Here is a 57,061-nt window from a genome sequence, read left to right as displayed (position 1 = left end):
GGCCGGTAATACGACTGTGTGATGTCACTCCAACATTGTGATGTCTAATCTAAGCGGGGAATTCCTGAATGCTGTGAGGTCACCGCAGGACGCCGCTTCGGCGATGCGCCTCACAGCAGCAAAAAGGCCCGTCGGCCGTCTGTTAATGCCCAACGCCGAGGAGGAAAGACGTCGCCGAATCGGGCCGAAGGACCCTGCGGAGGGCCCGCTCCCGAAGAGCGCGTATTGTGAGTAGAGGCGGCGATACGCCAGGATGCAAAAGAACGCGTCCATGAATATGACTAAAATCAAATCTACTAGACGACGGCATTCCCTCCGACTCAGACAGCGACCGCTTCTGCTCGTTTACTCCAGAGCACTTTTCAAAGCAGTGTTGAGATGTGATGTTATCAATAAATGACGAAGGGCATCGGCGTGATCGCGCGCGACCCGCCTTTCAAAGTTCATCCGTTTTCTTTTGCGTCGCAAGATTTTTGTGGACACGTACGATTGTCGAACCACGCGCCACACATTTCTCTTTGTAATGAGGCCCAATGGTGTGAGATGATCCTTCGCTGCCGCGGGTCAACGGCGGAGGCGGCGGGTGACGTTGGGTAATTGAGTGATTATATTGTCACGGCACAAAAATAACAAAAAGTCCACTGTTTTGAACAATTCACACAGGCCCGACGATTATATAAACCTCCGTTTTATTCGACGCACGGTCGGGATTGAGTATAATATTAGCAAAAGGCTTTCATTACGACGCCCGAGCAACGGACGGCATGGGAACGATTAACACGTGAATTAAAATCCGATGGAAAATAGCATTTGCAGAGTAACCGTGTAGACATCGGACATATCGTGAAGCATCCCGGCTTTGAGAGCTCCACAGTTCCACGGCTCCACAGTTCCACAGCTCCACGGCCAAACGCTTCTCGTGTGTAGCCACAGCGTGACGCTACAGATGAACGCAGGCCCACTGGTCCAAACAAACACCCTGCCGTGTGGGCGCACAGCTCCCTGCTCGCCGCCTGTCAGGCGGAACACGCTCGGCGGCGCTCTCTTCGCTGTGATTGGACGAGCCGCTGACGTTACGCACGGGTTTTTTTTTCCCCCGGTGGACGCTCACTGGCTACCCGTAAGACTACGTTCGGGGGGAAACAAATTGTGGCTCGTCGGTTTCCGGAAGATCACTGTTGCCTTCCCTAAAAGAAAGAAAATGGAATCCTGAGTCGTAGTTAGCCATATGGTCAAGCGTTTTTCACAGATTATTACGGGAACGGGGGGGGGGTCACACGATCGTATTGTTGATAACAAAACGGAAGAGGTAAAGTATCTGTGACAGCCCGTAGAGCCCTCGCCGTTTCATTTTCTTTGTTTAGCTAGCTAATTTGATCTTATTTGCGGTGCTTAGGTGTAGGTTGAGAGCGTCACTGCCTGACGTTGTTGCCATTAGCTTGCAGCTGCCTGAATGCTAACGTTAACCCACATATTTTGACGAGTCCCGTGATATCGGCCGGGCTACAGATCGAGTGGTTGTATTCGCCGAGGTTGTCGACGTTGGCGTTAGGTCATCTATGTGTTTACGGAACTTCGAGTATCATCGAGTGCACTTATCACGAAGTTATTGGGTAAGCTCGTGTTAGCTAGCCACGGAGAGCCCATTGGAAGTGAATGCGGCTCATCGAGTTAGCATCGAAGCCACCTAGCTTTAATTGATTAGTCGGTCGCTTGTGTGACTGTATCCACATTTTACTCGAGGCGACATTAGAAGTTGTTCTTTACTTTGTCTTCGAGCGGAGCGTTTCGAAATGACGAACACATCTGGCGAGCCATGTCCTCATTAGAATGTCCGCCGCTTCCGTATTAGCTCTTGTGTACTATGCGTAGAACTAGCCGTGTAACCCGAGCTAAGCTAGATGATGCCATTTTGTTTTTATCTCTACTTTGGCCAACATAGTAGCTCCCCATTGAACCTAAACACACAAAAGTTTGGATACGTTTGGATAGCGCCACAGAACTAAACTGGTATATAATCTAGACATAACTATCACCGAGTACGCGCACACATTAGCACACTCACGCAACGAAATGCGGTGCTGGTGAACGTTTTTGGGGGAAAAAAAATGCTCGGCAGAACCGCGTCTACCGCGATAGTTTGCTTGACAAAAAGCAGACGAGCTGCTTCCACGGCTCATGTCATCGGTTCGGAGTCGTAGCGTTACTATCCGACACTTTGCTCCCCCCGAATCGATCTCCCCTACATTATAGTTCCCCTAACTTATTGAAATGTATCAATTTAGCCTTTTTGTCAACACAGGAAACCAACATGTCAGGAAAGGGTGATTTTGATCTTCGTCCGTTGAGTTACTCATCATTTTCATATTCTCTGAGTATTCAAATAGCATGTAGGCAAAGAGACAAATAGAATATTTGTCGCTGTTACGCATTTACCGTAAGCTCATAAACCTATACTTTTTATCAACAGCACCTGGATCTTGGCGTTTGGACAATATCCCCCTTCTTAATCGATGGAAGGGTCTGACGGTTCAGAGCAGCGCTGCGGCGAGCAGCCGGAGTCGCAGCGGAGGCGACAGCTGGACCGCCTGGACCGAGAAGAGGCCTACTACCAGTTTGTCAACAATCTCAGTGATGAGGACTATCGTCTCATGAGAGACAACAATCTTCTGGGCACTCCAGGTAATTACACACCGTCGCTCGTACGCGTATTTTCGTAGTTTTCGGCGTTTGAGGTCAATCACCAGTTTTAATCGGCGGAACGTGATCAATTGAAATATCATTTGTTAGGATTTGGGTCTTGCCGGGTCTCAGCAGGTTTTACAGAAAACAGGTTATCAAATTATTCATCAGGGTTCATCAAGTTTATAATATGCACTGTTTACCCTCAAAAGTTCTTTCACTTTTTCACTGTTTTTCTTTCTTTATTTTTTTTTTATAACCAAACTCATAAAACATCCTTGTCATTTTACCTTTATCTGTTATTAGTCTGTGCTGTATTATATTTCATTCATCCTTTTCAAAATTGTTAACACCTATGGAGATAAAAGCAAGAGAATTTGCTCGAAACCTTTCTGGACTCTATCCGAGGCGTGTCATGAAAAGCCAGGCGGCTGGCTTACTAATCGTGCTTCGGTGCCATTTTATGTCTGCGGACACATAGATTTTCCTACTTTCCCCCCTTTTTTCCTCTCCATTGAGAAACAAAACCCGATGCCGTGTGACGCGAGTGTGCCACAATGCCATACGTACGCTGATCGATGAAACTTGTTTTTGGTAGTTCCTCGGTATTTGTACTTCTTCAGGTGCATCGTGTTATAGGACTGGTACGCAGCCCTACAAAGTGCCCCGAGTCAGTTTCAAAACCTTTCTTTCAGAGTAGCTGCTCCCTGCAGTTTTAACTACATTCACCATCCTCTGATCTTAAAGCGAAATCTCGGATCCCCCTCATCTCCACTCGTCTTCATTTTGCCTCAAAGACAAGATGTCCAATTATACTGTAGGTAGCTATCCTCTAGTTTTGGACTTTTCACTATGTTCAGAATGCCGCAGCTTGCGCAGTACTGAAGACCCCCAATCCGTTTCTGTCCCAGGACAGTGGGAAGGGGAATGTAAGTTTGGAGCATCCATTAGTGGAGCAACCTACAAGGAGAGGGCATTGAGTGGACGGTGGCATGCCCTGGTAAGTCGGAGGTTTTCAGCATTGTCCTGTCGCTGTGTTCGAAGAAAACTGCTAAGCTCTGGGCCAGCACAGTTTGAAGAGCAACATCCGTCCTCCATTTCAATAACGTGCGAGATTTCCTCTTCAGTTTGTTGTTGTCAGCCCGCCAGAGATCGTTGCAGTTTGTCCGACATCGTCTTGTTCTGTTTCCATGCGTTCCACACAGTCCTAAGGGTTCAGTCAAACAGATACACACAATGGTAGGCAGGATAGTCCTATTTGTACCCAGGTCAAAGTACAGGCATTTCCATTAAAAAAAAAAAAAAAGCCAAAAAAACAAAGCCTAGTTATTCACATCAAACATTTCATTGAGCTATTGTATTATTCTCAGGCCAGAACTAAAACCAAAGAAAGTAATTACTTTAAACATGTGGTGTGCTGGCACCATTAAATGAGTGTGTGTTTCTTTTTTTTTTGTCAGCTTATTTTAGGGGTTCATTTTTCTTAGAAAATTTGTATTGGGTAGATCTCCCTGGAACACATGACCCCCGATCATAATGGCTCACATTGCAGCTCAATTTGAGCCAGTCAAAGAACAAATCATTGACAACGATGAATGTTGTGTGAAAGAATGTGCATGTATTGTGTCTGTGAAACCCCGATGGATATTTGGGGATGACATTCGGATGCAGTCGAGAGAAGGAATTAAATGGCTTTTTAACCCTGTTTGTTATTCATTTCAGGCGAGGTAACAGAAGATGAACTATTTAATAGACTACAACAAATCAAAGATAGTCCCGAACATCAGGGAAATAGCCCTAGGGCTGAAAATGGGGAAGATTCAAGTGGTAAGTTGATATTTCCTTTGCATTTTGAACGGCATCATCGAATGACAAATACTAACGGATGCCTTGTCGTGGTTTGGCCTCCCTTTTGTTTTCAGAACAACCAGAAAGCTCTGAGGATCCCGCTAATGGGGACAGTCTCCTGGATTGGCTTAATACAGTGAGACGCACAGGAAACACCACCAGAACTGGTCATCGTGGGAACCAGTCGTGGCGAGCAATAAGCCAGACCAACCCGAACAGCGGGGATTTTCGCTTTAGCCTGGAAATCAGTGTGAACCGCAATTTGGCCGAACAGCAGGGGGCTGTCGAAGGGGAGCACGAGTCTCCGGAAGCTCAAGCGGTGGCGGCGGCGGCGGCGGCGGCAACAGCGGAAAACACGGAGCCACAGGTTCCAATGGAATCAGAAGTAGTCGAGGAACCAGTTGTGGAGGAATTGGCAGTGATCGTAGAGCCAGAGCCTGAACTGGAAGAAGTCGTCTCGCAAGATACTGTCGGAGAACGCCTCAGCACTCCGGTGGTCCTGCCAGTGCCGCCGACGCTCTCTCCTTCCCCACGTAGAGGGCAACGGAATCCCCGTAGCCGCAGTCCAGAGCCACGCAGGGTCAGGGCCCGTACGGCCAGGAGTCGCTCTCCCCTCAACCTAGATCAGCTGGAGCGACTCCCTACCACGCATCACACTCGCCACTCGCAAGAGCCCGGCCCCGATGCCGAGGCTCCGCCGCCGCCGCCGCCGCCGCCACCGCAAATCGAGGGGAGTTCTTGGACTCGGCGACACGCTCTTTTCAGGCACGGCACCGCCGACGGCGATAGCCAGCAAACCAGGGCAGGGGCCGAACCTGTTCCGGACGTCCCAAATGTCAGACCTCAGGAAGGAGAAACCGTCGGAGGCGAGGGCGGTGCCGCCGGACGCCGGCCCCCCACCATCATGCTCGATCTACAGGTGCGTCGTGTACGTCCGGGCGAATATCGTCAAAGAGACAGCATCGCAAGTCGCACCCGGTCACGCTCGCAGAACTCCAACAACTCGTTTCTTTACGAAAGCGAGCACGGGGGTTTCCGTCGGACTTTCTCCCGCTCTGAGCGCGCAGGCGTGAGGACCTACGTCAGCACCATTCGCATCCCCATCCGAAGAATCTCCGACGCGGGTCTGGGAGAGGCGACCTCCATGGCTCTACAGTCGATGATTCGTCAAATTATGACCGGCTTCGGTGAACTTGGCTACCTCATGGATTCAGACTCCGACTCTTCGGATTCCAACCGCGGCGCTAACCCTTCGGCAGATATGTCCGAAGCGCTCAACAACCCGGATGCGTCCGCCACAACCGTTCCGGACGCCGATGCCGTCCCGCCGTCCGTGGCCGCCGGAGTCAGAACAAGGACCGTCGAAAATGATGCGGACGAGGGTCTCGCCGCCGGTCTCCCCGCCTCCGTCGGCAGGGCTCGTCTCAGGCCTCCCATCAGCCTGGAGGAGCCGAGTTCGCTGCCCTTTCTCCGGCTCGCCCACTTCTTCCTCCTGAACGACGACGACGAGGACCAGCCCCAGGGGCTGACCAAAGAGCAGATCGACAACCTCTCCATGCGTAACTTCGGTGAGAGTGACGCCTTGAAGACTTGCAGTGTCTGTATAACGGAGTACGCGGAAGGGAACAAGCTGCGCAAGCTGCCCTGCTCTCACGAGTACCACGTGCACTGCATTGACCGCTGGTTGTCTGAAAACTCCACTTGCCCCATCTGTCGCAGGGCCGTCTTAGTATCCGCCAACCGAGAGAGCGTGGTGTAGTTTATAACCAATTGCGGGCCGTTTGTCTCAACATAACCTACTGATGATGCAATCAGTAAAGTGCTTTGAGGGAATCTGTCTCCACTGTTAAAATGCTTTTTCTTCACACTATTTGTGACTTTTCTCATTGTAGGCCGTTTTGATCTCGAGCGCTCCGAGCAGTGGCGTTGACACCGCGACTAAAGAAGATGATTACCACAGTCCAAAGTTTGACACCAGTAATGCATGCTGTTCAAAACAACCTAGAATGACCGCACTGCGCAGTGCCATCGGTGGAACCATGTGTACATACAACCAGATTCTTTTGATATAAAAGCTTGTATACCCGCAAGACATTCAGACACTTGAAATCTGCTCTTTTGTTATAACAATGAAACAGCACCTCAGATGCCATAATGTTGGTATAGATACAGTTCCTAGGAAGGCCATCTCCGAGTATTAGCTGTAAATAAGCTTGTATGACTATTTTGAACCATAATTTGTATCGGTGACCCGATCCCGTGAAGTCGACGGTTTTCTCGGCCACGATAGTTTTTACATCAGAGCATCCCTAAATTTGGTGTGTGGCCAGGAGGCGGTATCGGTGCGCACAGCAGCTTTCTTTACACGTCGAGATGACCAGATGATGAAGGCTTTCGTCGTTTTGCCATTTTGCGTAATGTTGAATCTTCTCTCGTTGTGAACCCAGAACAAAGGAACTGGCGCGGAAGCTCGGCTCGCGGTCGGCCGCGATGAAGTATTACTCGTACATCGTGCGTGTACCGTTGTACATACGTGACGTATGTCGCGTAATAGAACGACACCTACATAACGATTACTTTTGTAAAGTGGACCTTGGGAAACTATATACTTAATTGTCTTCAATTGAAATGCTAGAATATGCGTATTGAAATGAGGGATATCTCAATATCGGAAGTCCACCATGGGTATCTCGAGATATAACGTTGTGGATTTCACACCTCTCAAAACATAACGGGCAGAAAAATGTCACTTTCTTTATTTTATTTTATTTTTTATGGCAGTTCATTTTTCAATGTGTAACATCGGTTAATCGATAACTATCCTGTCACCCATCTACAGGTGTGTTTAATTCTTACACTAACAAGATAGGACAATTTTAAAAATGGATTGATTAGTTCTCTAAGCAGATGTTTTGGTATTTTTAGGGCAAAGGATCAGAGTTGACCGAGGGTTGATTGGAGATGTAGCCCCACCCGCCCCCCTGAACAGGAGTCAGTGTGTGACTGTATGATTTGCCACTGTCGGTCCTATCCGAGTCTTTGTCAGACATATAATACATCTGGAAAGAATAGCGAATTGCCTCTGTTCAAACCCGCCATTAACGTGCGACCCGAGAGCGGTCGCGGACAGCTGGATTCCAAACACCTGATTCGAGAAGGTGTCCCGAGGAACCGCTCGTGATGCGACGTGGCTTCTCCCGTCTACAAGCGAACACAAAACCAATTGTTCAATTTCAAAGACAATACGTGTTTTTAACCATCATGTTAAAAGTGCAACAGCCCATTGTTGTCATCGAAATATATGAATCATAGCATGTTGTTCATGTATTTAGATCAGTGGTAGTTAAGGACACACCAGTGAGTTTTGACAATCTGGTTGGATTATTTCACTTGATTTGCAGGGAGAGGGATATTGATTGATTGACTGACTGACTGACTGACTGACTGAGGGAGTAAATCAACTTTAAATGAGAGTGACACAATAGTGTCGACTTCTGAGCCGGTTTCAAATGCAAGACAAAGCGTTACGGCCACGCGTCGAAGTTCACGTCTCCTGTCCGAAGAAAATATGAGCATTCGGAAGCTTGAAAAAAAGCGACACATTTGTCATTCTCGTTTTACTTACGGGCCTTTCGATGTTTTTCACACGCCGTGCAATACGACCCGCCGACTTACCGCATATTGTCTCTTAACGCATACGACGGCGGGTGACGAGGCGCTCCGATCTCGGTATTTTCACTTGTACTGAGGCCATCTGGGATGAGATCACCAAGGTCACTAGCGCCAACCCTAAAATCAGATCTGAACTAGTCCTCTTGTCAGGTTGCAAGTCAGAATAAGCCACCACAGCCTGCCTCATGCAAAAGTTAATGAAAACAATCCATGTTATAAATGTATGCTATTATTAACACTTGTCAGTGGGTATCGTTTTAAATGAAGATGTATTACCTCGACAGAAATGGTTGAAGTTCATTTTATCGAGAGACTCTGTTGGTCTTAACAGCACTGCCGATGAGCAGGGACACTGGCGTGAGTAATTGCCGTTACTTAATGCCGTCTTGTCACGTTCATGCGTTTTCCCCGTTCGATGTCTGTCCCGTCGATAACGGAAATCGGACGGGAAGACGTCGTCGTCGTCGAATACCATACCTGTAAATGGAATGTATGTCCCCTCTTGGGCCATTGTTTTCCTAGTTTTGCCCTTGTTCTGTGACTCCCCGGGGCGATATATTAACTGGGTGTTCAATTAAATTAACTGCTGAATTAAAAAGTTGTGATGCTAGTAAAAGCATTGAAGGTATGTATTCTGTACCTTGCTATTTTCACCTTGCTCTTGATTCATGTGCTTGCGTCGTTTGTTTTTTTTTTTTTTTTTTTTTTTTTTTTTTTTTACAAGATCATGTTCTGCTTCAACTCTTTATTTATTGATTATGTGACAAGAAAGCCTGTGGCAGTTGGCTCTCCCACAGATATTGACATTGTCAAAATATACATAGCACCCCCAGTGGTCGGATTTATGCAAATCTCCACTCACTCTAAAATGGAAGACAAAATAAATTATTTAATGTTCATGACATTTTGCTATCACTGAAGTTGCCACGTCATTCTCGAGGAAATCCCATTAAGAAGAAATAAACTCTTAAAATAAAGCCCAAATCAACTCACTTGAAAGTGACTCACCACTGGCATTTATTTATTCTTTTGTTACAGTTTCTTGACACACACTCCCATCTGATGCCTTTACCGCACAACTTTTACATGTTTGCATGCATTTTTCTCAAAGGTTTCTAATCCCGGGCTATTTGCTCGGCAATGATAAACATTACCTGCTCATTTGAAACGCTAATTTTTATTATTTCCACGGAAAAAGTCAACGCACCACTTCCGGTCTCCGGGCTAACCACTTGACGGGTTTAATCTTCCTTTTTAGACAGTACGTGAAGTGTGTCTAAACTTTTATGCGAGTTAAAAGCGTTTTAGATCCATGTGTTTAAAGCACAGCGAAAACATCCAAAATAATAACAATAATAATATTGATAATTAACAATAATAATACAGATGAAGTGGACACCCCACTGCTAGCTTACTATTCTTTAGTAGCCTATAAGCTCGATGCTACTTTAACGGGGCGGATAAAGTTTCCAATCGCCCGGTTTTGTTTCTAATTCAATAAATGGAGATTTATCCGGAATTCGCTGTGACGGAGAAACGCCGGAGCACCGGGGGAGGGACTGGGATCTTTCGTCGGTCCCCACCTGCGGAAGAGGCGGCCGGAGTCCCGGCGGCGAACAACCATGGCGGGGAGGAGAACAGCTGCGCGTCTCTGGCTCCTCACACATCACCATTTCAAGGTAATACACTTAAAAAAGTAACGCTTTACATTCGGTAAAGCGTACTTTAATCGACGAGTTACTTGGTAAACTATATATTTTATGAACCGACTTTATTGAAAAAGCAACAACCGGATAGCAAAGGGCAGCACCGCGTTGCAGAAGCTTTCCTCCTCCTGCAGGTTTCCTCCCTCCGCACGGTGGAAGCTGTCCGGCTGAAACGGACCGGTCCGGTCGAGGTGACACACCTGGACCATCTGGTTCTGACCGTGAGGAGCGTGCAGGACACCGTCAGGTTCTACACCTCCGCTCTCGGCATGGAGGCCATCACCTTCAAGGTAAGGTCGTGGATGCAAGTTAGGCTATGCAGCAGCAAGTAAGGCTATGCATTGTGTGTGTGTGTGTGTGTGTGTGTGTGTGTGTGTGTGTGTGTGTGTGTGTGTGTGTGTGTGTGTGTGTGTGTCCAAAAAAAACAAAACCCTCACTAACCCAAGCTTACTGTTCTGTATATTTCCTGTGCATCGTGTTTTTGCAAGTGTATTTGCAGTCCTTATGTCCTCTATTGTAAGTCGCTTTGGATAAAAGCGTCCGCCAAATGCAATGTAATGTAATGGATGTATTGAGAAGCCCCGAGTGTTTTTGTGATTGAATGAAGTGCAAACACACACACACAGATTTGGTTAGAGAGAATATCCACTAGGTGGCAGGCCTCGACTGAATGTGAGGGGCTTGATGCTTTCCTCCACACCTCATCACCCTGTGACTCGCAGGGAAATCGAAAAGCTCTCAAATTCGGGAACCAGAAGTTTAACCTTCACCAGCTGGGCCAGGAGTTCGAACCCAAAGCCAAGCGTCCCACTTCGGGCTCGGCGGACCTCTGTCTTATCACCAAAACCCCTCTCCACGCGGTCACTGCACATTTGAAGGTACTTTGCGCTGTTTCTTTGGTTTTAAACCAGGAGGTCGCGTACGGTACTTTCTTTCATCGTAGTTGTACATTCTCTGCAGGACTGTGGAGTCCAGATAGAGGAGGGCCCGGTGCAGAGGAGCGGGGCCACGGGGACCATCACCTCCCTGTACATCCGAGATCCAGATGACAATCTCATCGAGGTCTCCAACTACACTGAACACTGAAAGGGCTTCCGACTTTACACAGATGAAGAACGATCGCCGTTCGATCGCGAGCGATTAATCGCCTCTGATAATGATGTTCGAAAGCCCGTTCAGAACCGGAGGCGCCTTTGTGCACAGTGGCCCAGATAGGAAAAAGTGCATTAAAATAAAATGCAGAGCGGAGGAATACAAAGGTGAATCTGGAATCTCCAGCCGGCCAAAGCTTTTATGACGCGGGAAGGTTTTTACGTTTCTCATCCTGACAACGGAGCGGTAGGAAAACAGCATATAGTATTACATTACATCATTGTGTGGGCTTGGTTTTGCATATATGGTTTCAGTTAATTATTCAGGTACATTAGCTGGGCGGGGGTGTCCGAAGATAATAAATATCGTGACTATATCTCGTAAATACCTATTTATATTACGGATGTGACGCGGACCGCTGGAACAATAAAATACATAAAAAAATATACAATTTGTCTTTTCTTTACAGTTGTGTCTTTTTTTTGACCTGAAACACTTTTTAGGTTGGGTTGATGTTGGCTCTTCGTTGATTTATGCTTTTGCCAAAATTTAATGTAAACCATTTTCTTCCAAGAGACTGATTTGATGTGGAAGGAGTGCATTTTTAATTCTGTATCCTGTCCACACACACACCATATGTACATACATAAACGCTCTACAGACACCTTGTCCAACATGATTTATCCGTCTTATGTTCCTGACCCTTGTGCGACAACAAGGTAGCAGCGTGAGGATAACGCAGCAATCAGGGCAAAGGGAATATGACCGCGCAGTCGGCCGAAACGCCTCTCAACGGTGTCAGTTTCTTGCTTTTAAGAGATAAGATTGTTTAGTCCCAGAGGACATTTGCATTTTACAACAGCAGCGGTGTGCAACATTCACTGTGACGGAACAGCGGAAATGAAATGGCCGATCGATACATCGACCTATCCTTGACCAGTTGCGTCACAGGATGACATATTGAGACATAACAACCGTTCACTCCAACATAGAAATCAATAGTCAATTTAGAGTCTTCTGTCAGGCGGCTGCAAGCTTTAGGTCAGCGGTGAAGACGGAGACTGTCTGGAGTGAAACCACGCAGACGTGGCGAGAGCGTGCAAACCTTGCGCGGCCAAATGTCGTGGTTGAAACTTTCTACCGATGGAAAAATGAAGAAAACAATATGACGTCTATTTGCTCGCTGAGACAGCAAACTCCATTAACTCATAGATGCAAACATACTCGGAGGAATCTTTGTAATTTAACCAAATATGTCCTTCAAAGCGTCCACCGCCTTTCGGCATCTGCAAGGGTGACATGTGCCTTCACGTCTGGCAGGTTTGAACACTTTGAAACACGGCGAATCGCAGTTTATATATTTAAGTGTGATGGCTTCAGGTAGGCGTCAGAGGTAAAAATGATACGGCGTGGATAATACCGTTTTCCACTTCACATTTAATCACAGTGATTAGTCACAGATGGATTCGATCCTGGGACGGGGTGAAGCGGCCCATCGTCCCAGGGACTTAATTAGATGGTCCGGAAAGAAGCCGCTTCCCATTTTCGAAAAATGAAGCGAGCCCGGCGCGTACGACGGGACTCTCCGTGACCCCGGCGACCGAGAATCTTCCCAGACATCCGGCCCTGTTTTCAACCTGCCGGAAGGGACTTTTCATCCGCGCCAAAATAGCCGGGTCTTAAATAATTCAATTACGGCGTTCAAGACGTTTCAGACTCGCTCATTTGTGTAAGCTGTAATCACTTTGGCCTCCGGGCACGACACCCATCATCGCACACTTCCCGCTGCCGTGTTGATTTCCTCGTGCCGCGATGAGCCGCGTGGCCTTCGAAGACTCCTCCGGCTCGGAAAGCTTCTGCTGCGGGCAAACGTTACCCGTCGTCATGACAACGTGAAATGCCGTCTTTACACGGCGACCAAAGTTAAGAGTGACAGAAAAGAGTAAAAAAGTCAATCCTGCCATGCGTTCACACATACAGAGCGTTGAAGACCCGCCGTGCAAAAATCCCCAAATGGATAAATGCGTGTGTGTGTGTGTGTACACACTATGCAGTGTGTGTGTGTGTGTGTCTCTGTCAAAGACAAAACAAAACGAAACAAAAAACCCTCACTAACCCAAGCTTACCGTTCTGTATATTTCCTGTGCATCGTGTATTTGCAAGTGTATTTGCAGCCCCCATGTCCTTTATTGTAAGTCGCTTTGGATAAAAGCCTCTGCCAAATGCAATGCAATGCAATGTAACGTCGTGTAAAATCATTTATCGCCGAAAACGACAACAAACCACGTCGAGTTATGCTGAGGTAGATACGGCAGGGTGGGATTTTTAAAGACACAGGAGCGCTACGCTGCCGTCGCAGAGAAAGTGATAGCCGCTTGAATCGATAATGATTATTTTCGATAACATTATAGCTAATTTTTTAGCGTCTCTCATGTACCGAAGAGGCTTTTCTTCCCGGACGACGCCATCGCCAAACCCCTCAACTGGCATTTAAGCTGACGAGGTGAAGCAAAGAAGAGCGGACGAGGTGAAGCATTGCTGCGGTAACCGGCTTCGGTATCAGCCGGACGTGCTGTTCTTCCGCGGTTTATCATCTGGATGAAGACGCGTTTTAAAAGTCATCTCTTTCTGAGCGCACTCGCGGTTGAGTGCAGTCGCGTCTCCCCGCAGCGAACCGTCTTCCTGACGGTCCGAGCTCCCGCGATACGCCGAATAATTGGAACGCGGCGTCCACTTATGCCACTTCTCCCCAACGAAGGTGACCGTCTCCTCTCCCCGGCAATTTATTACTGACTGGCCGGCACAGTGTATCATCTCTCTCTCAGTTAGGAGGTGAGGTCAGAGACGGACCCTCTCGGTTTTAATGAAGTTCGTTTCTGTCACTTTTGCAGTAAATAATTGGATGAACGAAACCGAGCTTTTTACTGTCACGTCCCGCGTGTTTCTCCTCGTGAGCAACACGTTCAACTTGAACCCGTGCAGCTCCAACGGCCGTGTATCGACGCAGGTTTTTTCTTTGTTTCTCTTTTCACCGTATGCTACGTTTGAATTTTTATCTTTTATCTTTTTTACATTTTGACCTCCTCCTAAGGGTGTAGAATCAGCGACACTCGTCTTTAGTAAAGGGCCAACTTTTAGAAGTCCAGCGCTCCTTCATCGTCTTCAGACATCTTTTCCATGACGCGATATCTGCCTTCGCTTGCGCGCGACTTTTGGAGTCATTGTCACTGATATCAGGGCATTTTATTGATCCACAATTGCTGATATCATGTGGAAAAGCAGTTCATAGTTTACTCTTCAATTTCCACAGTGAAAGACTTCGGAGGTAAGGGTTAATTTTCTTTTTTCGCGAAAGGTGAAAGACTTCCGTTTGGCCCAGATGACCTGTTTTCCATTGAATTTCCCAAACTGTGGTCATGCAGCAACTTTATTAATCCGGGAGCAGAAATTGTCGACGGTTTGGCCCTCCGGCACTTTATTATACAGTTTATACATTTTTCATCGAAATGCATCCCGCCTTATGTGTTACGATACATGTCGTCGGAATGAATCAAACAACGCGGATAATTTCGATAGAAAAAGGGCGAACTCGGTCACTGCACGTGCGACAGGAGGGCGGTGCAGTCCTGGACTCGCTCCAGCCCCTCGATCATTTCGATCAGCCTCTCCACCTTCTCCCGAGGAAGCGCTTCCCCTGCGTTTTTCCTGAACTTCATTCTCAAGCTCTCGTCGGTCAGGGGATTGCGCCAGTGACCGTAAAAGGTGTCACAGCGTCCCGTCAAAATGTCTCCGCTGACGAGCGTGACCCGGACCTCGCTGTACATGCGGTCGAAGTTGGCCAAGTTGTCGCGGGGATGCTCGACGTGCGTCCGACTCAGAAGAAGACGCAGATCGGGCCTGCTCATGGCGCTGGGGTGGAAGGACCGCGCGGTCATCTCTCCATCCAGGAGTGTGCTGCAAGCGTTGAACTGGAACGAGTGGCGTGCCTGGTGGTCGGACTCGGGGAAAGGCCTGTCGATGTACTTCGAGCGGGGGACTCTGAGCAGAATGTCACGGATTTGGGTCGGCGAAACGGCGCCCGGACCGACGCCCGCGAGAAGCTTACGAACCGAGGCCGCGGCGTCTGCCACCCAGTGCATCCCCAGGTGAGCGGGGAAGCGCTTGAAGCCCACGTCTTGGTCCTCCAGTAAAAAGGTGTGGCCGTCGGGCGACCCCAAGGGCTCGGGCGCGTAGTCCTCGTAGAACACGTTGAAGCCGGAGACCCCCGCGACCTCGTCCAGGACCAGCGGACTGGCCTCCAGGCCTCGGGAGGCCAGGACGGCGGCCTCCAGCCCCAGGCGCGAGGCGTTGCCGATGTGCAGAGGTTTGCACTGGGTGGCGGCGTTCGCCATCGGGGCTCCGGACAGAGAGGCGGCGATGGCTAACGCGTGGCCGCTCCGGGTCGAATCCATGGACAAAAGGCAAGCGCAAGCCGCCGCGCTGCCCAGCGTCCCCACGACGCTCGGGGGGTGAAACCTGACGAGAATACAGGGACAGATGAACAATTGTTTGTTTTGGTGGTATATTTACCCTGAATTTTACATGGGTGCAGTTAAAATTGGGTTTTCTAGCCGTCACCCTCCCGGGCGTGTGACACAAATAGAGAAAATATTTATTCGTCGGGTGTTAAACGGAAGAGGTTCTTCATATTTATACATGTAAAAAACAAGGTGTTTCGTTTAACCTGGCGTAAACAACGTTTAAATAGCCCCGCCGATACTTTCTGCCAAGTGGCTGAGTACACGAAACTCACAAAGCCGCCCGCTGTCCCCGTGATGAACGTATTAATGCAGTCACAGCTCATTTCCACCACCATTACGGTACATTTCGATGCGCCGGCTCTCTTTTTATAAACCGCGCGGCTGAAATCGGCACAAAACACATGTGGACGTTTATGCGGAGGAGGGGAAAAAAAAAAAAAAAAAAAAACCTCTCCGTCGTGACAACCGTCCAAAGGTCGGGGAGGCCGAAAACGGCGCTCACCGACCCGCTCTCACCTTTTGGGGATGCCGTGAGCTTCGTTAGAGAACCTCAACAGTCGGCCCTGGATCTCGATGCCGACGTTGAAAGCCAGCAGCAAATCCAGACCGCTGGGTTTTCTGTTTGCCGGCATCATGTCGGCCAGAGCGAACACGGCGGGAAGGACGGCTCCCGAGGGATGGGTGGCGGGATGCCACGTGTCGTCAAAGTCCATGGAGTGAGTCTGCAGCCAAAGGGGACGCGTTTAAAGGTCGGATGTAACGCTCTCATCTATGAGACGGTCAAACTGTTTGCGTCGGAAAAGCATAACGTGTAACGAGCCGGAACCCCGAAGAGTCTGCCTCGAAATCCCCGCCCGCTCCAGGTGCCGCCATGGTGACACATCTGCTCCGGTTATTTATACTCACCGCCACGCCATTGACAAACGCCGCCAGTGTCGGGGAGACCTTAGTGCCCTTGCGTCCGTACACGGGGCTGATGTCATGAGGAGCATACATGTGCTGGGGAGGGGAAGTGCAGACGGGTAAACATCGGGAATTGTTCCGGCGTCTATTTTTAATGCGACGTCCTCATAAAATGCGTCCTCGGCTCTAAATGTAGCCGTTCTTAGAACAGAAGTCGAATAAAAACACAGGCCTTCGGTAGGACGACGCTTGTCACGATAAGCAGCGGAGCTTTCCCTTCGACTCACGCGGGGGCCGCATCGCGATGCGCTTTTAGCCGTCTTGTTTAAATGACCGGATATGTAGTTTTATTCACATTTCCCCCGTCGCACCTGGCAGTGCTGTAGCGCCAGCCGAAACACGTCGGTCGTGCTGCCGATCAGACCCACGCCAACGCTGTCCAGTACCATCCTTTTACTCCGCCGAAGGACGACGGAGGACAGGTGCTCGGGCTTTACGTCGCTGATGAAGTTCCCGAAACTGCCGGTAACCGTGTCCTTGGGGGCTCTGGGCTTTAAGGCTGCCGAAAAAGGACCGAGTATTATGACGACGGTAAGACGCGGTGAGATTTGACAGGATGAATAGATGATTGTTGGGTGTTCTTTACCCTCCACTGCACCCTGATGGAGTCCCCTGACGGACCACGTCGCTCTCAGGGGTTTCTGTGGGACGACAGAAGAGCTTTTGCATGCAGATCATGTAAAAACATATTTCCAATACTGTACATGCACTCATATACAGCATGTGTGGATGCAAACACAAATATATACCTGTATATATGTGCATACACAGGTATGCAGATACTTGCACGGTACACAAGTATGTGTGCGCATACATATACATATACATATACGTATACATATACATATACATACACATATACATACACATATACATATAGATATACATATACATACACATATACATATACATATAGATATACATATACATACACATACACATACACATACACATATACGTATACGTATACGTATACGAATACATATACATACAAATACACATATACATACACATACACACACACTAACACACATACACATATACGTATACATATACATATACATATACATATACATATACATACACATATACGTATACATATACATATACATATACATATACATATACATATACATATACATATACATATACATACACATACACATATACGTATACGTATACATATACATACACATACACACACACTAACACACATACACATACACATACACATATACATGTACATATACATATATTTAATGTAAATGTATATATGTCTCTGGTGAGTAGGAAAGGTCATTGTAATTCAACTCCTTATGTAATCTAAAAGTGAGTCTTTTCAAATCCTCATGAAACAAAAATCAAATAGCCTACCTTTGCTACTCAGACATGAAGATCTATAGTATGAAAATATCCCAAGTCTATACCTGTAAGTTGAACATCATTGTTTCAGTTTGGTGTTTCTCCCAAGTTGCGTTGTCTTTACTGTGATACAGTGGATTTGTTGGAAGACGATGAGGATGAAGATGAGGATGATGTCAGGACTGACTGCAAGGCAGCTTTATATAGTCCTGGAGTTACGGTGCTGAGAGAGGACAGGTGTGTGAAAAACAATGAGTGTCAAAGAGGGAAATTTACAGATCTGGTCATCATCGTCATAACTGACATCACGAAGGGGTAAATAGAGAGCTGAGCCTTTTTTCCTTATAATTCTGTTCGAGGCCGGCTCTCGGGTTGCAGAAATTCCCAGCGACTCCTCCTCCAGGACGCATTAATAACACGCGCTCACGCCGGATTCGGAGCACTTGCAAATCTGCCGTTCAGAATCAACTTACCAGGTAAGACTTGGCTCCTGTTTGCTTTTATTTACACCTTTGAGCAAAAGACTCTTGCTTATTGTGTTAACATATCATTTTTAACCCTCGTATTATGTTAAAGGTCAATTTGACCCATCTCACCCATTGACTCAATGGGTGAAATTGACCCTTAACATGATATGAGGGTTAAATCCCTTTGGAGGAAATAGCTGTAGAGAACTGTTACTTTATTAGGCAACACTTCAATGTGAAAGAGTAAACAAAAAATGCTTGGTCTATAAACAATGAAAGACAAACAAAATATATCCTATGTATTCATGTATAAGGAGCCTGCATTCCTTCTCATTTGTCAAAATGCAACCAAAAAAGTAAAATTCATCATGTGCATTTGCTGCGGCGGCGACAGGAAATTCTACTGTTTAATTCAAAACTGCTTTTTTACGAATCATTTAGATGCGGTAATGAGAGCATTAAATGTTTTCAACTCACCTAAAATGATCCCTAAATACCAAAATAGAAAGATCTTACATACAGATAAAAGTTAAATAGTAAACAATAGTAAAAGTAATCTCCCATCTTTACAGTGACTGCAGGGCAAGTTTGTCTCTTTTGCCAGTTTGCCAGTCTTATTTATACATACATTTTAATTTATTCATTATTTTCATCTCTTGTTTATTTCTATATACTTTATATTTGTGTGTGTGTGTGTGTGTGTGTGTGTGTGTGTGTGTGTGTGTGTGTGTGTATATACATAGATATATGCAGACGTTCGGACAAATGCTTGGAAAATGATGATATATATACATATACTGTATTTACAGTTGTGTGTGATGATAATATGTATATTGTATACACACACACGTATATATATATATATATATATATATATATATATTTATACTTTTACACAAATTAAGTTTAAGGCATGAATAGCTTGCTGTGAAATATGAATTTGTCACATTATACTGTTTATCTCCTGCCATTCTTTTATTTCAATCTGCCGCTGTGATTATTGTTTTCAGCGAAGCGTTGCGTGAAAGCGTCATGTCCACGCCCGACGGTTTTCCGGCCAGTTTCTACGGCGAGCCGGGAGTTTTAGGGATGTTATCGAATGGGATCAGCGCTTTTATTGTGCTCCTGCAGAACTTTAACACGGTGCACACAGGCGTACCGCCACATGGCGTGGAGAACATACTCGCAGGTAAAAGCTGAACATAGTTTGCTATTCTTATGTTACATTTAACACAGTGGAAATATAAAGGTGTGTTTTTTACGTCATGTTGAGGCTTGTTTTCTTTTCTTTTTTTTTTGAACATTTATTAGAACAGGTTCCTTAGCAGAGTCATACACATTCTTACAAAACCTCATAACAAGATATACATTATACAATAATCTTTATAGGTCACTTATTTCCTCAATAGCAAGTGAAAGATGAAATAAAACTAAAAAAACAGAAAAAAAAAAAAAAAAAAAACACAAAGAAAAGCACCTAACTCTGTCAATTAGAGATAATATCTTCGACTCTCCAAATATTTTTTTAAATGGGTTCGATGCTTGTTTTCAAGGTGTCCATCTCATCCTGATCGGTGGGATCTGCCAGCTATTCGCAGGGATGCTCTCTTTTCGCAAGTACGATCACCTGAGCGCCACCGCCTTCGTGGGCTACGCCGCTCTTTGGGGCAGCTACGGTGCGACTCAGATCTACTTTGGCGCCCTCGCTGAAGCTCCGCCCACCATCGGCAACACGTCGCTGTCCGCCGAGGTGATGAGCAGCGCGCCGGCGAATGGAACCGCAGAGGCCTGCGATCGCCCTTTATGCCTTTCCCTCAAAGAGTCAGCCGTCGCCGGCCTCGTCCCTTACATCTTCATGTCGTTTCTCCTCGCCTTCTGCTCAGCCACGGTCAACTACATCATGCCCATTGTTTTCGGGGTCATCACGGCCACGATGATCTTCGAAGCGGTGGGTCTGATGGCGAGATGGGCTCTTGTCCTATCTGGGATTTTTGAGTCGCTCATCCTCGTCATCACATTGTACGGCTCAGCTGCGCTGCTTGCCAAAGGTCTGACGCACCGCCTGCCGCTCAAAGGCTTTGGAACTCCTTTGTTTAACGTTCTCCTGCTGGGAACCGCCAGCTCGGGGACGGCCAAGAGCTCCGGCGCCGAGAAGAAAAAGAACACTAAATACGCAGAACCGATGGCCTTGGGGTTCTTCTGTGACACTATTTGCCCCTTTGTCTTCGCCTTCTACGGCTTCGGGTACATGCGGGCCTTCGGGCTCGGGGCCGCCTGGGTGTCCATCGGCTCGGTCGCCCAGCTGCTCAGCAGCTACTACTCCCATCTACGGCACGATTGCTACCACACCACAAAGTTTGGTCTCCACGCCGCCTTTTGGCTGGTCAAAGCGTGGGACGAGTTCGTAGCGTCCGTGCTGGTTGTAGAGGAGAACGAGGTGATCTCGGGGAGGACGACGATGGCGGGAAGCTGGTTCTTTCTGGCGGCGGCGTTGGTGCTTTGTTGCGGAAGCCTGAACATGGATGCGCTGGAGCTGATCCACAACGCGGGTTTTGTCTTCCTCACCGTTTCCACGATCCAGCAGCTCCCGCTCCGGCAATACCGCATTTTTTTCGGGGTCGCTTCGCTCCTCTTCTCCGGGCTTTCCTTGTACGCCACTTTCGCCCGTCTCATCAACACCATCGCCGAGAAGCTTCTGATCCCCGTAGGACCGAAGCCCGTCTCCGCCGACAAGCTGAAGCGGACGTTCGCCGGCCTAACCCGATCTAACGAGGGGGATCCAGAGAAGCCTCTCCACAGATGCTCCGACACCTTGTTTTACCTTTCGAACGGTATCGCGTGCCTCTCGGCTCTCCATGGCCGCGGATCCAGCGCAAACCTCGCCTTCCTCCACCTGACCGTCCCCTGGGTCCTCATACCCGGCGTCATCGTCCAGTCCTACGTCAGTCGGCTGGAAGTGGGAAGCGCGGACCGGTTTGGATCGGTCGTCTCGTCGGTCTACGTGGTATTTTGGGCCTGCTGGACCTGGTTCCGACTGGCAGGTATGCCATCGCCGGCGAGGCACTTTGGTTCCGATTGAGCCCGCAAGCGCCGATTCGACGTTTTCCCCTTCCCAGGCAACCTTCTTCAGCTTTCACCGGACGACGCCTACGCTTTTACCGTCGGCGCCATTGCTTTGCTGATTATCAACGGCTTCCTGATGCTAGCTGGTGAGAATGAGCGCTTGCTATTTGGAAAACACTCATTACATTCCTTTTTTGATCCGCCGGAGTCTCTTTGCTTTTTTTTCTAAGCTTCCTACAGGAACCTGCTTTTGCTTTCCCTGACAACGATCATGGAGGTGGTCCTGGTGTGTTTCCTGCTATCCACTCTGCAGCGTCTGCCGTACCGGCTTGAAAGTGAGTTCAGACAGGGGCTTGAGCAAAGTGTTCACGGGACGGATCCGTAAAAATGTACGAACCGTGTCTTGCAGTGTCCACGCTTGCTATCTGCTCCATCATTTGTATATACGGGGCGCTGGCGTCATCGATGAACCGCATCTTCTCCCAACATCTGCTCCCTACGGGCCCCGCCTTGCTCAAGGTAACCGCTCCTTTCCGGCTCCATTTGCGCTCGCTTGGATCATCTTTTCATCCGATCGTCATCATCGTCTCATAGGAGGCGGTGAGGAAGGAGACGGTCTCCGAGACAAACTGTCTGGCGGCCGACTCGTCGCTCACCAGCGGCCTTCGAGAGATCGGCAAGCTTCTGGAGGACGGGGGCGTGTGCGGTATCCCCACCGACACCGTGTACGCTCTGGCGGCGTCCTGCAAAAATCCACAAGCTATAAAAAGCATTTACGATATCAAAGTAAGAACGACGCTCGCGGCGCGCGTTCGTGAATCGCGTCGATGTCGAGCGTCCGACGGCCGTACGATTTCACGGAAAGTCGCCGAGTCCTTTTGTTAACCTTTGGCCCCCGACACGTTAGGAGAGACCCGCAGAGAAGCCCATCTGCATCTGCATCTCCGGTTTGGATCAGCTGGCGGCGGCCGAGCCTCCCTTCAGTCCTCTGCTCTGGGAGTTCATGAGAAACGTGTACCCGGGCGGCATCAGCTGCATCGTCAGCAAAGGAGACTGGCTCTTCCGACTGGGTACGAACCGTCCGAACCCCTTTCGGTCTCCGGCCGGGCTTTTTACGGAGCGAGCGTGTTTCGGTGTCCTCGCGCAGGGGTCGGCCCGGCCTACGACTACGTCGGGACCGGCGACACCATCATGATACGCGTTCCTGATCACACCGTGACCGGCCACCTCTGCGACATCACCGGGCCCCTGGCCATTACCTCGGCCAATCCCAGCGGAGAGTCGGACAGCACGCACCACAGCATGGTCATCGAGTAAGCGTCGGCCGGCTAAAATGAGTCTATAAAAGGCGCGGGTGTCAGAAGTACGATACCATAACCTCACCTCCCGCTCTTCTCCAGTCGTCTGGGACACAAGCTCCGAGGAGTTCTGTGCGACGGGGATTCGGGCGAATCCGTCGGTTCCACGGTCGTCAGCTGCCTGAGAATCGACCAGGGTCCGTAGACTCATTCTCTTCGGTTATCCGTAAACTTGTACGTACGTGACCGGTCTTCTTCTGTCAACAGGAGTCATCACCATCATCAGGGAAGGCTGTGTCCCGTCTGCAAAAATCACACAGATTTTTGACCGAGTTCGAAGCACGACGGTGTGAAGGTTCTCAGCTTCGCCGATGGCGCTTTATGGGCGGGAACAAAATCCCGGCAAAGCTGAAGGCCGCTGAGATTTTTCTTTTTTTTTTTTTTTTCCCACAAGGAAATCTTAGCCAACATTCGACAAGACATGTTCTCCCCGAACCCCCTCACAGGTTCTGCCATTTCCTTCCAAAGTCCAAACACACGCAGTCGCTTCGCCGCAGATTTCGAAACCCGCCGTGTCCGTGATGGTATCTTTGGCCGGATAGGCCATAAATGAATCGTTGTTTCATCGCGTCTCGTCCTACTCCGACTCATTCTCCTCTGAAACGCGCCGGACGATTATTTCTGATGTTCTTGTTCGTAGCAGTGTTGCCGGTATCGTTTACAGGTCGAGAACGACCCCGGTTGTGTTTTTCAATTGTGTTTATCCGATGACCGTTTCAAACGGTTAGGGGAATGTTATTTAGGGGAATAAAAGTCACTGCGACAAGATCGGTGCTGTGAACTATACTAATTAATATCAACTATGATCGATCATAAAGTACAAACCAGATGAATATGTCAGTGTGTCATTCATTGAAGTAACACTGTGAAGTGCTTCGGTTGCTAAGCTATAAAGCCGCTATAGGCTCAGGGGTGTCGTGACTCAGTTGGTAGAGTGGCCTTATCTTAATTGGAAGGCGAGAGTTTTATCCCCGGCTCCAGCTGAGAAAGTGCCGAAGAGTACTCGAGCGAGATGCCGAACCCTTTTATTGTATGAAGTGGTGGAAAACGGAAGCCAAACGCGAGACGTGTTCTTCTAGATCGAAAGGAAACTGGAAGCCGGGACCAAAGTGCACCCGGAGTTTAAACCGAAGGCTGAACAACGCGGACGGTTTCCCCAACTTTTCTGTCCGCCAGTAATCTTCCTCCGTGCGACGCTCTCCTCGGCACCCTCCTTCACGTCCTCTTTTACCCCATGCCTTAATCTCCTCTTGGATCTTCCTCCGGACCTCCCGCCCGGCACTTCCAACCTCACCGTCGCCTTCCGGATACGTGTCCAAACCGGCTTTATCACCAAAAACGGCTAACGCTCCGAGAGTCCGACCAACTCCTTCCCCGTCCTTCCCGAACTCCTTACTCCCAGAAAGAGTCTCGACCCGCTTCCTGTCATTTCTTTCATTTGAATGAGGGCGGAGTAGGCGAGCGGCCGGACACTCGCGAATCCCGACCTCTCGTTGTTTTCTCGTCGCATCTCATTGCATGTCATTCTTTCTTATGCGAGAAGATCGACTTTGAATCGATGTTCCGGGAGATGCTGCATTCATTTTTACAGCATTTATGAGAGAGAAACCGCTCGCGCTTTATCACGATAAACGTGTTCATCGGAAAAGGATTCACCACCAGAGAAACCGACTGATCTGTGTTTTCCTCGAGATGGGATGTAATATGTTTCACCATGTCATTAAATATAAACCGTATTAAATCATTTCTCTGAATCTACTCCCTTTGTTTAGAATTGAGCGACGACCGACGCGGCGGTTCTGGAAAAACATTTACGGGATTATTCTATGTTCCGTAGAACTGAACTCGAACCGCGAGACATCTGCACCCTCCTCTCAAACGCAGAGGAATTGTCATTGTTGTCATTGCATTTTAATGATTTGCAAACACGTCTAAATGTCCTCACAAGGAACGGGAAGAAAGAGGCGGCGGCGCCGGGGGTTCGGCCTTCCAACCGGAGGAGCTATTCTTTAAGGTAGCGAGTGATAATTAAGCTTTCCGTGGAACGCGATGAGCAGAGTTTAGCACATGAACTCACGTTAATTGGCGTCATTACAATTCATTACATCGACAGTAGAAACGAACCGTCGCGGAAGGCGAACGGGCTCTGCCGCCGCGTCGGAAAACCGTCGCGCTAAACTTATTAAAGCGAATCCTCTTCCGTCTTGTCCCCGCTGAAGTCGCTCAGAAATATATACACATGAAAATATTTAAATCCTCCAGACAAAACTCAGCCATTTCCCTCTCGTCCGATCCTTCCGGTCAAATGAATCACTCATACGCTGAAAAAATCCAACGTATAGAATAGAACAGAATAGAATACTCCTTTAATTGTACGTCTGAAACTCACAGGTATTTTATTTGATCTCAAAAGACAGTTGTATCGCCGTTCTCCAACACACCTTTTTGATGATAGAAAAACCAAAAATAAATGACATTGAAAAAAACACATTCCTCTCTTTCTCTGAGGTTTCATGGCTTCAAGGATTCATGTGGTGAGTTACCATCGGCAAAACGCGCTACAGACGGCGCTCCTGTCGCAGATCCTGACGCGACGAGTGCGCTCGACAAAGACGGGTAAGGAAAATAACGACAAAGCACTTTCGCGGGAAGCGGCGCCGGTTTTCTTTTTCACGCTCCGCCGTCACCCTCTGCCGAAGATGGCCGCCCCGTATCGTCGGTGAAAGCGGGGTTTACAAACTCCTGTCTGTGCCGCCTCCAAACGTCCTCGAAAATGCCAAGAACCTACGACGCGGTCAAAAGAAAGGAGGCGTCAGCGACGGCGTCAGCGACGGCGTCAGCGACGGCGAGAAGACCCGGCCATGTCTTACCTTGGATTTCGGAATGACGCCCACTCGGAAGAAACCGATGTGTCCCGTTTCGATTTGCGTGCAGTCCACTACGGTGGATGCGATGTTCTCCGGGGAGGGTCCGTCGCATAAAACGCCGTCCACCTCACAAAGGAACATATAATTCACTCTCAAAGCAGGAGCGGCGGCGTTTCTCGGATTTACTGACAAGCGACTGTCTTCACCTTCTTGCCCAGTTTTGCGTAAACCTGGTTGTGATGAGTTGTGTCCGCCTCTCCGGTCGGGTTGGCGGAGGTCACGGCGATGGGTCCCACCTTGAACATAAACCTATTGACTCGGTCCTGATACGGATTCGGACGCACGGTTTCACCCGATCGGCCACTTTCCTCACCAAGTCGGCCAGGTACGTGGTCACCGAACAGTCCGGATTCCTGATGGCGATGCTTTGCGGCGTCCCGATGTGCTTTGCGGCGTCTCCCAGGCCGAAGGCGTCCATCCACGGGCCTGCGTGAGACGACAAACACGTACGTGGCGTTCCCGGAGGCGGCCCGTGCGCCGCCGAACGCGCGACCGCGCGGACATTACCTCTGGGGATGACCATGCTGATTGAGGAGGGCCAGGCGGCCTCCATGAAGTCCAGGAGCAACGGGCTCAGCAGGTGTCGCACTGGTTCCAGCTGCTTGGTGGAGGCGAGCCACATGGACATGGGCCGGTCCCGCGCCTGCTTCTTCACCCTGTCATTAAACATCGTGGTCGGTGGGAAAGCCTCCGTCGGAGACGCCGGAAAGGCCCGCCGACACGATCCCCTCGCATCGGTTTGTCAGAGGTCGGCGTTGGCCGACGAAAAGGCGCTAGCGGTTTGTCGACGCGCGGGATCGAATACGCTCGTACGAGGCTGATATTCTGTCGTTCGGTCGGTACGTGAGGAAACGTCGCGACGGACGATAGCGATTTTGAGGTGTCGCCATCGCGCCCTTTACGGAAACACCGAAGCCTCACACGCATGTCACGTGACACGTGGACGTCAATCGGACCGGGATTTCTGACGTAGGTAAAATGCCATTGATTTGTTTTCCCGACGGTACCGATAAGCATCTGCTGCGTCTCCCGTCACGAGAAGTGAGTTGGTATGGACTCACCGGTATGCTCTGGTGACGGCGTCAGGCCTGTGACACGCCGCCACCAGCACGTACACCGTGTCACTGGGAACGCCGCATATCCCCCCGTTCTTCATGATTCCTGCAACGAAACGACATTACGTCTCGTATCGACGGCGCCACGCTTTAAAAGCCGCGCCGTTTTTTTTTCTTTTACCTGCAATCCGATGGACGGACGAGGCCTTGTGGGCCGGCAGGTGCGGACAGGCGTCCGCCCCGCCGCCGACTCCGTTCAGCCTTATGAAAGGCCTCCCCAGTGGGATCTGAGGGGACCGGAAGGTGCCGTTGAACAAGCGGGCCAGAAAGCAGTAAAAGCCGACGAGGCCGAAGATGGCGGCGACGGCTTCGTCGTAACCTCCGGGAAGCGCGCCGACCGCATCCAGCAGGAAGCTCACGAGGACGAGCTGGAAGCCGACGGCGTAGACGCACCAGGCGACGCTCACCACCAGCGCCGCCGCCGCGACCCACAGGTTGAGCAGCAGGAAGCCGACGATCCCGGCGGCCAGGTTGAATCCTCTGGTTTCCCCGTACAGACCTCCGAAGCGCGTCAAACCCCACACCGTCCACATGGCCCCGTGCAGCGTGAACGCCGTGCTCTCGAAGACTTTGCCCCGGGAGAAAGAGATGGCGCCGCAGAGCGTCTGCAGGGCTCCGCCCGCCGCCACCGCCCAGGGCAGCACCAGCACCCGCAGGGGATCGGCCCGCGGCGCGGCCGTCATGGCGAACGCCGCCACCGCGCTGCAGGCGAAGCCCAGCGCCTCGGCGTCCGCGTATCTGGAGTAGCCGAGCTGCGGTCTGTGGAGCTCCTTGTCACGGGGTCTCAGAGAGAGATACTTCATTCTGGCAACCGACGCTCTAAAGAGGCCCCGTCCCGTCGGGATCTTCTTGGTCGAGACGGCGTTGAACGCCTCGATGAACAGCGTGGCGCCGGAGGCCACGAATATGACGGCCTGGACGATCTGCGCGGGTCTATGGAAGAAGCTTCCGCGTCCGGCCGCTAAGACGACACAGTAGACGGCAAATAAGGACTGGTAGAGGCCTTCCAGCAGGCTCTTCCGACAGCCGAACACGGCCAGGACCAAAAAGAGCACGGCGAAGGCGACGGGCAAGGGGAAAGGCAAGCGCGGCACGATGGCGTAGCGGCACAGCAGAGCGCCGTACCCCTCCGCGAACTTCAGCAGAGCCGTGAAAGCGCAGAAGGTGGCGGAGTGCGCGTCCATGGCCCTGTAGAACAAGACGCACGTGACGACCTGGAAGACCCTGGCCGTCCACAGCCAGGGGACGTGCCCGACGGCCGGCCCGGGGGCCACGCCCAGCAGAGGACAGGCCAGCACCGCGGCCGACACCAGGTTCATCGTCAGGCTCGAGGCCGCCGCGTCGACCCTCCCCGGCGGCGCTTCGCCTCGCGGCCCCCGCCGCCTCTTGAGGCTCGAGCCGAGAAATCGGACTTTGCCGCGGGTGACGTTGGACAGCAGCCGTCTGAAACCGAAGAAGCCGCACGCCAGGCAGACCAGGAGGTAGTTTGCGGCGGCGGCGGATTGGCCGAAACCCGTCGCCGACAGAGCGGCGATCTGATGGGCGCAGGCCAGGCCGACGCCGGCGGCTATGAGACACAAAATGACGTTGTTTACGATGAGAGCGGCGCCGGCGATGACCAGCAAGGCGAGCGTAAACGCCACCAGGCCGGGGACCAGAGAGCCTTTCAGATCGGCGTCCCGCAGCAACGCCCGCCCTGCCGCCACGTAGACCAGGCCGGAGCCGCACCACAGACCCGAAACAGTCAGGCACAGGGCGGGCAGGAGCCGGCCGCTCCTCGGGCTGCAGCAGATGCCTGGGGGACCAAACGTCAACATGGGCGTAAACTTCTCCGCGCATAGATACGCAAGACACTAAATCATCAGTACGTGTGACGGAATAGCATGTCGGAGGGAAAAAATGATCAAACAGACCTGCGTAAGCCAGAAGAAGAGCGAAGAGGAGGAGCGCGATGCCCAGAGCAGTGTGGGGGATGAAGTCCTTCGCCGGAGAGCTGGGATAGCCGTTCACCAGAAGAAGAAGAGACCCTGAAGATGGCGGCCAGACCCGACGTACGAGCGGGCGTTACCCAAACAATCGAACAAAGAGGCCCGAGAAACCGCTTTTTATTCGCTTTCACGGGAGGAAAATAACCCAGGTGGTTTTCTAGTTCCGAGATACATCATCGGTTCTTCACGTTAAGCTTTCAAATGGAGACGAACGCGCTTTTCGATTTGAAATCGGCGGCGGCGTCCAACTTTTAGCTGCTCGGACATTAGATTTTGTGCAGCTTAAATACTTCAGTTCAACTCCATTTCGGCGAGTCTGTCGGTCGTGAGAGAAGTTTTATCGGGAGGACACGTTCGATTTAGAAATTTACGGCAAATTACAGTACGATGACGACGTGTTTGAACTTTGCGGAGGTTTTGAACGTTGGAATTCAACGACGTTTGCCAAATTTGTAAATATCTCCGTGTAAATTGAGAGGATTTGCGGAGAGTTTTGTTGCCGACGCAGAGCGAACGAAGCCGCAAACGGACGTGGAAAAGAAGAACCGTAGGATTATGTTGGAAGTTGTACTAAAAATGAAATCAGAATTGAAAATGACTCGATAAAATAGTTAAACCGTTGACACGGACGTCTTTCAAGCTGAGTAAGGAAGCCATCAAGTTGTGCTATTTGTACTTGTACCTCAGGATGTGAATATTCCTTCCATCCATGATTTTACAAGCAATTTATAAATGCATCATTTTCACATTTTGGAACGCCGATCCTGTACGTAAAAGCTTACCGCCGGATATGCCCAGGATTCCCACGGAGACGTGGAGCGGACGGGAGACCGGATCCATCGCCGCCGCCGCCGCCGTCGATTCATGCGCGCCCGCGGAAAGAGACGCTCTTTATACCCGGAGGATGGAGGCGGAGCATCACGTTCACCTCGGAGAAAAACACGAGCAGGAAAGTTTACTCTCAAATTAAAAAGGAACACTTAGAGTTCCATTGTTGGCAAACACAATATTGGTCAATTTGTATATTCCTGTTAAGGGTGTAACCACATTTAAATAAAGCGTGAAAAGGAAAAGGAAAAAGAACCCGAATGACATCATCTATTTACAGCCTCTCCCTTTTTTAAATACTCAACAGAGGAGGTTTTGCTCCGAGAACAAATACCAACCTGTTGGATTCGAAAACAACAGCTTGAAATCCAATAGGGTCGCGGTGGAGTGGGAGGGCCAGGGTTTGTGTGTGTGTGTGTGTGTGTGTGTGTGTGTGTGTGTGTGGGTGTGTGTGTGGGTAGAGCTATAAAAGTTCAGCCCAGCCCGCTCACTGTCCTGGACGGCATCGCACCTTTGCCTGCTTTACAACCGACACCTGCTGGAGGTGAGAATCTAATCTTCGACTAGTTAGTTTACTTAAAAAATAGCTCTTACAAAATAAATCAATAGTGAAATTAAAAAAAAAAAAAAAAACAGATAAAAATAATAACGATAATAACATAAAATGAAGATTAATATTTGTCTACCGATCTGTGTCGTAAATGAATTTTCTGTTTGATCCCAATCGTTTCTAACATCTTTTGCATGATGTTTGTAAAATATCCATTTTTATGTATATTTACTCTACCTTTGTAATGCATGCAACGGGAGAGTGTTTCAATAAAGTGCCGAGAAAAGTCTTCAGGTGGCGTGCCGCACCTGCAGGAGCCGACAGCTGCTTGTTGCCGCCGTCCTTCCATCAGCAATACGATATAAAATGAAAGAGATACATCAAAATAAAGCAAAGAGGCCCTGTTTGTGTGTATGAGTGTGTGTGTGTGTGTGTGTGTGTGAGAGTGGAGTGCTGAAAAGATATGAAGAACTGCCGCTCGCCACTGTGCCTGCTGCCGCTTTAATAGGGAACGAGGCGCTCGTTAGAGATTCTTGCCTTTGGAAATCTCCTCAGCGGTCGTGAAGTTCAACACGTGGTTGTTCCGACCCCAGCGGTGACCCCAGTGGTGACCCCAGCGGTGAGAAGGAACCCGAGCATCTCCTTTCCCGTGTGGTTTTCTCGCGACGTCTGTCAGGAAGCGGCGATGAAGCGCGCCGCTGTTATTCTCTCAGGCTGCGGATTTCAGGACGGCACGGAGATCCAGGAGGCCTGCGCCCTCCTTGTCCATCTCAGCTACGCGCACGTCAAAGTAAGAAGGTCGAGAAGGTCGAGAAGGTCGGGGCCGCGCGGCAGGACAAACGTCACGTCGCGTCTTTCCCCCTCAGGTGCAGATGTTCGCCCCGGATGCGGCTCAGATGCACGTGGTGAATCACCTGGACGGCAGTCCCACGGAGGAGACCCGGAACGTTCTGCGGGAGAGCGCGCGCATCGCCAGGGGCGACGTCACGGATTTGGCCGACTTGGACGTTTCGGCATTCGACGTCGCCTTCATCCCCGGTGAGGCCCGGCTCGATTCTTCGCCTTTCGCGTCCATCCCTAAGTAATCTTCCATGTCCCGTGCGTGCGCAGGGGGTTTCGGCGTAGCGAAGAACCTCAGCGACTGGGCGTCGCGCCGCAAGGAATTCACCGTCCTGCCCCGGCTGTCCGAGCTCATCCGGGCTTTCCGCCGAGCCGGGAAGCCGCTGGGCATGTGCTGCATCGCCCCCGTGCTGGCGGCCGGGGCGCTGCCGGGCTGCGAGATCACCGTGGGACGGGACCAGGAGTCCGAAAAGTGAGCCGGACGGACGAGCGCCCTTCGAGTCCGGCCTCGACGGACGCTCTGATTTTGTCTCTCCGGTCCTCCTCAGGTGGCCGTACGCCGGCACGGCCCGGACCCTGGCGGAGATGGGCTGCAAACACGTGAATACGGACGTGGACGAGGCGCACGTCGACGCCGCCAACAAGCTGGTCACCACCTGCGCCTTCATGTGTGACGCGCCGCTTCATCGCATCTTCGACGGCATCGGCGTCATGGTTAGAGAAACCCTCCGACTGGCCTGAGAGACGCCCGTCCTCACGCCGCCACGCGTCGTCTTTACTCCATAACTGAAATAAAACGTGCCGATCCACAACCAAAGTTCTCGCCGCCTCGTCTTTTCTCCGATTCACCGTGAGACCAAGGATACTTCACCCGGTGGTACCGATACCACCGAGGAGCTCCACTGAACGCCACAGGAGGTCTTTCCTCCCCGAGGCGATCAGACCTTTTAATTCCTCTCCATTCGGCCGCCGGCAACCATAAAAAACTATCTTTAACTTAAAAAAAAAACTGTGCAATATTTCATTTCATAACAGCTACACGACAATTTTTGGTGGCATGGCTATTTATTCAGATTCATTATCAATCCGTGAAGACGTTCATTATGGGAAAAGTTAAGGTTTCGCCGTCTTGGCAGTGTCTTTTGGATTTGGAATTCATGATTAATTCTTCGGCATGAACGTGGAGGTGACCTTTGACCTCTCCGCCGGCTCGCAACCCTATTCCGATCTTATCGTATTCCCTTTCGTATAACGCCGATCATTTCCGCTGTCATTTGGTTCACCCTGGACCGCTCGCCGGTCAATCGCGAGGCCGCATACCCGTATATCAGCGGCGGGCCGTGCATTTTACACCTAGGCCTTCAGTGGAGGTCCGAATCATGGCTAATGATGATGGCTAAAATGTGATTGGTTAAATGCTTTAACATGAAAATACATGTCTGGAAGCGGCGCAGCCAGGGGAAAAGCTATGAAGGGAAGGGAACAGGCTATTTGGAATGATTTAATAAGTACTCGTGGACAAAAAATGATCAACATCTGTGATTCAGATCTTTTTTAGGCCAGCAGAGAAGGCCTCGCAGGCCCCGACGGCCCACCGCCGCTGTATATAGACGGACAACCGATCGGTCGCTCATTCATTCGGGGCAATTTGCAGCAATTTTTCCGATGAAGCCTCGTTTTTTTTTGGTCCCCTCGTCGGATTCGAACCGGAGTCCTTTGTCTGTTTATTTCCACACCCGCCTTTTCCGAGCTCACCGTTTTTGTTATTTCTACTTTTTACCGGCCCATATATTTTAAGTTCAGAGCGTGACAGCGCGCCACGCCGTGCTTTCACGACGCACACCCAGTGTTCGGTGCGATTCAACAACGGCACAAATGTAAATGTGTCTTTTCAATTTATTGATTTTAAAGTGTGGACTTCAGGAGAAGCCATCAGAAGAGGCTGTGATTTATCTTCTACTGTTGTGAGAAGTGGTTGAAGCGGTCCTCTCCGCTGACCAGCACCGTCGCGGGGAACTTCCTGGGACGATCCGGATCCTGAAGGGATGTAAAAGGAGTCCGGATCAATGAGCAGAGCGGAGACGGCGCTCGGAATTAGCATCCCGCTCGCCTCACCTCGATGGGGCGCGCGGAGGTGGGCACGTAGCGGACGACCAGCCCGCAACGCCTGCGCCGGGATCTGTTGGTGTCGCTGCTGTGCACGAGGAAACCGTCGTGGACCTGCGGGATGAAGGTCCACCGTCAGATCACGCCGCGCCACATACTGACCTTTTAAAACGACCTCATGAGAAAGTGTAACCCACAGACATCTGGCCCGCCGCGAGCTCGCACCACACGGCCCGGTCCGTCTCGAGCAGCTCCTCGGGAATCTCCTGGTTGACCGACAGCATATTTCCGGGCCGCGTGGATCGGCGGTGGAGGAGGAGGCCGCGGCGATGACTCCCTGCGGGAGCGGACCGACGCGTGAGGTTACGGCGGCGACGCGTCGGATGAAGGCGCCGGTTTACCTGGGATGACTTTCAGGGCGCCGTTCTCTTTCACCGAGTCGTCCAGAGCGATCCAGATGGAGAGGACGTGTCCTTTCTCGATGCCCCAGTACCTGTCGGCCGAGAACAAAATGACCTTCCCCGTCTTCCGCCCGCTGACGTTCTGCTTAACGCAACACCCGCCTTATATCCTGATGCCAAGCCACGTAGGGAAGCCCGTCGGCTTCCCCTCCAAGTCCGCTCTGCTCCTTTTTGGTCGGGTACTTGCAGATGAAGCGCGAGTCCAGCATGATGACGTCAGGACCCAGGACGGCTTTGACCACGTGCAACACCCGCGGGTGTTTGACCAAAGCCATCACCCAGGGATACGTCACGTGGACGTTGTGGAGGCTGTACCGGGTGTACTCTTCGCCTGGGGAGCCAAGACAAGATGTTCCAAGATACATGGAAGAAGAGTTCCCATTTCCCCTTTCGGCCCTTCTCGGCCCGTCCTCGCCTTTCGGCACGTCTTACCGAATTCCCCCTCCAGGTCGGAGAAGCCCCGTCTCGCCTCCTCCAGCTCCTCCTCGCTCAACACGGGCAGCGTCGGGAGGTAGCCGCGCTCTCTGTAGGCCTTCTCCAGCTCAGCCATGGCTTCCTGCCTTCTAGAACCACACGAGTGCCATCGAGAGTTTTCAAACACCGCGAACCGAGACGTCAAAAAAAACCCGCCCGGGCAGCTCGAGCTAAACGCCGAACGAGATATCGGTAAAAGCGAAGGCGAAACCGGAAATGCATCCTTTCCGTGTTCGCAAGCGTGCGGCCGTGGCCGCGAAACTAAATCTGACACGCCGCTCCGCGCCGGACGGCCATTGTCGACAGATCAAAACACCGTCCGACCACCCCGGTGGAATTCTTACCCAAGCGACCGGATTTGCTTTCTCCCGTTGCAGAGGTTTCTCCCGGCACCCGAGAGGCTTGCTGGCTTCCAGCGTGGGGAGGAGTGGGTTTATATCTGCCGGGGCCGTGGGCCGGTCCAAGCCCAGGTGGCTTGTTATGCTAATGACAGGGTGAGATCTTGGCGACCCGGAAGGTCTGAAACCCCCGGGGACGTGAGATTTACCGGCCGAGTGACAAAAAAACAGGTTTTTATTTTTGTCACATGACCGGGAACGGATAGCTTTTCCTTTGTGACGCCTCGACGTTTTCAGGACGACGCAGGAAATTTCAGGGCGGCTCACATTCGCCCGTAGTGACGCCGCCTCTTACTGTCAACTCACGGGCCAGCGGGAAAACTATTTCAGGAACAAACACGGGTCTGCGTTCTGAAGAAAAACCGCAGGGCGACGTATTTGTACTCGGGGCGTAAAAATATGGGAAGATATATTTTACGGGGAATATTTAGATGTGAAAACAGGGAAAGAAAAACAGGACAGCGTTGACGCTTGGCGTTCATTTTAATAGTCAAACATGTAGGAAGATGTCAAGTTTCTTTCTCATGAGCCGCTCTTGGCTATTTTTTAGCGGGTTTGACTGGAAACCGGCGTTCTCGGGAAGAGAGAAACCCCAAGGTTACGTGTAAATGTTTGGACCGAGACAAAGTCTTGTGTTCCACGACAATGACGCGCAATTGTGACATTTAAATGTTTATTTAGGTACGTCGGCAGTTTAGCTGTGAAAGGTTCAGCCTCGGTGATGAAAAAATAAATAAGAATGAATAAATAAAGAATTAAATTCTAAATATGTTTATATACATAAAAACATATTTAGAGAGAAAACTATTCTTTTGTCTAGTTTTTTTTTCCTGTAAATTATATACATAACATAAATACGGTTTTGTTCAAAATGAAATTCAAAACTCAGGAGTTACAAAAAAAAAACCAAAACACACAAATACGACGAGCAGATACAGCGGGACGCGTCTGAAGGACGGGTTTCGTCAAAACAGCGATGTTTTGCGATGTCTTGTCGACTGAACGCGACCCAATTCCAAAACGGCCGCAAAAATACCAACCGAATAAAAGGGCCCAGAAAATGGACCTGAAAACGTCAGCGCCCTGGATTTACCTCTGTGTTTGCGCCGCGTTGAGCCCTTTTTCCAAGCGACTCAGCGAAATCAACTCTATGCGGCTCTTTTTTTGCACAAATTATTTCCTATTTCAGAGCGCGGAGAATATTATCCGCCACGTGCGTGATCGTGCCGGTGGCGCCCCCTCCCCCCTCCTCCGAGCTCAGGCCGACTCTTTCCCCTGGTTTGAGTTCTGCTGGCCGAGCGGCTCGTGGTGTTTCCTCCGCGGGCCGTCCCTCCCCACGCTCCGCGACCTCTTGTCTCCCCCCGGCGGCTGCCGCTCAGTATTGCAGCGGTGGACGAGCACGGGATCCTTGCAGGGAGGCGTTTTCTTCTGCAGCAGCCTCTGCAGCAGCTGCTTGTCGGACCGCTCTCGCCTGAAGTCGTCCTCGTAAATCTTCAGCTTGGAAAAATCAGATAAGAGCGTTGATAAGAGACCCCGCAGCTTTTGATGTGAAATGAGAGGAGACATCCAGGCGGACGGAGTGTGTGTGTGTGTGTGTGTGTGTGTGTGTGTGAGGAGACGTCACTACCTGCTCCTGCAGCAGTGCCACCTGCTGGCACATTTCCTCCTTCTTCCTCCTCAGCCGTCGGTTTTCCTGCCGTGTGTGTTTGTGGTCACTGCGCTCCCTCTGGTACTCGGCTTCGTAAATCTCCGTCTGCGGACAGGACGCGGCGGTGAGGCGGAAGAGAAAAAGGCGTTTCTGCCGCGCTCCCCACGAGTCCTCTGTCAGAGCAGTGACCACTTGGTGGTGTGGTTCACCGTCGCATGCCAGCCTCTGTCAGAGCGAATCCTTCCCCGGCAACAGCGGGATGAAACCGCCGCGGGAAGAAACGGACGGGTTTGGTCATTCGGTTTGAAAAGGTACGACCCACCCGGAACCTCAGGGCCTCCAGCTGCGCTTTCGGAGTCCTCGCGTCTTCCGGCTTCTTCTTGCCTCGCGGGTGCACTTTCGGAGCCGGGAGGAAGGAGGGGCCGCATCCCGAGCCGCCGCCGCCGCCGCCCTGCAACATGTGACCGTGCGCGGCCGTGCTCGTGACACCCTTCTGTAAAGAAATCAAACGACGTCACTTGTCACGGGAACGAAAAGAGTGACCGTTTGGAATCCTTTGCGAGTTGGAGCACCTGTTTGGCAGGCGTGCACTCGGGGGCTTTCGCTCCGCACTCCGGCAGTCCAACGTGATCCAGCAACTCTTGGCTCTTCTTCCTCTCCTGCACCAGCAGACGCTTGTAGAACTCCTTTCTATCCTGCAAATACCGACGCGAAGACAACACCGTCATCTCAGACGACGGCGACCTTCTTTTCCTTTTGCCGCGACCCCTTCGGTAAAGTGCGTAAGTCGTCACTCGTGCACGCGTCGAAACACGCCCGCGAAGCGACGACGCTCGACGGCCGAGCCTCGCGTCATCGTTTCCGTTCGTCTTTTTCTTTCCTCGCCGGCGAGGAGCGTTTGCCGGCCGTTACCTGTTGGTGCTCTAATTTGAGCAGCAAGCTGCTGTTCATCTGCTTCAGGGCGGCGTTTTCCAGCTCCAAACCGTCCAATTTGTGTTGCAGGCCCAACGTCATGGTGTGGAACACCTGGTCCCACTCCTCGCTCAGTTTCATCAGCTGAAACACATTTTCTCCATTACGGCACGCGAGCGCAGCTGCAGAAATGAATAGCGGTAAACCTTCTTCTCGTTCGCCGCGTCCTCCTCGCTGTCGGGGCCTTCGTACAACCGTTACTTTTCTGTCACCGGCGGCCGTCCTTCTCCTTTTTCTGTTTCCGCCGGACGGAACCTGAGCGGACGGGTTTAAGACGCGGCCTCACCTCTTTGTTGACCCTGCGGAGCTCAGTGTTGCTGTTCAGCAGTCGGAGCTTCTCCCGGTCGGAGGAGGTGACCGTCATACTGTCGCCGATCTGTTCCTCCCCGAACTCCGGGCCGTTACCCTCGGGGCTCGGGTCGTCCGTCCTGCACACACACACACACACACACGCTAATTGTAAATAGCATAAATAGCGCCGAGACAAAGAACATTCGTGGAAAACCTCCATTGATGAAGCGACACGTGAAGCACCTCGGGGGGATTCGGAAACCCACTCACATCCAGTGCTCTCACAGAGAGAAACATCTGAGCCATTATGTACGACCCCCACCCACCTACCCACACACACACAATATGCACTCAAGACACACACATATACCAGACGCGTGCACACACACACACACAATGATCACCCCCCAGGGCAAGCGAAATCTCCCACCATCCGATGCTTTTGTGTTATTGGATCGCCTTTGCAGACGACGGAGTGACGAGCGCCGCAAAAATGTCGATTTCTATCCGGCCGTTTGGACGCTGACGAAAAGGAAAGGACTCGGACGGATTCATCGTTCAGACTCGGCTTCCATGTTGTGCGTGCGCGTCGTGTGGTCCGAAGAAGTGTTTTACCGGTGATGTGCGTAGAGCCAAAGCCGGAGGAACACGCAGATCTGCATGTTCTTCGCTCAAACATCACGTCTCCTCGCCGAGCTCAGCGACGCCTGTCGTCAGAGACGTATTCTATTTTATTCATTTTGCATTTTTCTACTCAAGCGCACCTTGCCGACCGAAAACCCGTCGCGTTTATTCTGCTAACGAGTCCGACTAAACGAAGGCGTCGCTCCGGCAGCGGGTGAGTAACCGCCCGGTCTGCGGTCGTGACGACGCTTTTCAGGACGTTTCACATGTGTTTTGATACTTTCCGTCTGACCTCGATTGCGCCCGAACTCTTTCACCGTCGGTGAAATAGGTCTTTCATTTGGGCGACAGATGTTGGTAGTTTGAGAAAACAGAGCATTTTACAGGTTATTCCTTCGATTACCCTGGTTTTACAAAAAAAAAAAACCACAATGAAGAGGAACTACTCAGAGCGTTTAAACTTGGGGTTGATGCACTGAATGCCTTGAATGGGCTTTAAACGCAACTCCTCGTCGACATCCTCGTCAGAGGACTTTCAGCTCTGGCTGATTAAAGAAGACCACGCTGGCTTCATTTGAGGTCAGAATGAGTGCAATAATATGCACAGGTTAATGAACACGGTGGAGTTGCAGCAGCAGCAGCAGCAGCAGCAGCGGTCGGCAGGTGGTCCGATGCTTCGCCCGGAGGGCATTGGACCGCGTTCAACGCCCTTGTTTGCTCGGCGCTTTACACAAGTTTGGTTTAGGCGAACGGTTTATTTGATGGATTACGCTTCTCTACGACAACCCTTTCTCTCTTGTAGTAATTACGATCTTTCCGGATTGGTGGAGCCACGAGGCGGGGCCTTCGCTCGTCCTTTGTTTCACGACAAACCCTCACACACTCGGCCGAACCTTGACGGACACGCGAGGTTGTCCTGTACGCAGATGATGCGACGATCGCCTTTTCACTCGTCGAGGCCACGACGAGTCCGGCGTCTTTCGGGGCGCGAAATTGATTTCGGTAAGACAGAACAAACATTCCGTGATGGTGGAGAACTTTTCTTTTCTTCGTAAAGCCATTTCTATGCGAGGCGCCGTTGTTCGGCGCAAACTTTGCACATCGGACCGTAGCAAAACTGTCTCCCCGGTGTCGTTTGTAAATTTGCGGCCTATTTAAGGATAAATAATTTTCCCGGGTAAATATATGTATTTGCTCAGTGGCAGAGGGTTGGACTGGAATATGAAGAAATATCGGCGAACCGAATATACGGCGGCAGAAAAGGGAGGTTTACTTGAGCGTAAAAACTGTAAACAACGGGGAAAAAGCTGGCGCCAGATTGTGTCGCATTCAGACGGAGCGTCACATCAGAATGCGGGTGTTATCGATCCCGCCGCTCCTGGTGTAGCGGGGAGCAATCAAAAATCACCGTTTCACAAAGTCGAGCGAGTCAAAAGGAAATACAGCACTTTACTCCAGAGGAACCCGGGCTGTTTAGAGATAGGAAAGAGTTAATTACGCAACGCCTCCCCTGGGAAGTGCGGGACGGAAGAAGATGAAGTGCTTAAAATGCCTACGTTACTGATTCAGCATTCAAAGCGTAGACTGTCACACGGACGGCGCAGGAACCTGAAATTCCTACTTTGCTGCCCACAGCGCACCCATAGGAAGAGCGAGGAAACGCCCCATTTATGGCGCTCCCTGAGCCGAAGCCAGTCTCGGCCGTAATTCCTCCCGGAGAGGTCGCCCGGAGTTCACGGATCTCACGGAGATCCTCCGTCCAGACGCGAGCGCGAGGAGAAAAGCGAATTTCAATTTCAGCAATAAACAGTCAGACGGAGGCGAAAGGACTTCCACTCGCCGAGCACGGTTATTTCCTCTGAAGTTTTTGGAGGATGTGAGATTACTGAAATGTGCCCACAGTGAAAACTACAGCTATTAGTCATCCGAATCTGAAAGAGGGCCGTCACTCCGTCGCGAGGCGTCGTTGACGGCTCGGCCGGATTTCCATGATGTGAACTGACTTCTTTTTTGTAAGTCACGTGTTGAAAGTACGCGTAACTCTTCCCCCTCGTGATTTAAAAAAAAACCTTTGTCTCAGCATCTTTATCCCTCCTCTTGTGTTAGGGTCGCCAGCGACCCGTTTTTTTATTGCATCGAGGCTTCTTGACTTTGTCAGGAACCTTGATTTCAACAAAATTCAACAAAAAAATTTTTTTTCACTGCATTATAAAATGCTCCGGTTAAAATGATGTCCTTTGTAGTGTTAGGGTCGGTTTCGACCCGGGTATAAAAATAAGATTACAAATCGATAATTATAGCCAAACTTTAAATCATAAATACATTGTCAGCCAACACGATGACAGCCACCTCCTCCCCCACTCATGAGAGCTTCTGGGGATGCTCATTTGTCCAGGATCGCTCCAAAAAACAAAACAAACAAAGATGAGCATGTCCAGTCACGTCCTCGACATGACCACTGGACTGCAGGGTCACAATATCACTTGTGACATTTTTTTTACCACCGATGACTTTGGACAAGAACTCCTCAAGAGAGAACTTACCATGGTGGGCACAGTGAGGAAAAATAAACCTGAGTCGCCTGCTGAAATCGTGCAGGTGAAAGACTGGGTTCCGCTTTCCTCCAAGTTTGCTTTTACAGACACCACCACTGTTGTCTCATATTGTCCAGAAAGAAGACAGAATGTGATACTTCTGTCTACTCCTCACAAAGCTGCAGTTGTGTCATCAGGAAGTGACAAAAAGCCCACAATTATCCTTGACTATAATAAAAACAAAGGAGGAGCGGACAACCTGGACAAGCTGACAGCACCTTCACTTGCCAGCGAATGACCAGAAGATGGCCGATGATATTTTGTGTTATGACCTGTCCTGTGTTTCAGCGTGTTCATTTTAAAGTCCTATCGCTGACATTTTTTTGTTTCTTTGCATTTTCTCGAAGAAAATATATATGGGTCGAAAATGACCCATAACACCACGGATGTTACTATAGTTAAAAATTTTAAAATGAAAAAAATAAATCAACAAATTCATTTCAGAGATGTGTTCTATACCCCTTACCAATATTCCGGTAACACAACATCCTTTAATTTATTTATATTATTCTCTTGAGGTTAATTTTTCTGTTTTTTATTGAAATCGAGAAGTATACTAATAACAAAACAACAACAAAAAAATTTAAATCCAGTATTTTCATGGATAAGGAAGCCTAACAAGGTAACCAAGAGATGAGAAAAAGAATCGGAATTTAAGTTTTTATTTTTAGTGTATTTTGAGGCTGATTTAAGACACGGGTCGAAACCGACCCGTTAACGCCGGGGATGCTACCAGAAAACTAACACAGGAGGAGGGTTGAAACAGAAAACCCCAAAACGCAGCTTGTAGAACGCTTTCTATACCAATGATACAAATTCCAGTGGAATCCCAGGGCTCCCGTTTGTTCACACCGCCAACATCGGGGTAAATAATGACGCCGACGCCAAACATTTTCTATTTCTCGAAGCAGCGTTTTAAAGACGGCTGCGTTTCCCTCGCCAACACCGACCCGCCGGTGAACTCATGGATCTAGAAAGTCGACGTACCAGAGTTCTTCATTTGGCGTGAGGTGCCGGCGGTCTCGCGGGAGGCCGCCGCCGTCGTCATCGGCTCCCGCCGACGATTCCGTCCGTTTCGGGGCGTCTCGGGCCGCCGCCGATTCCGACGACAGGGACGAAGAAGGTGAGAAGCGCAACAAGTCTCCCTCCATGACTGACGATCTCACGTTTTCCACAAAGACGTCCTCGCAAAGCCACCGTTGCGCTTGTGCGGCGCAGGGCGAGCGCCGCCGTCGCCTCTTATAAGAGAGGAAAGTGAAAGAAAAAGAGGAAGTGGCCGAGACCAGATACCGCATGATGCAGAACTCTGAGAACAGGAACTGATACCGACGCGGCCTTCGCCATAACAAAGACGGCCCGACCTGTTTCGACAAGTTATTCGAGGACGGTGATGATTTCAACATATGGATGTCTCTGACATGTGTTGGAGGATCATTTCGCCGCCTTCACCTTTCTCTTCATGCCTGCGGGAGCAAGTTAGTAAAGCTGCTGTTCATCCTGGTCAGATCTTAGAGACAGAAGTAAATCGTTTTTCCCTTCGTCAGCTCCGTTTTATTCATCCCTGGGAAATTAATGTCACGCTTCCCTCAATCAAGCGGGGCCGTTCGATTCGAGGCCACTTGCGGCGAAGAGTACGGCATTTCAAGACCCGCGGACCTGCTTCCCGGTCGTGAGGACAGCCGGACCTGAGAGAACGCGAAACCCGACTGTCTATACCAAAATAAATCGCTAAAGATAGACGTTAACCTACAGCGATGGCGGCCGTGGACTGGACGGTTTAAAGTGAGAGGAAACGGATGCACGAGGGAAAGGCAAATGAAAAACGAAACAGCAACGCCGTGCTATAAATAAACTTTTGCCCATGAAGGAGTAAAAGAGTTGCCAAAACACCTTCCTGTCCTCCTCCGTTCCCTGCACAGCCGCGGGTGTTTGCCAGGCTTGTTGCGGGAAGGCTGAGGTACCTCCGGTGTCACGGCTCACTGCTGCATTTTGCCATTAGTTTGGACTCTCCGTGTGCTTGACGTGGAGTTAAAACACATTTCTCTGAGGGAGTCCGGTCCAAGTCTCGACGAGGAATCTGCATATTCGGGATTTCGGGATTTCGTCCGACGGGACGAGAACGAGCGGTCGTGCGTCTGCACAAAACGAACGAAAGAGAAGGTGAATGAGAGTGAATAGCTTCTTCGTCTCCATGCGATGTGTGAGCGAAGGAGGGTGAATTTGTGGGATGGCGCCGCTCACTGAACTGCACATGTTTAACCCTTTCAGTTTCTATGCCGTCTTTGTCATCCGTTCACCTCAGCGTCGGTAGATTGTGTCCGCGTGCGCGCTTTAGTTATCATCATTATTCCGTTCATTTCATGTCACCGTGTGAACGAAAGAAACGTCTTCTGGATTCCTCTGTATATACGCAGCACGACAGCTGTTCACCAGCAGCGTCGGAAAGACGGAAACCCGAGTCCCGCGCCGCGATCCGTCGCTCCGCCAAAGCGCAGCAGCCGCAGAGGCGGGAGAAAGTGTGTCGCCGTCGCCCGAGAGCTTCGAGTTGCTCGGGCGATTCTATTCACGCCACCGTTCCATCCATCACGGGCTGCAGTCAGAGTATTGCTGTGCCAAGCAGAGGCTTCGCCGCTCGGCCCAACAAGGGAGAAGTGATGCAGTGCCTTTATTGACCGGCTCTACTGTCAAAGCCAAGGACAAATGGGCCGCCGCTCCAGAGGGGATTGATTTTTAGTCTAGCGGGAGATCTCGGAGACGAATAGAGAGTCCCGCGGAGCGAGGGTAACTGAGAGAGAGCGGGATAGCGGCGCTGCGCCGGTATGCGCCCGCCCGGGCATCCGAGGGGAAATCCACGGGAGGGGAGCGGCGGACTCGGAAAATCGGCAAATTACTGACCCCGGGTCAGTAAGCGGACCTCGTGCGAAACCCTTCGAAAAGAATTAGCCGTCTGAGCCGAGCGTATCGCCGGCGAAATTCCGCTAACGTCGGCTCTCCGCTTGCGCTCGCCCGCAAAAACAAACGCATCTATTTACGAGAAAGCTGCCGCGACCGGCTCGGATAAAGATTTTTCCTCCCCGGCGGTCGCCGCATGTATTATTGGTGAGCGGAAAATCCGATCGACGCGTGTTCCGTTCAAGAAAGCGAGGCGGGGAGCTGAGAGATGAAGCGTAAATCACGTGCCCCCTTCAAAAAAGAAGAATGCGTTAGCAGGCCCGAGCCGGAGCGGGTCCTTTAAAATGCAGGAGCTGTCAATAATACAAAAGGCTTTTTATTAACCATCTGACGACTCGCTGTGTTCCACCGCTTGCGGTTCCATTCATATGAGAATAGCCGGGGCTGAGAGGCGTCTAACTTTGCGCCGTTCTGAAACGCCGCCGAGTGAGATCCGGGGTTCTGTTGTTGTTTCTCGCTTTCCAAGACGAAGAGGTTGGTTTTTTTTTTTTTCTCTCTTCACTTCTTTTTTGGGGGGAAAAAACAAGTCTTTGTCCGTCCAACGAAGATCCGGAGCGTCCTCATTTTTTGTTCCGGATGTTAAATATTACGTACGAATCACGACGTGTCGCATCCAAATACTGTTTATAGGCTTTTCCCACCGCGATAACTACAACGACAAGAGTTTCATTCATTCATCTGCGGTAGCCGACATCAAAGAAATCCTTTTCGGTGCGACGTCACCCATAATATCGATGTGGAACGTGAAGCGATGATCCGTGTGCCACCGCCGACCGCTAATTGTTCGCTGAGAGACGGAGTGACTGATGGCTTCCACGGCTCATCAACAAGAGAACCATAAAAGGCCGCGGTTCGCAGCTGTTTGCTCTCGTCTGGCGGAGGAGGAAGCGCTTCCTTAAATGTCATTTGATGACAATTTGAAAAAAAACAGCGGAAGGTCGAACATAAAACACCTTTGTGTGACGGTTCCTTGTTTCGGATTTATCGCTGAGTTTGGGGTCGACGGCTCCCGCTTCCACCGAGCCGGTGTTTTACTTTGAAAGGGTTTTTTCCACGTGGCGTCCGGCCCTCGAGTTGTCGGGTCCTCTGCATCGGCCCCCCGCTGTTTACTCTGAAAGTCTCATCCCTCCTTTGTTTGATTTTTAGCTTCGCTTCGACGGTTCTCGGGACTCGCCGTTCGCACCAGCTACACCAGGGGCGTCGAACATACGGCCCGCAAAGGGGTTCGACCGGGCCCGCAGGTTAATTTTGAAAGTGAAAAAATGCATAAAAGACAAGGATTTATTTTTTTTTAATTAAATGCAATTCAAGAATTTTCCGCTAGGGATATTTATGGTCAGGGTAGACGGCAATCCGCATCACTGAGACGGACCAATCAGCAGACGTTATCAATGCACCACCTGCTGCTTGTTATGACGTTGTTTCTACCCGCTACGCCCTCACTAGCCAAAATGTCGTTATCAAAACAGAGAAAAGTAGATAAAGAGTGTAGAATTTTCAAGGAAAAATGGACTACGTCTTATTTATTTACGGAGACGCACGGGAAACCTTTGTGCTCGGCGTGTTTGCAACAAGTTTCGGTATTTAAAGAATATAATATACGGCGCCGCGACGAGACTCATCAGAGTGAAAAATATGACAGCTTGCAAAGAAACTGAGAAGAGATAAGATCAACCGATCACTGGCAGGTCTGACGAAACAGCGTCCACTTTCACCCAGAGATGAGAAATCAGTGAAGCAGCGGTAAAAGCCAGCTAGTAAATTGCTAGCTGAAGTGTACAATATAATGTTAGTCAGCAGCTTCACTACAAACAAGTATGATGGAATTCTACTGTTCATGCAACTCCATACATTTTCAGTATGTGTTGTATGTGTTTGCATGTTTCATGGATGAAGTTTACACATTTACAGGTGAATATTTTCTTCCTTACACATTTAATAGCACTCTTTTTAGTTTGTAAGGTGAAGGCAGGGATTCAATTTAGATTTTATATGCACATGTGGAAATGGTTTAAAAATCCCTTTCTTTGTAAGTCTCATTTAATCTTAAAGTGCATTACTATATTTTTCAATACCAATTACTCGTTAAAGTTTTGTGCCTTTGTACGATCAGTGGGATCGCATGATCACATGATTGCAATGCAAACATGCGGATGATAAAAGTAAATTGCACTTTTGTCTAAGGAAATATGAGGTGTTTCATGAAATGTTTTGTTAAAGGATTGTTCATTAAATTCCAAGATTTTCCTCATGTCCTTGTACTTCTTTACACCAAAACAGAGGAAAGACATGATATTTTGGTTATTCATTGCCGAGTATGCTATTATTTTAACGGTCCGGCCCACTTGGCATCTACCTGGGCCGTATGTGGCGCCATGAGAAATGGGTTTGACACCCCTGCACTACACGTATATCACTTGTACGGCTCATTTTCTTTCTTTCCGCCGCCTTTGCGTACATTTTGCTCCTGTCCTTTGTCCCCGCTTTCATTTCACTTCCTCACAGAAGACAAGAGGACACAACAACCTTGCAAATCCGTCCCGAGACCAGCGCCGCTTATTATGACCCTTATTTACGACTCGTGAATATTACTAATACGACTAAAAGCGGTACTTTTTTGCTGCTGCGGCCGCGCCGATGCTGCCAAGGTATTTTCATTTCATTAGAAAAAGCGCTAATTTGAATTAGCTCTGCCGATGACGCATGAGAACCCCGAGTCACAAGAGGATCCTTTGACCCTCGAACACTCGGAGTGTTCCGGTGTGTGTATTGTAGAATAAATTGTACACGTAAGATGGTGTGTGGGTGTGAGAGCGGCAGGAGTTGGTAATATCACAGCAGGCTGCATCCCAAAGATTTCATTTTCCACATCTCCCCGCACTCTAATCTGTTCGGCGGCTTTGAGCCAGCGAGCGGAATTGTGGGAGAAAGCGAACGTGCAAAACACCGCCTGGAAACATGTCGAAGGACAGAATTAAATAAAAGCTGCACGTGGACTTTCAACGGCACGCGGAGCGTTTCACCCCTTTCGGTCATCGTTCTTTGGATTCCGGCGCGACGGCGGATCGGTGAGGTGCGGATCGATGGCCGTTCGCTTGCGTTTGTTTATAAAATCCCGTGACTAATATCTCGGTCAGAACAGATGCGACCGCGCTATCGGCTTTCCGTCCTCACCCTCCATACATCAAAATTACTACTAAACACGATTCCATCATTCTGAAATCTTGTTTAGCCGAGCCGGGGCGCTTCTTCTTCTTGGCAACCCCTATCCCACTTCACCGTATCCCGGCCGGATAAATGAACTTCAGAGTAACGGATGCGCCGCCTGGCCTCGGAGGAGCGTGCGGTCATTACGGGCGAGGAAAACCATCCCGAGTCCCGTTGTCTGTGAAATGTGTTTCGGCGCGCTGCCGTTTGCACAGGAAGGAAAGGGCGCTCGCTCTTTGCGGAGGGCGGCGGCGGCGGCGGCGGCGGCGGCGGCGAGGTCTTCGGGGATACGAAGTGAAGGGAACGTGGTGGAACTGAGCCCGAGGGCTTGGATCAGCCTGACAGAATCAATGGGATCAATTAACATAGGGTCCCAGTAAAGGCAGCCGCCGCATCCAATCCATCTATAATCCTCTTGTTTTCAAATGTAGTGTGTGTGTGTGTGTGTGTGTGTGTGTGTGTGTGTGTGTGTGCGGCTTTAAGGAAACAGCTTGTCCCGCAGCGCTCGTAAGACCCGAGCTGGTTAAAGAGCAAGAAAGACTGACAGATTTCCTGACACGTGTCCAATACACACACGTGGAAACAGAAATGGAAAGGGTAAAATACGGCGGTTTCAAGGTGCTTTCACGCCACACGGCGTTCACCATTTCACACACGGCAGCGTGATCGTCGAAAGCTGCCGCGCGAGGCGCTAAAAAGAGCGATAACCGAAACACAACCGCCATCTTCCTGCTTCGGCAACTGAGCCACAGAAGAAGCGTGCGGCGCCCAACGCACGCTTTCATTCTTTCGTCCTTCCAAACAGGAAGTTGTGTACCAGACGCCGCCTTCCCCCATTTTCCCATCCTTACCTGCAAGCTCTTTCCCTCCACCGAGCCCTTCCGTACCGTTCCGGGTCACGCCGAGCACTCGACGGCGTCCACGCAATGATCAATATGCACCGGTCGGCCGGTCACGGTGCCCACGGTTTCATTGAGAAGGACAAGCAGAAATGGTCCACAAGTCAGAAAAATAGAGGGAAATTTTTGTCGGCAGAGGGCTACATATGTGCAATCGGAAAAACATCTAACCCGACGAGCGGGAGGGCTCGCAGGCGCGCTCGAAAAGACCTGCTGAAATTCAAACCGGGCGGCAGAAAGATGGAGACGCCACTTGCCGACGGGAAACAAAATCTTCCCCAAAAAACGTTCCGTTGTCAGAAAACCGTGGGCGAAGATCACCGAAACGTGAAGATCACCGAGCGCAAATCAACACCGCAGCTCGCTTCCGTATCGTTACCGTTCGTCTAAAAACGACCGAAGCTGCCGATCGAGGAGCGACGATCGATGCGCCATCACGTCGGTGCGGAGCAGAATCCCGGAGGGATGTTTTCGGCGACGAGTCGACTCTAGAACGCAAAGAACGAAACCGTACCGAAGGCCGGAGGGCGTCCAACTCGGCGCCGGCGAGGAAAAACCCAATAGAACGGCCGGTGGTTATTTGCAAAATGTCACTATCCGCCCGTTGCGTATAGAAAACGACCTCCTGCGAGACGGGAGAGAGAAAATCAAATTGTTGAAGAGAAGGTTGGCGTTCTGCCCCGACAGTAAATCACGGCCATCGATGGCGCACCTGTGACTAGAAAACAGCGCGGTGTCCCTTTTTAATGAAATTGCGAGAGCTTCCTCCAATTAACCTTTGCCGATGCAGCGACGTGGCAACGCCTTCCGGCCAGCCGTTCGCGCAATGGCAGGTGGAACCGCCACTTTATTAGATATCGACTGCAGGCCTAATTGCATCAAACCTTTCAGGAGAGCCGACGCTGTTTTGTTCAAAGATTTAGATATTGTTTTTCCGTGAGACAAAGATGATCTGCACGCCGGGGTCTGTTCTAATACCCCTGCCTTCTGTCTTTTCCCGCTTCTCACTTATTCAAAGCAAACACCAGTAGTTACGTGGGAAGCGAGAAGACGATAAATCGCGGCGAGCCGGCTTATAGATATGAAATCCCCGGCTCACCGGCCGGATCGAATCGGAGACGGAAGTGCATCAGCGGCGGACGGATGCGCCGCAGCCCGAGAGCCATCGATAGCGTTGCAGCGGCTCGATCGGAGGGAAAAAAACGACGGGCAGAAGGCGGTTTTCATGACCGACGCGTTCGTGGATGGGGAGCCGGCCGCAACAAAAACGGCGCGCGGTCTTCGGCTTAGTATTCACATTTATTTATTTTTTTGGCAAGATGGCGGGCGGGAGGACACCGGTGCGTTTGGCTGCCGCTTCCCGCTCTCCAACCAATCAACCAAACCAAAGACAAAGGCTCACCTGGACAATCTCCAGCAAGCTACCAAAGTAGCTTGCCGACCCGAGCAGGCTGGCCGGCTAGCCTCTCGAAACTCCGGATCCCGACGGCGACCTGAGCAGGCTGGCTAGCTGGCTAGCTAGCGTCTTTGAGTGTCATGAAAAGCGCTATAAAAACCCCATGTATCATTATTATTATGATGTGGGAAAAAGGCCGGTCGGAAATGAAGTCGAACGTTTTGTGCGAAGGGGAACGGGAGCCTCTCGCAGGGGCTGCGACGGCAGACGTCGGAAAGGCCAGTCCATGCGTTTAATCAAGCAAAGACCCGCCAACAGACTCTGTTTGGGAAACGGCGTGCGTGTGGAAGAGCTGCCGATGGATCCGTTCACCCGGCCTCCGGCCACAACGCCCCTCCACGCTCCGCTCGATCCGGGACACTCGCGCACCTTCTCGGTCTTTGGGACGGACGAGGCTTATCACTCGGAGAAGCTCAATATCCTGCGTTCTATGGAAACCATGGCAACCACGTTCTTGGATCTTTGTGTTTCGTTTCCGTCGGAGAACGATACGTCAGCCGTTCCCGCACGATCGTCCTCATGGCGCGGGACGGCCCGTCATGGCTCAGTGTGTCCGGGGGCTTTCCTATCAAACGCCGTCTTGAATAAGTTTCACGGCGAAGCTGCGACGCTGACTTGAAGGACCTCCATTTCCGGCGAACGTCTATTTGACTTTGGAGAACGTTCTCGACAGCTGGAAAAGCGGGCGTTCGATCCTCGTTACTCGTTCCCGTGCGTCAGGTTCGCTTTGCTGTGATGGGATATAAAATTGCACCGCGTTGTACAATTTCATTTTCTTTCGTGGGACGGTGACTTCGCAATGACGGTCACCGGTAAATCTGAAAGCGTGCCGGCGGCGGGGTTTGCAGGACGGCGACAAACAATCCTCAAAAAACAAAAGCACGGTTCCGCCTCCCTTCCTTTCCGCATTCCGCTTTCACGATATGCGCATTTCTCATTTTCAGCGGCGCCTGTTATTCTTTGTCATGGGCGTTTGACACGATCCCTCTTTTGCACAAAACACCCCGCAAAATGAAAACGCTCTACGTAACTGTAGAGGCAGTGAAAAAAAAAAAAAAAAAAAAAAAACACACGCGGAGGATTTGGTAAGATTACATTTCCCGTTCCCTCGTCTCCGCCATCTGCTCCGCGTCCCCCACCCTTATAAGAGGAGGCAGATGGAGGCACTGCTGCAGCCCTCTAGGTTTCCTTATTTGTCTCATTGCCCCTCACCTCTGCCCACATTCGTTAGCTGCACCTCAGGCCTAATTGGGCTGTGTCTAATAAGTAAGGTCCCCGGGGTGCGCTCTAATGAAGAGAGAATATAATTAATGCCACAGTGACGGATATTGGCTCACGGGCCCCGGGCGCGACCCGCTCAGCATTAGACTTCTTTACAAACTTATCCGTCTCTTTTCCGCATCCTCTCCCCTCGACAGCTGCGGCCCCATTACTCATTCATGTTTGTCACGTCGCCGCTCCGCTCGGAAAAAGCCGCCGCCTCGTCTTCCCTTTCCGGCGTCCGGGCGAAACGTCGCCGGGCGAAGCGTCCGCCGACACCGGTCGCCGCTTTGCGCCCGCGTTGTTTTTTACGATGAATCTCAAGCGAGGCGCCGCGCGACGTGCACGTGTGTGTGGTATTGAGATGCCGCGTCTCAACCGGGTGAGACCGAGCGAAGGCGGGGAGGAGAGCGGCCAGCTGCTCCGCCCCTCGCCGAGGACACCCGCCGCCATCCGTCTGGCCGTCCGATGCGCTGTCACGCCTCGCAGGGAGACTCTGATGGATTCAGTCTCCGTCCTGCCCTCTCACTGGGCGTCTCTGCTCTGCCCTCCCGTTGCCATCTGTCCGCCGCTCAGCCCGTCCTGCTCACCGCTTCGCTCCTCTCTAACTAGCATGCCGACCAACTGTCGCCACGTAAGATCCCGAGTTTTTTTAGCCTATTCTGAGTTTTCTATTTGCGGAAAAAAAACAAAGCCGTAGTTCAGACGCTGCTCGCGTCGACATGTTCTACCGGTCAGTGAGTGGAGTGAGTGCGGGGTAAGCTGGTAATAAGCATCGAACGAGGAACAAAATGAGGGGAGAGCGAGAGAGGAGAGAGAGGAAAAGGAGACGGCGAGATGGGGGATATTTTATTTCGGTATTTCGACCCGAGCCGGGCGGAAAGCTGAAATAGACTCTCGCACGCCGCGGCACAACGGCGATAACCTGCAGGGGATAATTGCGCAACGCCAGCCTTCATATCCGCACGTACGCCCGTCCAAACCCGCGTTTCCCCGCCCGCCCGAATTCTGGTCCCGGTGAAAATGAAGGCAGAATTATGCATACGGCCTGACTTTTACAGATTCTTCTGCGATGCATTTTCCCGGCGTGATATTCATAATGTGAATAAAAAGCGCGGCGCCTCTCTCCGTGCACATGTGTGGGACAGAGCGGTGATAAAAGCTTCCATTAACATTACAGCGCACTACACTCCGCTGCGCCGACCTTGGCTGTAATTGCGGCAGGACCTTTTCTTTCAAGCATTGGTCACCGGGATAGAGAAATTAAATGTCAACCGAGCCTGAGGGGGGAAGAAGCAAGGCAGCGCACCGTATCAGACTGGAACCTGTCCAGAAATGTCCCACATCCGGTCCTTCCCGCCGTTTCTTCTGGTTCTCGCGGGAGTCCGAACGTGACGGGTAACGTGTCGCGCAATTTTTTAGCGGATCACAAAGCGACATTGTCCTCACGGTGTCTATCTGATATCAAAGGGTGCTGGAATAAAACCAGTCCGGGTCAGAGCACTAAACGGCGGACAAAAAAAAAAACAAGGAAACAAATAGGGCTCATCAGGCGGAGATTAACCTCGCCGTGTCGCCGCTTAATCCCTTCAACTTCTGAAACCGCGCGTCGGCGCCGGTCTGATCACAAACACCAATAACGCTGAGCGTTTCCCCAAAACACACCCGCGTTTCCATGTCGAACGGTCGGATGTAGATAATAATAATAATAATAATAATAATACATGGGATTTTTAAAGCGCTTTTCATGACACTCAAAGACGCTTCACACGTAAAAAACAGAAGGAACAGAACGTACACAGAATTATCGGGAAGAAGTCCATGATTGCAGAGTGTGGCGATGAGCGCCAGTCCAGGGACGAGCTGGAGGAGCTTCGCCGGTGAGCAGCTGAGTGTCGCGCTGCTGCGAGGAGGCAAGTGCTGGAGCTGGACGTCGGAGATGGATTTTTGGTGGAGGGAGAGATGGTGGAGCAGGAGGAGCGAGAAGATTTCGGCCGACGGAAATGCCGTCTTGCTAGGCGCCGTCGGGATCCGGAGTTTCGAGAGGCTAGCTGGCTGGCTAGCTAGCCAGCTCAGGTCACCGTCGAGATCCAGAGTTTCGAGAGGCTAGCCGGCTAGCTAGCTAGCCAGCTCAGGTCACCGTCGAGATCCGGAGTTTCGAGAGGCTAGCCGGCTGGCTAGCTAGCCAGCTCAGGTCACCGTCGAGATCCAGAGTTTCGAGAGGCTAGCTGGCTAGCTAGCCAGCCAGCCAGCCTGCTCAGGTCGCCGTCGGAATCTGGAGTTTTGAGAGGCTAGCTAGCCAGCCAGCCAGCTCAGGTCACCGTCGAGATCCAGAGTTTCGAGAGGCTAGGTGGCTAGCTAGCCAGCCAGCCAGCCTGCTCAGGTCGGCAAGCTAGTTTGGTAGCTTGCTGGAGATTGTCCAGGTGAGCCTTTGTCTTTGGTTTGGTTGATTGGTTGGAGAGCGGGAAGCGGCAGCCAAACGCGCCAGCGTCCTCCCGCCCGCCATCTTGCCAAAAAAAAAAAATGCACGGGAACCCACGGACGCAAACGCCACAAACTGGTATTCACATTTGGAAGGGAAATAGAGCATGTGGTGACAGAGGGGAGGCGAGAGGCTCCAGAGGGAGATGGAGAAGAGCAGCGGAGAGGAACTGTTTTGTGTCAAGGTTCCTCACAATCACAGAAAACGCCGCTCTCTCCGAGGGTTCTCCTCAGAGCTCTCGGCGTCCACCGACACATTTTCACCGTTCAGACGTTTAAAAAAAAAAAAAGATTCAATTTGTTTCGGCGACATCGCCTTCATGCCTCGTGCACTTGTGACACGGCGTCCCTGAAGTTGATAAAACGCGACGCTGCCGCTTGAAGTCACCTCTCAGACCACGTGCTCGGAGAGAACGTCTGACACGAATCAGCAAAAAGGAGGCAACGCATTCATCCGGCGTCTCGAAGGAGCGCAGGGTCCGATTCCAGCTCGATATTTGAAGCTGATGATTGCATTCGGGAAAATCACTCTTTCCGCTCCAATTTAAATGCTGTCATAGCAGACCTTAATTTAATCTGAGATATCAGTGAAGTCGCATTAGACATTAGTTTGTAGTCAGCGTAATGTCGGAAAGCGGAGGGATGGATTTCATTTTGAAAATAAATATGAAAACCCAGAATGTTGGATACGTACATATATATACTGCTCAAAAAAACAAAGGGAACACTTGAACAACACAATGTAACTCCAAGTCCATCCCACTTGTGTGAAATCATCGTGTCCACTCAGGAAGCAACACAGATTCATTTGGACTTGTTTTAAGGACAGTATAGTTTCTGTCCGGGAAACTATAACTTCAATATTTTGTTGTCCGACACTTGAGATCGGAGGACGGTGGATTTTAATTGGCAACCAAAAAAGTATTTGTTTGTTTGTCAGCAGACAAAGACAGTTGACAAAACCGACGCTCATGCAGATACGACTGTTCAGCAATCACCGTCGGTCACGTTACGTTCTAAAAGCGGTTACAATTAAAATCCGCGACGTGGCGACTGTAATTCATTTGACCTTTTATGGCTATTTTAAAGCTGCATGATCCCCTCACCGTTCAACCGCCTCTTATTAACCTTTCCCACAGTCTTGGAAACACTTCCTATGCTCTCACACAGCCTACAGCGTCCAAGCTTCTCCTTTGCTTCAACACGGTTTTCTACCCACTGCTTTGTCTTTCTTTTTCAGCGCCAGATACCTAGGGCTTGAAATAAATTAAAAACCTTCCCAGGTAATTCACGTAAACACGACACCGCGGGTGACGCTACGAGTAGCGAGCGCACCTCTGTGTGAGACGGCCAATCAGAGCCCAGGATACGCAACACCATGCTCTGGTTGGTCGCCACCCGAGAAAGCGTTCGTACAAATCATTCTCCTTTCCTTTATCGTTCATGGTCTCGGTTTCTATCCTCTAAAATGAAAAGGAAGTGAGTCGAAGGTGCTGGAGGCATCAGCAGGTCAGCTGCGTTGGAATGTCAGGCGCAAACCCGCCCACTCACATCCCTGCTGATTCATGTCAAAATGCCAAGGCGCTGCGTTCGTCGGAGAGCCAGATCTTAGTTCGCACTCGTATCGTTGGCTTTGAAATTGGATGCTTCCTGTTCACACAGTTGAACCTGCATAGAGATCTGCAGCCATGTCTTTGTCTTTGGAATACTTGTTTCACATCTTCTTCTTCTCCTTTCGGCTTTTCCCTTCGGGTGTCGCCACAGTGACTCCACCTTCTCCATCTCACCCTATTCTCCGGATCCTCCTCTCTCACACCAACTACCTTCATATCCTCTCTCACGACGTCCATAAATCTTCTCTTTGGTCTTCCTCCAGACCTCTTGCCTGGCAGCTCCAATTCCAGCATCCGTCTACCAATATATTCTCTATCCCTCCTCTGTCCATGACCCGACCATCTCCGTCTGGCTTCTCTGACCTTCTCTACAAAACATCTAACATGTGCCGTTCCTCTGATAGACTCATTCCTGATCCTCTCCATCCTGGTCACTCCCAAAGAGAACCTCAACATCTTCATCTCTGCAACCTCCAGTTCTGCCTGCTGTCTTTTGTTATTGTCACAGTTCCTAGTCCAAACATCATCGCTGGTCTCACCACTGTCTTGCACACCTCTCCTTTTATTCTGGTCGATAGTGTTCTATCTCTTGGTACCCCTGACACTTTTCTCCACCCATTCCAACCTGCTTGGACCCGTCTCTTCATCTCCTTTCCACACTTACCACTGTCTTGTGCGCCTTTCCTTTTATTCTGTGTAATACGATCCTGCTAGAACCTGTTTCTTTACCTCTTCCACAAACTGTCCATTGCTCTGACCCGCAGTGCTTGAAATCCTCCAGCTTCTTGATCTCCACTCCCTGTAGCCTCACCGTTCCACCCGAGTTCCTCTCGTTCACACACATATACTCTGTCTTGCTATGACTAACCTTCATTCCTCTCCTTTCCAGAGCATACCTCCACCTCTCTAGATTTTCCTCAACCTGTTCACTGCTCTCACTGCAGATCACAATGTCATCTGCAAACATCATGGTCCATGGGGATTCCTGTCTCACCTCATCTGTCAGCCTGTCCATCACCATTGCCAACAAGAAGGGGCTCAAAGCTGAGCCCTGATGGAGTCCCACCTCCACCTTGAACTTCTCTGTTACCCCTACAGCACACCGTACCAGTGTCTCACTGCGAGCATACATGTCCTGCACCAGTCTTACGCACTTCTCTGCCACTCCAGACTTCCTCATACAATAGACTGTACTTGTTCCGCATACCGTTTACATTTTAAATTTTTGTGTTAAATTTTCTTTGCGATATTTACGTCTCTTTGCAGAAATACGCTGAATATTTATTGCTGCTTTTTTTTTTTTTTTTTTTGGTCTATTTATCTGGCTTCATTGAGGACAGCAAAAAAATAATTTAATTGTGGAGGGAAACAGGTTTCTAGATTTTGCAGATCACAATGAAACAATTCCATGGGAGAAAAAAAATCTGAGAAATTGAAACAGTCAGTTTGCTATCACTTGATTTAAGAAGGTACATTATGTGCAGAATAAGCAGTGTAGATTATGAATGAATAACAAACTTGTAGATGCACTGTGTAGGGATTAGAGCGGAAAATGCATATTGTCCCAAAATACATTCTCAGAAAAAGACATGTACACTTACGGCTAGAGCGGAAGAAATAAAGCATGGTATTTGGGACACGCTGCGCAATGAAAGCTACAGCTGGAGCAGAAAGCACCGGGTGGATTCAGAGCACAATTTGTGCTGCCGTTCCCTTTTGAATTTTAAAAGACTGGCACGGCTGCACATAATAAGATGGAGTGCCGCTCCCTGACAAAGATGTCCTGAAATACTATTCAAGGCATGTCATTTGTTAACACGGCTATTACTCGACAAGAGATAATGGAACCGGGCTATTATGTGCTAAATTTTTTAAAATGTGGATTAGGTGTGTGTGCGTGCACGCATGTGTGTGTCCTTGACACCTGTATAGAACTGGAGGCTTCGTTCAGACGACTCAGTACCTCTTTTTATCAGTGAACTAAATAGCCGGCCGAAATCCGATCCGTGGCGCGGCGGCTGGCGAGAAGGTCCTCGGGTGGATTCCGGGCGGAGGCGGCATCTTCTCCTCCGGTTCTCCTGCGTGACCAAAATCACGCAGGAGGTTCCTCAAATGCTCAGACATGTGAATGATGACTGCAGGACTCTCCGTGACGTATGAATGACTACTCTTTAAACGATGACATTTATACCGGAAAAACTATAATTTACCGGACACCGACGGCTCCGTTATAAACCGGCATTCAGTTTAAGTCGTTGTTTGGCCGACGTCCATAAAACGCCCCAAACCGGACTTTGCGATCACGTTGCTTCTTCGCTAATCTAACATGTGAATTAAGAAATGCTGACGCCGCGGAATGACAGACCAAAACATGCCTCTGCGATATATCAGCTTTTAAATTTGCCACGGCTGCCGCGAAGGCGTTGTTTACATGCGCTCGACACCGAGCGTCATTAGCAATTCATTTGTTTTGCTCTGTGAATGTTAAATATTTACCTCGTTTTCCTCTTCCGCTCAGATCCCCCGACCGCGTAAACGTTGTGATCGCGGCTTCCTCGACACGGTTCGGCGCCGACGTAAATGTGTCGTCTCGATGTCGACGGAGTGTCGGAAACGTCTTTGTTTCCCGACGGAACGCCATGCG

At 50.4% G+C, this 57,061-nt stretch overlaps 8 protein-coding genes across 11 annotated transcripts; 4 read left to right on the top strand and 4 right to left on the bottom strand.

Annotated features, from left to right (window-relative positions):
- The first annotated feature begins 1,160 nt into the window (after nucleotides 1–1,160).
- On the top strand, nucleotides 1,161–9,201 carry rlim (ring finger protein, LIM domain interacting). 2 transcript variants are annotated; one of them, XM_086158513.1, is made up of 5 exons: nucleotides 1,161–1,309; nucleotides 2,471–2,682; nucleotides 4,405–4,509; nucleotides 4,605–6,098; nucleotides 6,423–9,201. In XM_086158513.1, exons 2-5 carry the CDS (start codon nucleotides 2,514–2,516, stop codon nucleotides 6,458–6,460), a joined length of 1,806 nt encoding a protein of 601 aa, XP_086014639.1. In that variant the 5' UTR covers nucleotides 1,161–1,309; nucleotides 2,471–2,513; the 3' UTR covers nucleotides 6,461–9,201. The 2 variants fall into 2 exon arrangements, with proteins under 2 accessions (XP_086014639.1, XP_086014638.1); XM_086158512.1 differs by having other exon boundaries at nucleotides 4,605–9,201.
- Nucleotides 9,202–9,751: 550 nt separating this feature from the next.
- Nucleotides 9,752–11,451, top strand: glod5 (glyoxalase domain containing 5). The gene is made up of 4 exons (XM_086158163.1): nucleotides 9,752–9,881; nucleotides 10,043–10,198; nucleotides 10,631–10,786; nucleotides 10,869–11,451. Exons 1-4 carry the CDS (start codon nucleotides 9,825–9,827, stop codon nucleotides 10,992–10,994), a joined length of 495 nt encoding a protein of 164 aa, XP_086014289.1. The 5' UTR covers nucleotides 9,752–9,824; the 3' UTR covers nucleotides 10,995–11,451.
- A 2,974-nt stretch (nucleotides 11,452–14,425) lies between these two features.
- On the bottom strand, nucleotides 14,426–17,996 carry irg1l (immunoresponsive gene 1, like). The gene is made up of 6 exons (XM_086158551.1): nucleotides 17,911–17,996; nucleotides 17,070–17,124; nucleotides 16,795–16,982; nucleotides 16,427–16,519; nucleotides 16,037–16,242; nucleotides 14,426–15,515 (listed from the first exon to the last, which is right to left on the bottom strand). The coding sequence occupies exons 1-6, from the start codon at nucleotides 17,926–17,928 to the stop codon at nucleotides 14,594–14,596; spliced, it is 1,482 nt and encodes a 493-aa protein (XP_086014677.1). The 5' UTR covers nucleotides 17,929–17,996; the 3' UTR covers nucleotides 14,426–14,593.
- Nucleotides 17,997–18,227: 231 nt separating this feature from the next.
- LOC147228004 (uncharacterized) lies at nucleotides 18,228–24,438 on the top strand. 2 transcript variants are annotated; one of them, XM_086158474.1, is made up of 11 exons: nucleotides 18,228–18,321; nucleotides 19,323–19,501; nucleotides 19,866–21,353; nucleotides 21,429–21,521; nucleotides 21,606–21,710; nucleotides 21,785–21,894; nucleotides 21,970–22,161; nucleotides 22,283–22,445; nucleotides 22,523–22,688; nucleotides 22,776–22,870; nucleotides 22,941–24,438. In XM_086158474.1, the coding sequence occupies exons 2-11, from the start codon at nucleotides 19,345–19,347 to the stop codon at nucleotides 23,024–23,026; spliced, it is 2,655 nt and encodes an 884-aa protein (XP_086014600.1). In that variant the 5' UTR covers nucleotides 18,228–18,321; nucleotides 19,323–19,344; the 3' UTR covers nucleotides 23,027–24,438. The 2 variants fall into 2 exon arrangements, with proteins under 2 accessions (XP_086014600.1, XP_086014601.1); XM_086158475.1 differs by lacking the exon at nucleotides 21,606–21,710.
- A 678-nt stretch (nucleotides 24,439–25,116) lies between these two features.
- On the bottom strand, nucleotides 25,117–29,609 carry LOC147228003 (uncharacterized). The gene is made up of 9 exons (XM_086158433.1): nucleotides 29,546–29,609; nucleotides 28,689–28,802; nucleotides 26,897–28,570; nucleotides 26,722–26,821; nucleotides 26,168–26,316; nucleotides 25,974–26,086; nucleotides 25,807–25,896; nucleotides 25,604–25,726; nucleotides 25,117–25,517 (listed from the first exon to the last, which is right to left on the bottom strand). The coding sequence occupies exons 1-9, from the start codon at nucleotides 29,601–29,603 to the stop codon at nucleotides 25,404–25,406; spliced, it is 2,535 nt and encodes an 844-aa protein (XP_086014559.1). The 5' UTR covers nucleotides 29,604–29,609; the 3' UTR covers nucleotides 25,117–25,403.
- Nucleotides 29,610–30,082: 473 nt separating this feature from the next.
- On the top strand, nucleotides 30,083–31,798 carry LOC147228002 (glutamine amidotransferase-like class 1 domain-containing protein 3, mitochondrial). Its single transcript, XM_086158228.1, has 5 exons — nucleotides 30,083–30,135; nucleotides 30,697–30,931; nucleotides 31,008–31,179; nucleotides 31,252–31,453; nucleotides 31,530–31,798. Exons 2-5 carry the CDS (start codon nucleotides 30,827–30,829, stop codon nucleotides 31,720–31,722), a joined length of 672 nt encoding a protein of 223 aa, XP_086014354.1. The 5' UTR covers nucleotides 30,083–30,135; nucleotides 30,697–30,826; the 3' UTR covers nucleotides 31,723–31,798.
- A 1,061-nt stretch (nucleotides 31,799–32,859) lies between these two features.
- On the bottom strand, nucleotides 32,860–34,439 carry LOC147228001 (uncharacterized). 2 transcript variants are annotated; one of them, XM_086158354.1, is made up of 7 exons: nucleotides 34,367–34,439; nucleotides 33,981–34,108; nucleotides 33,651–33,879; nucleotides 33,489–33,580; nucleotides 33,285–33,424; nucleotides 33,097–33,201; nucleotides 32,860–33,018 (listed from the first exon to the last, which is right to left on the bottom strand). In XM_086158354.1, exons 2-7 carry the CDS (start codon nucleotides 34,096–34,098, stop codon nucleotides 32,938–32,940), a joined length of 765 nt encoding a protein of 254 aa, XP_086014480.1. In that variant the 5' UTR covers nucleotides 34,099–34,108; nucleotides 34,367–34,439; the 3' UTR covers nucleotides 32,860–32,937. The 2 variants fall into 2 exon arrangements, with proteins under 2 accessions (XP_086014480.1, XP_086014481.1); XM_086158355.1 differs by having other exon boundaries at nucleotides 33,981–34,111; nucleotides 34,367–34,405.
- A 436-nt stretch (nucleotides 34,440–34,875) lies between these two features.
- LOC147228000 (uncharacterized) lies at nucleotides 34,876–41,780 on the bottom strand. Its single transcript, XM_086158353.1, has 7 exons — nucleotides 41,537–41,780; nucleotides 37,327–37,468; nucleotides 36,981–37,124; nucleotides 36,641–36,763; nucleotides 36,391–36,561; nucleotides 36,048–36,173; nucleotides 34,876–35,917 (listed from the first exon to the last, which is right to left on the bottom strand). Exons 1-7 carry the CDS (start codon nucleotides 41,698–41,700, stop codon nucleotides 35,678–35,680), a joined length of 1,110 nt encoding a protein of 369 aa, XP_086014479.1. The 5' UTR covers nucleotides 41,701–41,780; the 3' UTR covers nucleotides 34,876–35,677.
- Between the last annotated feature and the right edge of the window lie 15,281 nt (nucleotides 41,781–57,061).

This window comes from Fistularia commersonii, chromosome 13 (genome assembly GCF_037954325.1).
Source record: "Fistularia commersonii isolate RoL2024-O1a breed Wild chromosome 13, RoL_Fcom_v1.0, whole genome shotgun sequence".
Classification (NCBI taxonomy): Eukaryota; Metazoa; Chordata; class Actinopteri; order Syngnathiformes; family Fistulariidae; genus Fistularia; species Fistularia commersonii.
The sequence above is the reverse complement of the archived record's forward strand: the minus strand, read 5'-3'. Positions and strand labels throughout refer to the sequence as shown.

Bases quoted from the DNA above. Each gene is read 5' to 3' on its own strand.
- LOC147228001 (XM_086158354.1), bottom strand. From the start codon at position 34,098: ATGGCTGAGCTGGAGAAGGCCTACAGAGAGCGCGGCTACCTCCCGACG. The intron at 33,880-33,980 runs GTAAGACGTGCC...TTGGCTCCCCAG, and splicing joins CGACCTGGAGGGGGAATTCG to GCGAAGAGTACACCCGGTAC. The intron at 33,202-33,284 runs GTGGGTTACACT...TTCATCCCGCAG, and splicing joins TCGCGGCGGGCCAGATGTCT to GTCCACGACGGTTTCCTCGT.
- rlim (XM_086158512.1), top strand. From the start codon at position 2,514: ATGGAAGGGTCTGACGGTTCAGAGCAGCGCTGCGGCGAGCAGCCGGAG. The intron at 2,683-4,404 runs GTAATTACACAC...TATTCATTTCAG, and splicing joins CAATCTTCTGGGCACTCCAG to GCGAGGTAACAGAAGATGAA. The intron at 4,510-4,604 runs GTAAGTTGATAT...TTTTGTTTTCAG, and splicing joins AAATGGGGAAGATTCAAGTG to AACAACCAGAAAGCTCTGAG.
- LOC147228004 (XM_086158474.1), top strand. From the start codon at position 19,345: ATGTCCACGCCCGACGGTTTTCCGGCCAGTTTCTACGGCGAGCCGGGA. The intron at 19,502-19,865 runs GTAAAAGCTGAA...CTTGTTTTCAAG, and splicing joins CGTGGAGAACATACTCGCAG to GTGTCCATCTCATCCTGATC. The intron at 22,871-22,940 runs GTCCGTAGACTC...TTCTGTCAACAG, and splicing joins CTGCCTGAGAATCGACCAGG to GAGTCATCACCATCATCAGG.
- LOC147228000 (XM_086158353.1), bottom strand. From the start codon at position 41,700: ATGGAGGGAGACTTGTTGCGCTTCTCACCTTCTTCGTCCCTGTCGTCG. The intron at 36,562-36,640 runs GTGCTCCAACTC...ATTTCTTTACAG, and splicing joins AGTGCACGCCTGCCAAACAG to AAGGGTGTCACGAGCACGGC. The intron at 36,174-36,390 runs GTGGGTCGTACC...TCCTGTCCGCAG, and splicing joins TGGAGGCCCTGAGGTTCCGG to ACGGAGATTTACGAAGCCGA.
- LOC147228003 (XM_086158433.1), bottom strand. From the start codon at position 29,603: ATGGATCCGGTCTCCCGTCCGCTCCACGTCTCCGTGGGAATCCTGGGC. The intron at 26,317-26,721 runs GTGAGTCCATAC...GTTTAATGACAG, and splicing joins GCCGTCACCAGAGCATACCG to GGTGAAGAAGCAGGCGCGGG. The intron at 25,518-25,603 runs GTAAGACATGGC...ACCGCGTCGTAG, and splicing joins GCGTCATTCCGAAATCCAAG to GTTCTTGGCATTTTCGAGGA.
- irg1l (XM_086158551.1), bottom strand. The intron at 16,520-16,794 runs GTGCGACGGGGG...TCCCCTCCCCAG, and splicing joins TGGCGCTACAGCACTGCCAG to CACATGTATGCTCCTCATGA. The intron at 16,243-16,426 runs GTGAGTATAAAT...CTTTGGCTGCAG, and splicing joins CGTTTGTCAATGGCGTGGCG to ACTCACTCCATGGACTTTGA.
- LOC147228002 (XM_086158228.1), top strand. From the start codon at position 30,827: ATGAAGCGCGCCGCTGTTATTCTCTCAGGCTGCGGATTTCAGGACGGC. The intron at 31,180-31,251 runs GTGAGGCCCGGC...GTGCGTGCGCAG, and splicing joins CGACGTCGCCTTCATCCCCG to GGGGTTTCGGCGTAGCGAAG. The intron at 31,454-31,529 runs GTGAGCCGGACG...GGTCCTCCTCAG, and splicing joins CGGGACCAGGAGTCCGAAAA to GTGGCCGTACGCCGGCACGG.
- glod5 (XM_086158163.1), top strand. From the start codon at position 9,825: ATGGCGGGGAGGAGAACAGCTGCGCGTCTCTGGCTCCTCACACATCAC. The intron at 10,199-10,630 runs GTAAGGTCGTGG...TGTGACTCGCAG, and splicing joins TGGAGGCCATCACCTTCAAG to GGAAATCGAAAAGCTCTCAA. The intron at 10,787-10,868 runs GTACTTTGCGCT...CATTCTCTGCAG, and splicing joins CGGTCACTGCACATTTGAAG to GACTGTGGAGTCCAGATAGA.